We start from the raw sequence: 72089 nt of genomic DNA, 5'->3' as shown, positions 1-72089 counted from the left end.
ATTTCATTATTTTTTAAGGTAAATCATTTAGTTCTTAATTATATAATCATTACTCCCTCCGTCCCGGTGATTTATATACAAATGGTTTGGACACGGAGACCAAGAAAAAGTGTAAAAAGTGGGTAAAGTTAGAGGAAAAATGGGTAAAGTGGTGGGACCCATTAATATTTAATGATAGTTTTGAGATAGTGGAGGAAAGTAGTGGGTGTAATAGTGTTTATATTATTATAGAATGAAGATAGTGGAAGAAAGTAGTAGGTGTAATAGTGTTTTATATTATTAAAAGTTACTATTTTTGGAATGTATACAAATGATGGGACGGTCCAAAAAGGAAACTGTATAGAATTGACCGGGACGGAGGGAGTATGATTTAATATCCAAACAATATTTCATATATGGTTACTTATGAAAACTTAATCGTTTATAATGTTATTTGTTACACACACACACATAATATTGTTTGCTTGAATATCAAAAAAAGTATTATTTGCTTGTATCAAGGATATTGGACTTTACTGTATTATTTAAACAATTGAAAAATCGAAAAACCCCCGACCCGATGCGAAATCCGTTGGATTTGGATTTATTTATAAGAGCCGAAAATATTTGGGTTTGGATTTGAATGTAGCTAAACTCAATCCAAACCCAACCCGTTGCCATCCCTATTTATTGGTCAAACTGGTGAACCTGTTCTGACACCCATATACCTGGTGTGTGATTTTATGATTTTGATATTTTATGTTTATGATGATTTTTATTCGATCTTTAAAATTATCCTGTCATGAGGTTACTGATCATGCTAACGGTAAGTAACAAAAAATAGCTCATGTTTATAGACTGGACATTGATATGAGTCATATGACATATATGCTCACTACTCAGTCAGAAATCAATATAATTATTTATTTATATGGATGTTAATCTGGTGACTGTGGATTCATCTTATACAGGCTTTAAATGCTCAGTCCAGAGCGTTGCTCATGCAGAAGTTGGACCGCAGTGGTACTGCCACCAGGTTTGTTAATGTTGAAATTTTTTTTTTGCTCATTCAGTTCTTTTGGTGTCTCATATGACTAATCAATTTATAACTATATTTTTTAGTTTTGCTCCTGCGGTTAATGGTGCTGCTCCAGTTCAGCAATCCATCAGCATGCCCATCAATGGGGCTCCTCTTGCAACTCTTCCAACACAAATGTTCGCTCCTTTGGTAGCAGAACCTATTGGAGTTCCTAGTGAGTGTTTACTCTTGAAGAATATGTTTGATCCCGCAACTGAGGTTTGTTTGATCCCATTCCCTTTAGACGTGGTTGCACATCTTTATTTGTGTGTGTGTATATTCTGAAATATGCTCTTACTGGAATTGTTAATTATGTCTCAGGAGGATCCAGAGTTTGATTTGGACATAAAAGAGGATGTGCATGAAGAATGTTCCAATTATGGTCGTGTAAAACATATTCACGTGGACAAGTAAGTGTCTTATAATACATTTTATTTCAATTGTGGTTTTGGTTTCATTTTGTTTTTGCGACTCTTTTGCAACGTTCGTTTGTAATAGTATTAAACATATGAAAATTGAAATTTAGGCTATTTGACATGCGAAATTGTAAATAAAGATTCAGATATTCACTTGAGCGTTATACTATAAACTTGCAGATCTTCTGACCTCTGTAAAACTAATACTTTGGAAACCGTTGGATGTTTACATGACTATAATCAAAATTAATGCAAGGTTGCATCAGGCAAAAGAATGGGCTTCTGACTTCCATTCTATATTTCCCTGGTGCAATGAGTTGAGTGGAGTTGAACTGACTTTTATGCGTAGTCATCTATAGTTTAAGATTGTATAACGTTATTTAGATGGTGGTTTTTGTGATCATTTTTATGTACTTGTGATTTGATGGTTCAGATTGTATTAGGTCATTGGTTCTCATAATACTGAGGATATATCATATTAAAAGAAGTATATTTTGGAGGGAATAAGATGTATGTACCATGTACCATCTGTGGGTAACTATTCATTCCTCTATTGCAGACTTGCTCCTTTATATATTCCTAAAAATTAGGAATGAATGCTTATTCCCACTTCCTACCTTTTTTCACAAACCTTAAATAGAGTGTTCGTATTATCTTATTTAGTTACACTCTTCTCCGTTGCCTCATTCTCCATCATCATTTATTCTGAAGAGTTTCTATAGCCTCTTATCTTGAGTTTTGGCCACACTAGTTACTTCTGTGTTTCATGTGCACTTGCTAAGACGACATGTGTTTTATGCAGAAAAGGTAGAATGGTTTAATCCTAATCAATAATATCTATGCTTTATGTTACTAAAACTAATAATGTTTATAAAGGTAGCTTCCTTCATATATATTAAGGTGAAAACATGTCCTTGCAATTACAATGAAGTTGCATGTAGTATAATACGTATACTTTATGAAAGAATGCAAATTTCCTATTGCTTGTAAATTATTCTCGCTCTAGTCCCTTATTATTGTCCTTTGTCCTCACATACTATATAACTCAGTGATGATTTTGAGACTTTTTGAATCTACTCACAGTATTACCTTCTCTGGAGAAGTTAAGCTCAATTATAATCTTACGTTTTCTTTTGAAAAATTTTATTGGTATGTGTCAAGCTTTGGCATTATCCTAAATTGTTGGAATAGATCTTTTAGCCTCGGATCCCTGGTTAGTGTGTAGCGTTTAATATTGTAAAAAGAAAGGATGGAGTAAATAACTTTTGACCGGCATAGTCTTAAACATGGAACTATCGGGGGTTCGAATCCCTCTCTCTTCCATTAGTTATGGATCAATGTGTATGCCACAGGTTCAACCTCTCTGGATCTTAGGAATCGGGGTGAGGAAGTTTACTTGCTATTGTAATTGAGGAGCTAAGAAGCTCAAGTTACTTCCGTTGCTAATTAGCTGTTGCTGCAACTTTTTTATTCTGCAAGTAGGCATGCTTGACCTCTATATGATTGATGAGTTTCACCTGCTTGGTAGCAAGATTTATCTCTTTGTAGATTGTCATATCATACTATTGCGCACCAATTGACTATATACTTCTTGGTCTACAGGAACAGTGCTGGTTATGTTTATTTGAGATTTGACTCTGTCGAAGGAGCAGCACGCGCCCAACAGGCGATGCACAAGAGATGGTTTGCTCGAAGATCAATTTCTGCCATCTTTCTGGTAATATTTAATATATGGATGCTCATATTTTCTTTTCGAAAGAAAACCTTATGATATTAGTAAATATTGCTTTCTTTGTTTATGGTTTGATTGTTATCAAATTTGCTAATCATGCTCCAAATTTGAGTTCTGGTTGATAGTGCTACATAATGGCTGATCACAGATTACATGTATCATTAGGAGATGTCTGCTCCCCCTTTGGGACTGGATTTATTTATTAAGTAAGGCTTCCTTTGTTTGCCAAAAATTAAGTTCGGTTTAAAAGATATTTTCTGGGAATATGATTCAGGAATCTTCCCGAAAATCATTTTCTGAGAATATGTTTTCCGTCAGTAGACTATTATGAAAATTTGTGAGAAAATTTTCAGTTTGAAAAATGTTTTTTCTCGTTCGGAAAGAGGAATCATTTTCCAAAAATTCATCGCCATATTCAGAGGTAATTTCCTCTGGAATATTTTATTCTCCTGAGACCCAAACAAAGTAACAAACGCAGTAGCTATGAGAATTTCTGATTTTCCTGCATTTGTTCTGGAAGCTAAACAAACACGGGAAAATCAGGAATTAGGCAAACAAATGGAGCCTAGAGCTGATTAGTATATGGGCCCTGGAATTTTGTTTTTTCTGGTGGAAGTCCCTCTCCTTTCTCTTGTGTGCATGTTAGATATTCTAGAAGTACATGGATGGATTTAAATAACTCGTATATGAATTTATATATCACCCTATTATGCATATCATAAATCATAGGGAGTTGGAATCTTTCTAGTGATTCTGGACTACACCTTCAGTCTTATTGTTTACGGTTTTCAGTTTTCTTCTGGTGTTATTTTTTTGCTCATATATCTTAATTATGTTTGACATGATTACAATTCGTTCATGCAGCAACCTTACGAGTATGATGCCAAATTTAAAGGCGCGGTTTGAAGCAATTGCATTAAATTGGCCACAGGGGTCAGAATAGGGCGTTCCTGTAATGTTATATTTCTTTTAAATCATACCAGTTTAGATTACTTGAAAGTGTTTACCTAGGCAGATCTTCTGCTGCTATGGATATTTTAAGATGTTGAATGTAATTTAAATCGGATATTATATGCTGTTATCCAGATGTGTGAATGTTGAATTCGTATTAGTCTTTTGTGACTGTTGAAATTGTTAACATTTTTGTTTAGGAAAGTGAATTAAATGTCAACATTCTCTGAACTTAGATTCATGATTGTAAGGCCAACAGGCACCAATGTCTAACTTAAGTCCAAATTTTCCTGACAGTTGAGAATATATTTGGAACTGTTTTGAAGTTTGTTTATCGTGGAAACCAGGAGGTTTAAATTTACTGGAGAGTAACAGGGTGATGCTTGATTGCAGGATATTCGGGCACCAGAGGTCTATTGTTTAAACGTTTGGTATCTGGGAATGTCTAGAATGTCTAATAATATTCATGAGTTTTTTTCCGCTGAAAAAGAATTATATTTTTGTGCGAGCATGTACACTTCTGAATAATGAAGATTCCCTTTCAAGATTCAATATTGAAGATTCTTTATACCAAACTCCCTCTTGCACCAGAAACTCAGCTACTGGAGAGCTTTATCCTTCATGGCAGTTCTTAGTCTTCTGGGGGGCTGGGCGGTGTTCTACTTTTTTGTAAGGGACTACTATAAACCGTGTTCTGGTTAGTTGAGCTGAGTTGAACTCCGTTGTTTTTGGTTAATTGTGCCCTCGTTTAAGTTGCATTTATGGTTGTTTTCAATTTAGTCTGAATTTTCAATAGTTTTCTAAAGTTTTATTTGTGGTCGTATATATGATTGCTAATAGTTGTAGATATGATTACAAATACAATTTTCATATTTTCTTAAAAAAGATTTTTAGAAAATGTTATTTTTATAATTTTTATTTGAAATTCCCCCCCCCCCCCCCCCCCCCCCATATTTTTTAAAATTTATCACATTTTATAAAACATTTCTAAATTTTGATACTTATGAAAATAATTCCTAAATAATACCTTTTGGGGTAGAATTGTGCAAAGATATCAGGACGGTAATTACTATTACTATTTTGAATAAATTATGATTATATACAGAGGTACTGGTAGTACAAAAGGAATAGATTATGATTATATACAGAGATACTGGTAGTACAAAAGGAATAGATCTGATCATTTATAGAGATCTGATCATTTATAGAGGTACTAGTGGTACGAAGAGATTTGACCATTTACGTTCGAATATGTATAGATAACATTATGTTTAAATTTGGTCTGGATCTAAATAAAACTATAAAAATCTATTCAAATTCGACTCTAGTTTAAATATTCAATATTTGTATATGATCGGCTCGGTACTCATTTTCGTACATTCGAATTCGTAGAAGATAATTAGAAAATTGCACTCGAATAATTATTTACTAACTAAAATGAAATCATTTTTAAAGTGTTATATTAATATAAATATTGTTTCTATTCTTTTCGATTATAAACGATGGAAATTCCAATTCTCGGGTTTTATCTGTAAAGTCAGAAGGCTTCTATTCCTCGAGGCAGGAACATGAGTAATCAAATGAAATAAAGCACTTTGATAAAAGCCCGTTTTCTGAGATTTCGGAGATATCAAAAAGGGTGCAGATCTTTGATCAGAGATTTCTCTATGAAAAATACAAATCAGAGTTTGAATAATAAAAGCAATTTGTTTAGTTTTACATCCGTCCCAGAATATCATTTCTAATATATCAGTGGGGTAGGCTCTCTGAACCGAATGTGAAAGCCGTTTTCCATCGTATGATGTATATTATACACAATAATATACATAATTTACGAATTCGATTCGAGTATTTTCAATAAACATATATATATATATATTTGAGTACTTTTAAATTAGTTGGACTATATTAAATAAATATGATCGAGTATTTGAGTGGTAGTTACCAACTCGATATTCGTTCAAATTATAAAACTGAATTTCAATTCGCTCATTTTCTATACAAGTACCAATTACATTTCGTTTTTAATTAGTCGAATCCGAATTCGAATCCGAATTCAAACCGAATTATTCGGATTCGTTTGAGCCTTTTATTTACATAATGGTTCATTTTATTTATGATGAAAAATATATTTCATTTGTAAGCAAGAAAGCAATACTATATTAACTATCCATCACCTAAGAAGGTCTTTCCTAGATAATTTCCTCATTTCTAAAAGATGACATTAATAAGATAAGCTGTGCGATTTAAAATGATTTTTTTTATTTTTGAATTGATTTACGAATTCATATGTATTTAACTTGGATTTAAAAAAAATATATTAGAACATCTAATTCGATAAGCAATAAAACATCAATTATTTAATATAGTTGAATAAATGTAAATCTGATTTTTGATAAATTGAATAAGATAGAGAAAATAATTGATTTAAATATCTAATTCGATAACTGATAATTCAGATGTGGTGGATATAGACTTATCTTTAAATCATTAAATAATTCAATACTTGTTGTAATTTGATTAAAAAATTTAAACTTAAACAAGATACGCAATTGTTGTACTCTGAATCCGACTTATTTGTAACCATTTTTAAAGTTGGATTATTCCCTCCAGCTCATTCATCAGTTCTATTTCAACAGTTCCGAATCTATGTTCATATTTGATTGATATGATACATTAAATGTTTACTAAATCAATTTAGAATAAATAACGTATATTTTCGTAATAATAATAAGTTTATTAAATATAATTTATAAAATATGAAAATGTAATTACTAACAAAGTAAACAAGGATAAATCGATATAGATTGGACAAAATGTAATGTCGGAACTAAATCCGAATATATAATTTGTTCGTCTAAGAGCAAGTGCAACAACATCCTAGTATATGTCTTATATTTATAGGAGCATCTCCGATCATCGAAAACCCTTAGCTAAAAAGTGAGTTGACATACTAAAATTCAAAAAATTTAGCCAACAGCTCGAAAAACTCAACTCCAATAATACCTAGTTGTTGTCTATAATTTTAGCCAACCTTCGGTTGATGACTACATTTGTCGAAACTCTACAGGTCTATAAAAAATTTGTAGGAAGATTGCACATCAATTCTTACCATACTAAATTGATATATTCTATTTTAACAATCTAAAATATTAATAACATACTATTTTTAAATTATATCCAACCAATATAGCTAGGGATGTGTGTGGTGCGGTTTGGTGCGGTTTGCACCTAAAACCGCAACCGGAACCACATAAGTGCGGTTTCTAAAATTGAAAACCGAAACCAAACCAAACACCATTGGTGCGGTTCGATTTATAATAGGAGCGGTTTCGGTTTTAGTGGTGCGGTTCGGTTTTCAAACCGTGAAAAGTCCAAAAAACTAAAAATCATGACATCAACACGGAGAAAACGAAATAGAAAGTAAATGAAGGTGCAAGCCTGCAAGGTGGTTCCTCAAACTTGCAATGAAAGGAAGCATAAAAACAGTTACAGCCAGATAAAAGGTTGATCACTAGTCTAGTCCTGAGATTTGTGCAAAGCCGCAAACTGATTCAGGCATATATCTTCTCTATCTACATTAGAAAATGAGCCTACCTCTGCTCTAAACCATCAACAAGAATCAAACAATAACACATCACGAGTACTAGCAGCCAACATTCCAACTGGTGCCAAAGTTCATGCCTAGTTTATATATTTTATGATACATATGATTTATATATTTAGTTTAAATATATAAAATAAATAATTAAATAAATATAAATATTATTGCGGTTCGGTTCGGTTTGTATTCGGTTTTAAAATTGCCGAAACCAAAACCAAAACCAAAGTATCGGTGCGGTTTTTATTCGGTTCGGTTTTTGTTCGGTGCGGTTTTATTTGGTGCGGTTTCATGCGGTTTTTGCGGTTATTGGTTCGGTTTCGGTTTTCGGTTCGGTTTCTGCTCATCCCTAAATATAGCTAATACCATTGAAGCAAAATGTCTTACAGGTTCAACAAATTTTACATAATGTCTTAAAGGTCCCATTTAGCCAACGATTATAGTCAACGGCGTTGAAGGCGTTGAAGATACTCTAATAAAACATAGTGTGCTAGTACTATAAGAGATGAGTTTTGTATATCGACTCCAACGGCGTTGGAGATACTCTAATAAAACAGAGGAATTGGACACTCGATCATTGTCTCCTCTTGAATAATTGCTGCACGATCAAACAATAATTCGCTACCCCCTACCCTGACTGTTCTTCTCTATAAATCATTTGCAGAACAGCCGGAAGAAGCAAGTCTAGAAGATAATAGAAGATAATAGTCCTACCCTGACTGTTCTTCTCTATAAATCATTTGCAGAACAGTCGGAAGAAGCAAGTCTAGAAGATAATAGAAGATAATAGGTGAGAAACAAGTTAGAAGTTTCCCGAACCATCACGGCGAGCAACTGCAGGACAATTTGTAGATATAATTGTGAGAGACTTGTAATTAGGGGGAAATCGTTGTCCGGAATTAGCGCTACTACCTTGGCTAATAGTTATAAAAGTTCTGTACAGTGTAAATGTATAATACAGTAACATATGAAAGACTCATAACCGTTAGATTACAAGTGAATGGAGGGCTAGGATGCAGGACTCCAATACTCCCAACAATTATGGTCTCCACGGAACTCAGGCCTAATATAACATTATATTTTGAATTATAATTGGAGGGAAAGTAAAAAATGACAGAGAAGAGATGTGTAAAAAGTGTGGAAAAGAATTTTTTATTGGTAGAAGTGAAATAGGACATGCCTAGTGATGTCTTGAAAATGAGACATTTGATTAATATCCTAATGTGTCAAGGCTATCACTTGAACATTATTGAAATACTATTTATATGAAATGCCTTAAATTCTAGTATAAGACTTCAGGAGCTCCAGGAGTCTTTGACCAGCATGCGATAGTCTATGGAGCCCGGAGCCATTTGATTAAGATTAAAAAAATTATTAATTATTTAAAGTAGAAAAACAAATTATAAATAAGAAATAGAGTCGGCTTTATAAATGATTAAATATGTCGAGATACTGTAATCTTTTTTTGTTACGGATTACAAAATTTCTAATAATAAAAAAGGTACTTTTTTTCTTTAGCCAAACAGACTTGTATTTTAAAAATGATATATTCAAAAGGAATTGTTAAACAGTATTTTGTTTTGACGAAAATCTGAGATTTTATAACGAATTCAAAATCAAAAAAATATTTTTTTTGATCGAATTAGTAACTGAACTCCTAACGAAACCACGACCTAAAAGATGATATGATTCCCTATTCCTCTTTTACCTTCTAATAGTTTGGGGTATCGGGTCACTTCGGGTCGGGGATCGCTATAACCGGCCCCGATCCTCGAATTCTAACCAAATCTCCATCCCCGGCCCGATCCCCATTGAGAATTATTTTTCTATCCCCATCCCCGCCCCGATCGGGATTCGGGGATACCCGCGGTGATTCGGGGATTTTTAGTTTAAACCAAAATTTCTTTTTGAATACTTAAATTCATAATTATGATTAGTTTTTAATATGTCTTATTAATACCTCATTATTTTAATTTATCTTCAATGATTTAATTATGATCTTTTTAATTTTAAGACTTATTTTAATAGAATTAAATATTAAAATTATTTCAATAAGTTTAATTATATTAAATATATAATTATAATATATATAATAAATAAACCAGTGATGACTAAAGTTGCACCTAAAGAGGTATATAAACATATTAAAAAAAATAATTATAATATATATATATAATATAATATAATATAATAATCGGGTCGGGGATCGGGCCGACAATCGGGGGAAATCGGGTAGGGGATCGGGGATCGGGCCGGGGGAATGTGAAAAACCGTACCCGCCCCGATTCCCCGATATTTTTCAAGTCTCCGTTCCCCGACCCGTACCCGAAAAAATCCCCGACTCCGCTCTCCATTCGATGCGGGGATCGGGTCGGGATCGGGGGGGTCGGGATTAATGCCCACCCCTAAATAGTTCCATTAGACCAGCAACAGTGTTCTCGAGTATGACTTGTTCAAGTTCAACATATTATATTATTAAGATAATTGAAGATTAAGATCAATTTTTGTTTCAGCACGTCTAACATATTTGAATATGAATTATTGATATAATTGAAGATTAAAAGCGACTTTGTTTTGTCTAACATATTTGAATAAGAATTATTGATATAATTGAAAATTAAGATCAAGTTTGTTTAAGGGCGTCAACTATTAAATAGCTCATTCATATCTGCCCCAAAATTTAATCAAGAATTTATCAAGTTTCGAAATTCAGTAATGATTTAATATATCTATTGTGATGTCAATAAAAATTACTCCCTCCGTTTCATAATACATGTCCATTTTTAAACAAATTACGCATATTAGAAAAATTAACTTTTGTAGAAAATTTTCATTTAATATTGTGTTTATTGCATTGACCAAGTATAATATGTGGCATATATTTGATCTAGAAAATATAATTTTGTAAGGTGTGGTATAAAACTAATGTTGGAATTCTATCCATCTATATCCATCTATATAATAGTGTCTAACTAAATGACCCCTTCTTTGCTTACAAGTCTGTAGGAACAATCGGATCTTGGCCCTGCGTTTTATGATACTAATTGAAAGTTCGAACAGAATATTAACCTTAATCGCTACGGCGCAAGCGATTCAAATCCACGTCCTCTACTGTATTCCTTGATTCTCCTTGGACGAAGTGTGGCCTTCGATCTTCCAAGGTGTTCCTCTCCTTAAAGCTCCGAAAACCCAAAACCCTAGCTGTCTCCTTGAGAAAAACGTCTGCCTCTCTCAAACTCTAGGATGAATTCGTTTTTGGTGTGTCTTTCAGCTTTAGGAGAACGAGAATATATATAGGCTATAGTAGGGATCATGGACCATTAGGTCAGGCCTTCTAATGACATTCCGGGTCAGGCCCAATGTCATTAAATATTAATTCAATCCACTAAAGAATTAATATTTGCACTACCTTTCCTAATTCCGTAAATTAATTATTTAATTCGGCTCCCATATTAATTGCTTATAAATTCCCCATGTTTAAGATATCGCATGTCCATTAATTAAATTAATTTCTGACAATTAATTTAATCAATATCTTTTATCCTTGATCATCCACTCAACCTTATAATTATGCAAGAACAAATCTGCCTGCAGGACTAAAGCATAATTATCTTTATGAGCTTTCAAGAGGACATCATCACCCGAATATATTTTACGGACACGGTTTCCTTCTATAGTCAATATCCCACTCTGTATATAATGTCATTGCCCAATACATAAATTCGTAATTTAAAATAAATTACTTAACTTATGAGTCAAGGCATGTGCATTAAATACAAGTGTCAATCACTATATCCGGATTAAGAACTTAAGCATTAATAACATCATAGAATCTTAGTTCTTTATTGTCAGAATTAAAGAAACAATTATTCTACTATTTTGATCCCGTTCAATATACACAAAGTATACAAGTATTATTCAATAGTCAAGATAAACTATTTCCAAATAATACTTCAGCCGTTCCAGTGGTTTGTCTAACACGACCTCGACTGTGAACCTTTATTATATTATATAAGGAACTCGACAATCTAATCTTCTGCTATCCCATTTGATACTAGATTGTCTACAATATATAATATACAGACAATGTGAAAACATGCATTCAAGATTCTCAAATAATTGTTATATACTTCAAACGAATATTTCAGTATAACCCTAACAAAGTCATGACGTTTATTCACGTCGGAAGACATGATACATGGTACTTTTGTTTCTCATTACATTGTATTTTTCTGACTTTCATTCGTTTTGGTAATGTTTGAATGGTGTTTGGTGGTGGGTTACAAAGGACTTAAGGACGGAAGACTACTACCAACTCGACGAACAAACACCTGTTATGCCACCGAAACAGGTAATAATCTCGACCCAGTACCTTGATGTTGTCAATATGATTGTTATTATCTAATTTAGATGTTGGATTTGTTGTTCACCTCGACACGTTATTTAAAATTTTAACTATTCCTCTTTTTAATTATTTTGTTTACATTTTAATTACAAGTTAAACTTCGGTTGATATATAAAGTGTTTGATCAAATGTCTGAAAGAAGACCTTTATCTTTTTTTTCTCATGTTTACTACGGTTTCTAATTTCTATTATGTTCATCCATGTAATCTCTACATTTATTTTCGTAATACAAAGTTCACTCTTATATCTATGTTGAAATATTATTTTCCATGATATCTTTGTAATTTAGAGACCTGCAATATAGACATGGACAAAATCAGAAACTATAAAAAATTGTAATCACGGATAAAAGATTAGCTTTTTAAAACTCAGTTATTAGAATAATGTGATCAAAACATCACGTTAACTGTGTTTCTTTAGGTCTAATGTAAATATCACTTTCTGAGATTGGTATTAAGTTTAAAAAACTATGAAATAAACTAGAGTGATTGACACTTTGCACCCCTTATGTTTCGGCGCTTTTTCGATTTGGTCTCAAACAATTTTTTTGGGCAGTATGCACCCCAAAGTTTGAAAAGTGTTTCGCTTTGCACCCCTTTGACCAATCTCCGTTAATTGACCGTTAAAGTTAACAGATTTCAAGTTTTCACTTTGCACCCCACAATTTTAATTTTTTTCACGAGTGTTTTGAAATATTTTTTTCCAAAAAAAAATATTTTCCTCAAGACTGAAAAATATTTTCCTCAAGATGAGAAATTAGGTTGCCTTTGATCCTGTATATGCGGCTTTGGAGATGAAACAATGGTGGTTCCTGTGGTAAATTAGACGACGTAGCTTTGACAAGCATGTAAAAGTTGTCAATGACACCATTAGGGTGTCCAGGGTTCCGCGGATGGAGGAGTGAATGGCAATAGTCAGGGGAGTATACTAATGCCATACTGATATTCCCAGAGAGGTTGGATCTAGTCATATCTGCCCATGCGACGAGAAATTTGTTGATTGAGTAAGCATCAGCTACGCGATGATCAAAGCTGCAGCCTATCACTAATCCCCCACACTTCATCTCTGTCACCTGGTATTCATTGATTTAATTAGTAGCTGATAAAATGAATAATAAATTAGATCAGAAAAGAATAGAACGACACTAGTACGACACTAGTACTTGACTCAACCCATTCTTTACCATGCTTATCATCATCTCCTTGACGTAATGGAGGGTACTAGATTAACTACTGTGGGTGGAAAGAAATTATTCACAGACCTTTTACCTTTATATACTTTAGTATTGTTCTTCACCAGGAGATTGTAGAATTTGAGGCCCTTTATTACGTGACAGGTCAAGGGATGTTCCATTTCTCAGAAGCCTAATTGGGGGGAAAAAGTTTTGAATACTAATTTATATTTAGATTGCACTTTCATACTAATTTACATGGAAACTCAAGTAGCTTGACAATCCAAAAACATGTTATCGGTTTCAAGTGACCAATGACATTCTGGTATCTCAGGATGTGCTCATTATCCATCAGCCTTCACGTTCACTGACTGGGATACGTCTTCTTCCTCCTCAAAGTGTGTTAGGTCCTGGAACGATTGTAGAAGGGGGGGTTGAATACAATCGTCACTAAAAATAATCGCGGCGGAATAAATCTGATTGGAATGTAACTTTTTAATCAGATTAAGATTAATTAATATAACAATGTTTTAAGTCGTTATATAATTAATATGGTTCGTTTTAATGTCCACTAGTTCGTAGAATAAATTTGACAGAAAGTATTCTAACTCGGTGGAACAAAACAACCGAATGATCAAAGCACAGTAAACTGTGGTTTTAACGAATAACAAGTTTAGCACAACTTGAAAGCTTACAAGCACTTTGAACACTTTGAAATGAAGGAGAATGAGCCATATTTATAGGCAAATCTCAAGAACTAGGCAAGACAAAGGTGCAAAGACAATCTAGTGGTTGCTATGACAATTTGGCACTTTGTCTTGCTGAAAAACATAAGGTAAGACAATCATAAGCATTGTCTATAGCTTAGTAAGACAATCAGAAGTGGTAAGACAATCTTTGGGAAGCGGTAAGACAATCTGGGACATTGTCTGACACTCCAAACGGTAAGAGAATCATCCTGATTGTCTTTGGAGCCACACGGTAAGACAATCAGAATGATTGTCTTGCCAACCATGCGGTAAGACAATAGCAGGGCACGGTAAGACAATCTGAGGGATTGTCTTACCGTGTGTTGGAGGAGGGAAATGGCACGGTAAGACAATCTGTTTGATTGTCTTACCTTGTTATTTCTCAAGACAATCAAGGAAATTGTCTTTCCTTTTGATTCCAACAATACAAATGCTTATTTCTCTTTAATTAATTAACCAATTAACATCCACTTAATTATATTAAATGCATAAATTCATAAATTAAATTAATTCGAGATAGAATTAATTTAATAAATAAATTACACATCATATATAATTATTTTGAGAAGTGGATTAAATAATTAGATAATCAATTATCCCTTTTCTTCTTCTTCAGAGTCTTCAGTCTTCTGTAAACAATTAAGATCTTCGACTTGAACGAATGGCCACTTTCTTTTGACGTAGAATATTTAATCAGATGAGCTGATACACAAATGTACTGTCTGGTTCATCTGTAACTAGCTCAATTAAATATTCCTTGTCATTTAAACATTTAAGCTGTGACTTGTTCGTCGATTCTTCGTCTTCTTAGTTCTTCTTCATTTGTAGACACAATAATGGAATCTTCTGAATAAATAAAGTATTGAAACTTTATACCTTCTGATCTTCTGGACGTGCCACAAAAGATTATTTGTGCACTGAGGCTTGATCATATTAATGAACTTCTTCCAGTGGTTTGCAGCAGCATCCTGAAATTCTTCTGACATAAAATCTTCAATAAATCATTTGACGTTCTTCGTACGGATTCCGGATAACAGTACTTGCTATTTACTTGCTTTCTTATCAGAGTTGAGTTGATTCCTCTTAATTACAAATAGGCTTAACATATGCCTTTCAATCTCCCCCTATTTGTTTGTTAACATAACATGCAAATTATCGAGAGGATAACTCAACTAACTGATAAGACAAAGGATTAAACATGGAAAGATAAATAGCAAAAGTTTCTGGTATTCATTAGACATTCACCAGATTCAAACATATAAGTAGATTACAAAAGGGGTGTTCATTTAGAACATATATTACAATACCCTATATTAATCTACAGATCAACTTCTCCTTCTTCAGTATCAGAACTGTGAAGAATAGGAGTTGAAGGTTCTTCCCTGGATGGCTTTTCTGCAGTAGTGGCTTCACCACGTTTCTTCCTTTTGTTAGCCAGAGCCAGTTGGTGCATAACTTCCAAATCCACAGGGTCCTCCTGAAAGTCAGCAGGCTGAGTCTTTGTGACTTGCTTCATCTTCCTTGTATATTTGGAAATACCATTCCGAAGACAGTAGTCAGCTATAACTTTATCAACATCAGCCTTCTCTTTCGAAGCGAATCCCTTGGTTCTTAGGAGAGTAGATGCAAGGATCAGTTGGTTCACCGGGTACTTTGGGAAGGACTCATCATTCAGATACAAGGTATTTATGACGTCGTCATTGATGAACTTCAAACAATAAGGATTCTTGACAATCTGAGGGCTATTGAAATCAGCATGTTCCATCAGCTTGTCTCGAAGGAGTTCATTCAAATTAGAGCTTCGCTTGACTTTGTTACGAAGCACCCAGAGCTCAGTTACTGTAAATGACTTTAAGAATTCAACTGAGAGTCTGAATGTCCCGTTTCTCCTTGTGTATACGATGAGTTCCCATTGATCTAGCAGATTCCTGACTGCAACAGTAATGTACCACAACTCCAGAGAAAGGGCATGCATGAATAAATCCTCATCAGGGTTTATCTCCCTTAGATCATAGATAAGAGACATGAACTTCCTGTCATCGAAGGGTTCCCTCTGAGGTCCATTGAAAATTCTGCGAGCAATGTCCCAACTCTTACCAACTTTATGCTTCACATCAAGATTCTTCTGCACACAGGCAGCATCATAGATCTTTTGCTTTTCCTTCTTGATTTCCTCTTCTGTAATGAGCTTGTCCTCTAGAAGCTTTTGAAAGTCCCTGAGCTTTCTCTTCCTAGCTTCATTTTCCAACTTGAACTTTTTCACCAACTCTTCATGTTCAAGATCTACAGCCTCCTCTTCAGTCTGGAACACATAATCTTCATCAAATGCACCATCTTCGTGATTCTGGCAGTAAGTGGCATCAAACACATCATCATCATCCATTTCCTTAGGAAAGGCATCATAATTGTCTTCCTGTTGATGCATGGGTTGCTTGCCTTTTGACTTTTCAGATTCTCTGCCAGGTGCAGAATCAGAAGTGTTGGTGTTTGTGTTCCCTTTGTTACTTTGATTGGAGCTGTTTCCTTTGTCTTCTCCTCCCTTGTCTCTATTCTCCCCCTTAGTTGAGGGATCCTCTCCGGAGGTTGGAGCTTCAGACTTGGAGTTCCTGAGAAGTTGATCCAGTTTGCTGTCGATCTCATCAAATTTAGACATGTAGAGCTCATGGTTGGATCTCATTTCGACAGTCAAACTCTGGATATCAGCTCTAAGCTCATCCCTGTAAGAACTGGATGGCTCCTCCTCTACTTTCTTTTCTAAGGTGACCAGTTGTGCACCTTTCAATTTCTCATTCTCCGCAATCATCCGGGCAAGTTCAGCTTGTAACTTAGCAATTTGTTCCTCGAACAGAGCTGGGTTAGTGTGTGCACTCACCTCACGTACACTCAAAGCTGTTTCACTAGCCTCACGTGCATGTGTATCGCTCGGTGTTTGCCTTTCATCACTCGATTCACTCATAGCTCCAGATGTACCTGTATACACTACCAATGTTCCCTGAAATGGGTTCAAAGGTAGTGGAGGAACAAATTGTCCTCCGGAAGCCAGTGACGGCAAATCTACTTGCACATTGCCAAGCAGTTCCTGATCATGAAAGAAAGGGTGATCAGCAAAGTTTTCATGCATAGTAATTTGATTTTGAAAAACTGTGCTCTCAGAAAGTGTAGTAACCTGTGTATTGGCTTGATTTTGCACTAGCGTGAGTGCTAGAGCAGTGCTAGACTCTGTACAGGATACCGTGGCTGGACGGTCAACTTCAATGGCTTCATTCTGTTGAGAGAATGAATCCAGAGACTGTATTGCCATTTCAGTGTCCAAGCCCTTTTGGGAAGGCGAGGATGAGGCTGCAGTTGTCTCCGAGGCTTCGACTCTTTGTTTCTTTTGAGAAGACAGAGTTGCGGGTTGATCCATTAAACTACTCAAACTCCTCTTTCTGGCAACCTTCTTAACAGGTTTTGAAGTAGTGATGTTTGTTGTGTTTGGAGAAGAGAGAGTTTGTTGAACAGAAACATCAGCAGGGTTATGAACCTGTGTGTTGTCAGGTTCATTGCTGGCAGGCTGACAAAACAAGTCAAAGTTACAACCATAATCAGATATATCAATATTAAAGTTAGATGAGAAGTCAGTAAGTACCTGAGCTACCTGTAAGTTATCTCTGAATTCCTGAAGATCAGGATTGATATCTGAATCTGATGGCAGTGGTTGTGAGGTTGATTGTGTTTGTGGAGAGTATTGTGGTTGAGCAGTAGGTTGTGTGGGTGCAGATGAAGATGGTTGAGCTTCGAAGAAGTCAAAAGGTAGAGGCTCATCTTCAAATGATGGAAACTGTCTTTGGGGGATAGGTGATTGAACTGGTGATTGGTCAGGGGATTGATCTGGTGATTGTTGTTGTTGTTGTGGATCTTGAGGTTGAGGTGGTTGTTGATCTTGTTGCTGTTGTTGTTGATGTTGTTGTTGTTGAGCCACTTGAACTTGATAAGGAACAACTTGAGCATTGAACCTTTCCAACATAAATGGAGTAACAATAAGTGGTACTGCGTTGTACTTACTTCCTTTAGCCAGCTTGTTGATCAATTTGAGACTGGTCTGTTTGACATTGAGTCTCTCAGCATTGAAGTAGAAGTTCTTGTCGGCTTCAGTCATCTTATCATTTAACAGCAACATCAGAAATCATGGATAAAAGCATTCAACTTTATCATTAGATTCCACGTTTCGACATCCAAGTGGTCCCATCTTCCTCAAAATCTCCTTCAGAATAATTGTACCAAAATCAATCTGACGATTAAAAGCAATACATACTCCAAATACCTGCAGTATGTTGGATATGTTGTGAAAATTCCTCCTGTCAGTGGGAGAGAACACCTTAGCAAGCGTGTCGAAGAAGATCTCCCATTCTGGCTTCAGTTTTCCCTTCGTCATCTTTGACAAGTGAATTTCCCCTTGATATTGGATGGTCTCAAAGAACTGCATCAACTCAGGTTCTTCAGGAGCATTAACAAAGTTAGCACGGGGGAAACCCAACACACGATTCACATCATCAGCAGAGATTGTGATCGTCCTTCTTCCATTCACGTCACCTACCCTTATATCTCCCGTAACCCTATGATTGTCCAGAAGGGTAGTATTTAGAGCCGTGGAGTAGAAGTCATACAAAGGTTGAATCTGTAATTCGGCTGATGCAGTGATTGCAGTACTCGCAAGGCATTGCTCGTTCAGAAATTTGACCCAGGGTCTGAACTGGGCAGCAACTGCTTCAGGGTCTTGAAATCCGTTGTAGTTCGTCTCCATAATTTTGAATTTTCCAACCATTTTGTTAATTAAAAGGTGAATTAAGCGAGAAGTTTTTCAAATAAAATGATAATTCTCAAATATCTCGCAAATTTCACGTAATAATTAATTTAACGATTAATTAATTAATTATTAATTCGAAATGTTAAATAATTCCGAATTAAAATTTAATTAATTTATAACGGTTGTAAATTTCAAACTCAATCCAAGGCAAAGGTTCCAAATCAGTGTAAGAGTCCACAAAATCCCCAAAAGTCTCCAAAAATTCGAAATAATTCGAAATATCCAAAATCACCAAAGAGGGTTTCGAAAACTCTTTCACACAAATCACACTCCAAATCAAATGTACTATCGTAACAAGCCACAAAGTCGATCAAACCACTGAAATCCAAGCGAAATCCAGCGAAACCGAGTCCGAAAAAGAGGGTTTTAAGACGAAAATTTGGCAGCGTTTCGGTAAGAATCGAAGCGATTTTACCATGTTAGGTCCAATCAGACGTAGAAGGGGGGGGGGTTGAATACGTCGTACCAATTTCTTCGATTTAATTTAATTGCGGATAATCTTTGTTTCAGTCCATGTTAAATCAATCGTAAATAAATAACTCCAGCAAGTCGGGGAATATTCTTATATTAGAAATAATCCTCGGGTGCTACAAATTCCAACACAAGTGTCAGCTGCAGAGACTACAATCACTCTATTACAAACTCTCGATAAATATGATCTTCTAATTTAACTCTCGAGAACGTGTATAGTGTGTGCACTTACAAAGTGTGTAGTTGTTTTCAAATGAAAACACTAAGCTCTATTTATAGGCTTTCCAACAACTAACCATGGTTAACGAGTTCGTCCTGGACGACTTGAGTTCGTCCTGGACGGATTCGATTAATCAAAATAATTCAAACTCCATATAGGAAAGGAAGTGGCGCCAGTTGTATATACATATATATACATACATCACAAACTTGCGCCTGATAAAGTATATATGTATATATAAGTATGTGGTCAAAGGTTGCGCTTTGAGGGGAGTCAAACATGACGCCTCAACTGTTGCTACTAGTGCTTTTGTACTTGGAGAATTCTTCAAGGAAGTTGTGCTAGTGAAGAGAATGGGAGGCGCAACCTTTGACTTAGTCAAAGGTTGCGCTCCAATGCTGTGGAACTTCACTGTATGGAGTACTTAGGCAATTCTTCAACATATATACACTGTGATGAAGGGAAGCGCAGGTTTTGACTTTAGTCAAACCTTGCGCCTCATTCCTTCAACAGTGCAGAGGGCAATGTGAGCGCAGGTTTTGACTTATGGTCAAACCTTGCGCCACATAGTGCATGTATACTGTCTACGACTTAGACAGAAATTACAAGCCTTCCATTTACACTCATATATGTATATATATATATATATAGTTAATTGTTTTTATTTAATTACTTGAATTTAATTGTATTCAAGTAATTCACAATGAAGAATATATATATATATATATATATATATATATATATATATATGGGTCAGGTTCCACATAGAACCGCTTAAACTTAGAACCTTAGAACCACATTAATAGTCATTAAATGAAAATAACCTAAATGTGTTTTAAATTAGTACATATTTAAATATACATGTATTCAATTAATGCACATTCCTGATTTTAATGAAACTAACCATATTTAATCATTCCAACAAAAAAAAATATTTGATCTTTAATTTATATATCTCATGTGATAAAATGATATATACATACAAATTAATTTATATACTGCTGCAGAATCGTGATATATGAATAAATCGAATATATCTATTATAATTTTTTTAACTCTATTATTTACATATACTGCAACAGAACTCCTACATACGATGAGCTAGAGATTTATCTATTATGATTTTTTTAACTCTATTATTTACATATACTGTAACAGAACTCCTACATACGATGAGTTAGAGTGTGTATGTTTTGATTTTATTTATTATTATTTTATGTACTGCAGCAAAATATCGTGTTTTGTAATATTATATGAGCTCGATATGTACTGTAGCACAATCTCATGTTTTGTAATGTTAAATGTATATATATTAATTAATTGTTATTGTAAGTAAGTAAATAATCAATGATTGTTATGATTTGTAGTAATGATCTATATATAAGGTAAGGTATCTTAAATAGCATCTAGTTTTAATTTATATTTATATAGCTAGGTAAATCATGACCATTAAATTCATATTCATCCAATGGATGTGTGTGGTCCTAAGTTCTAATTATAATATTGGTTCTAATTTGAACCTCACCCTATATATATATATATATGTCAATTAAATCCATTGTCTTCTTCTGAACTGTTTAATTGACTTGATCAATTAATCCTTTGATTAAATCCACTGAATTCTTTCGTACGTCCTGACGCCCTGTGCACTGGTCTGGTTCACGAACGACTCGAACTGAAATGATTCTTTGAATCCTTTGCTTGATAATATACTTGATCAGTCATTCCGGGTTAGATGTTGCTTCGATAAATTTGATTATAAATAATCAAATTAAATATACTGGAATCTTCTGGTCTTTGATACTTGATCTTCAGGCAATCTTGATAGCAGAAACATATAGAACTTTATTCTTCACTGAGGCTTGAACATGTTAATGAACTTCTTCCAGTGGACGGATGCTCGTCTCAGATATCTTGATTGACTTTGTCTATTCGTATCGAATCTCCAACCTGTAGATTCCTGTATTATACTTACGTATTGTTTCCTGTCTTTTGTTGTGTTGAGTTATCGTAATTACAGTTACGTTACATTATGCTTTACAATCTCCCCCTATTTGATTGTTAGAGTTCGACAAGCAAATCCTTTAAGAGGATAACTCAACTGACACAATGAAAAAGCATACTAATTTAAACAGGAAATAATACTAAGTACAGTCTGGATTATATCTCACATTTTCCAGAAATCAAAAGTAAATACAAGCAGCCATTGTTCCTCTAGCCTGAACTAATCTTTCCTTGGTTTCTTGGCTCTTGCATTAATCAGCTTCTGCTCAGCTTTCCTCTCTGCAGCTTCCTCTACTCTCTTCTGAGTAAGCTTGTTTTCAATCTCTTCAATCCTTGCTGTAATGGTACTCAGTGCCACTTGCTCCAGTGTATTCTCAGGTGGAGGTTGCTCTAGATTTTTCTTCATCTTCTCTAAAGTTTGCAGGTGAACCATCTTTTTCAACTTCTTAAAAGTGACATTCATCTCCATTCCTTCAATTTTCATAATGATCCTTGATGGATGAGCACGAACTCTAGAAGTGTTGTGGACAGTCTCTACAGCTTTTCTTATTTCCAGAAGATCAATCAAATCTTTGAGCACACTCTTGTCTTCTTTTACCACTGACCACTTAACAGCTGCAACTGCACGAGTGATTCTTTTGGAATTGAGTTTTCCAATCTCTGTGAGTGGTATAGCAGTGACTTCAGAGTCTTTCTTCTTTTTGAATAGTACAGATGTAGGATTGTAAGTGACAACAGGTGCATTTGGATTTTCAGGAATTTCAGGGTTGAGTGGAGGCAGTGGATATGGTGGTTGACGATTGATGGCTGATAAGTCTAAGTCTCTCAGAGCAGCAAAGTTCAGACGATAAGCATATAACAATTCAGCAGTTAGTCTTCCCTTGCTAGTCCTTGAGCACTTCTCCCTGACTTGAGCTTCCAGATATTTCAGTATACGAGGATTGTATGTTCATAATGCTTCATCAGTGAGTCCAATACTCTGAATCATACCATCCTTGAAATACTTGATAACTGAAGGCTTGTCATGAATTTCAACTCCAATATCAGATATCCAACCTTCCACCATATCTCTGAATATTTCATTATGCTTTCTGCCGGTTGAGATGATCTTGTTTCTTACCACAAACAGCTCAGTTAAAGAAAGATCTCTGAGAAACTGACTTGACACATGCTTGAGTCCATGGCCTTCTCTCTGTAGCTCAAATGATATGTTCACCATCCATCCTCTCCTGGGAAGAACAGCAACAGACACAGTAGAAATGATATCATTTAACACCTCGTGATAATCATGTAGATCTTTGTAGTTGTTCCTGAAGGAGTCAAAGATATCTTTTACTTCGTCATCATCATTATCTTGAGTGACCTCTGGAAAATCAAACACAGATCTAGCAGCATCCCATTCAGCTCCTTCTTTATGTAAGTTGGCAAGTCTCCTTTCCCTTCGAATCCGTCTTTGGTTTTCTAACTTCTCCCTTGCTCTCCTTTGCTCAGCATAATCCCTAGCAACATTAGCAATGTCTTGTGGATTTGCAATTTCAAACTCTTCAGCAGGAAAGATGTCATTGTGATATGCAAGTTCATCAGCAAAGACTTCAGCGTCTGGGATTTCTCCTTCTTCAAGATCTTCATTCTCAGCACCAACCATCCTAATCACCCTGTCATCCACAAACTCAGGGATGTATTCATCATGACTGTAACTGAATTGATGCCTAAGAGCAGAATCAATCAGTTCTTCAGACACCCCTGATATCACCCTCTTTCCCTTTGCTTTTTCTGCTGCTCTCTCCCCCTCAGTTGAGTAATCCTCTCTGGAAGGTTGAGATGCCAGCAACTTAGCCTCCAGGGCAGCCAACCTTTGTTCCATTGATGATTTGATTTCTACCAACTCCTCCCGTAGAACAAGATTCTCAGCTTCTAAGTGTTGAACTTTGAATTTCAGAGCTTCAAATTCTGTCACAGATACAGTTGGAATGGCAGATTCAATTGTAGGTTGGGATGTGGGGTTCTCACTAGCACGTTCTGTAGGTGTTTCCCTCGTTTCACTCAAATCTAGAACACTCAGTGGGTCAGAGGGTTTCTGTATAGCAAGTTCTGTTGGTGTTTCCCTCTCACTCAAAGACATTCCAGCATCCTTAGATGTACCTGCAGAAGAAATCTTCTTAGCCTCTTCTAGAGAGGTCACAGAAGGTGCAATGAAGGTTCGTGAGCCTTCGTCCTCAGTTTCCTCGTCAGATGAATCTGAGTCATAAGAAACAAGTTGCCGACTACTCGAAAGTAGTGAGTCCTTAGTTGGATCCTGAGTTGGAATCTCAGGGTGGGTAGACACAGGGCTCGAAGGATGTGATCCTTGAATAGGCGAAGCACCCTGGTTTCCCACAACTGCCTTTGACGGCGAATGACTTTGTGACAAGCCCTCAGTAACTGGCACACTTCCTGATATGAAGGGCTCAGAAACAGATTGCCGTTCACCTTCGAGAGGTGAAGAGTCCTTTGAAGGATCTGGGAATGTTCCTCCCAGGGGGGTAGACAAGGATGTAGAATGTGGCATTTCATCCAAGTTTCCCCCAGAAGCCTGTGAAGGCAATTGACCCTGAATAGGATCAGTAACAACAGTGTCTATCCCTGACATGGACGACAAGGTGTTAGCAACCGTCAATTCTTCGAAAGTGTGTGCAACCTCACTGTGCATTGAAATATTATGTGGCTGAGGTGGTGAAGAAATAGACATATCTGCAGGTGTCTCAGGTTCTATTCTCCTTTCTTGACTAGGAGACAGAGCTGCAGTTTCAGAAACGATCTCCTTATGTGGTGCACTTAAGGCACTTTCTCCCTCTTTCTCAGAAATAATAAGTGGTTGGCTGAGGGGTAGAGTAGTTTCTGCTTCAGGTGTTTGGGAAGTGGTGCCTTGGTTATGAATTTGGGGGATTTCAAATTCACTGGCACGTGGAGGAAGTGGAGTGAGTGGATTAAGATCCAGTAAATTCTGGACCCAATCATCAGGTGCACTAAATGACAAATTGTCAGAGTCAGAAGGTATACCTGATGGATGCAGGGGATTGTATGTGTTGGTGAAGAGTTCATCAATGTCCACCATCACATCATCAGTTGGTGCAGCTACAGTGGATTGTACAGGACTATTTGCTTCATCCTCAGAATCAGTATAGTTGTCCTGTAGTGAATCCTCTCCATCAGATTGATCATTAGTTTCAGAGGAGACATCTGCAGCATCTTCCACAATCACTTCTTCCTCTACAGGAATATTTTGAGCCTCAGGAACATTTTCTTGGATGAGTGGCTCAGGAATTGGTTCATCATGTTCTTCAGGGACTTCTTCAGCAACAACAGGGGCAGCAACAGGTTGAATTGGTGGTGGAGGCACATTTTGATTCAGAAAAGCTTGCATGGCCTCAGTGATCACCACTGGTTCATTGTTGGTGTATCCTTGATGATTCTCCAGCATTGATATCACCCTTGTAGTCATGAAGGAACAGATGACATTGTCTATATTTGGATAGACAGCACGTTCAGCAGGTGTCAACATCTGATTCAGCACAATCTGGAAGAAACGAGGATATAGAAGTACATGTCTGTTCTTCCTCAGAGAGTCCTGAAAAGCTCCCATAATCAGATGTCCCAAATTGATTCTTGAGTTTTGAGCAATGGCAATCCCAATCTCCTGATTGAAGTTGGTAATCCCATGGAATCCTCCAGTTTTAGGGGCAAACACATGGGAGATGGAATTAAAGAAGAAATTCCATTCCCTAGGCAGGTGCTTGACATACATCTTCGCTGGAAGATCACCATTTGGCTCCCTCTGACAGTGGATAGCATAGAAAAAATTAACTCGTTCAGCTCTGTCAGGAACAGCTTCAAAATTTTCTGTAGGTAGCTGGAGTGCAGTGTTCAGGGTATTCTCAGTGATAGAAAGTGTACGTCCCTGAATTGTGCAAGTAAGTCCAAGTACTTGTCCTGCATTTACAACAGAAAGAGAAGACAAAAACTCTCGTAGAAGAGATTTGTTAAGATTAACTGATTCTGTCATTGCAAATCTAGCAAAAGAAAATTCTGACATATATCGAACCCAGCGTCGATAATTCGCTTGCGTAATTAAATTATTATTCTCAACAATTGTGAAATTTGTTTTCGGAATCTCAAAATTTGCAGCCATTTTTAATTAAAATTAAAAATGATTATAAATTTCGTTTCACGAATAAACACGAACAAATATTCACTCTATGTTACGAGAATAATTAATTAATAACGCTCCGTAAAACCCTAAATTCAAGAATTTCAGATTTCGATGAAATTAAAGTATGTTGTACTTCTTGAAATTCTAAGAATAATGGTATCGGTTTCGCAAATTTTCGATGCTAAACTCACGTTGAAACCTAGTCGAGAAGTTCAAAAGTTTCGAAAACCCTCTCCGAAAAATAACAATGGATCGTCACAAGATTTAAATGAAACTGAAGCTCTTGTCAATGGGGTCACGAAACAGGTCTTAGAAATCCAAACGGACAAGATTTCGACTGGGTTTTGTGAATTAGAAAAACTCGTTTCTTCGAAAAAGAATGGCAGTGGAGAGCAGTTCTTAAGTCGTGTGTATATATGCGTGTAAGTGAGGAAGATGAGAAAGAAAAAGAACAAGTGTAGCATATATATGTGTACAGGAGAGGGGAGGCGCAGCAAGTGAAAAGACATAAGTGCCCCTCATTCTAGACACAGACAACTTAAGTTGGCGCAACATGTGGATTTACCAAATTGCCCTCTATACATAGCACAGTGTATAGAGGCGCAATTTTGACTTAGACAAAAACAATGTCACAAGCCACGGGATGCTCAGAGAGAGTACCCTAGCGCAACATTTGACTTAGTCAAATGTTGCGCCAGACACAGTGGCGCCGAGTAGATTAGAGGAGTTGGACTTGCATCTGTGTATACATATATATATATGTTGGCTAGGGGCGCAACAATTGACTTGGTCAAATGTTGCGCCTATATGGTGTCAACACCAGTATATATATATACTTGGGCAAATACCAAACAACCCCTCTAAATCATATCAATTTATTAAACGTATTTGATTAAAAATCAAATATTTTAATAAATTGATATCACAACTAAATTAAATACTAGGTAACTAAATTAAAATTTAGTTAGCAAATATTTAATAAATTATGCTGCAATTACTTTAATTAAGATTTAATTAATGGATAACTTAAAATAATTTGAATTGCTTCAAATCCATTAATCAAATAAAATTAAAATATGAATTAAATAAACACTAATATTCATTAATTGAATATGAGCACTTAAATAATTAAAGAAAATTAATTCTAACTATCTACCATTTAGCAATTAGTCACATAACCACATAAGATCATGCAAATCATATAAATCCTGACAAATAATTAAAACTAATTATTAGATTAATATGTAAAATACTGGATGCACTTTGTAAATTCACAAGACCTGAAAATATGTACATTTTAAAACTTGTGAACTTACGAACAAATTGCAGTTATTTCTTGTCTAATTAAATAGACATATTTAACATCCCAAGTTCACCAACCAGTCTAGAGAAAGTGGATTCGTCTAGTGGTTTAGTGAAGATGTCTGCAATTTGTTGATCAGTAGGTACGAAGTGTAACTCTACTGTTCCATTCATGACATGCTCGCGAAGGAAATGATACCTGATATCAATATGCTTTGTCCTGGAGTGTTGAACAGGATTGTTGGCAATGGCAATGGCACTCGTGTTATCACACAGAATCGGAATTTTATCCAACATGAGTCCATAATCTTGTAGTTGATTCCTCATCCACAAGATTTGAGCACAGCAACTTCCAGCAGCTATGTATTCAGCTTCCGCTGTAGACGTAGACACGGAGTGTTGCTTCTTGCTATACCATGACACCAACCTTCGTCCAAGAAACTGACAGCTTCCTGAAGTACTTTTCCTATCAATCTTACATCCTGCAAAGTCAGAATCTGTATAGCCAACCAGATTAAAACCTGTATCTTTAGGGTACCAAATCCCTAGATTGGGGGTTCCCTTAAGATACCTAAAAATACGCTTAACAGCTATAAGATGTGACTCTTTAGGATCAGCCTGGAATCTAGCACATAAACAAGTTGCGAACATGATATCTGGTCTACTAGCAGTTAAGTATAAGAGAGAGCCAATCATACCTCGATACTTCGTGATGTCAACTGACTTACCAGATTTGTCCTGATCAAGTTTGACAGCAGTTGGCATAGGGGTTTTGGCAGTAGATGCTTCTTCCATTCCATATTTCTTCAGAAGATCCTGTAAGTCTAAATGTAAAGACAACCCTATCTGTTACATAGGGATGATAACTCAACAATAGAATAGGACAAGCAAATAACACTACGTCTGCACCGGAATCGGAAGATACAAAGACAAAGGTTGAAGAAGCCATCTACAGTCTTGAAGGAATAAGTTCACTGGAAGAAGTTCATTAATATGTTCATGCCTCAGTGAAGAATAAAGATTGAAGTATTCAAGATTGTGGAAGTAATGAAGATGTTGTCCAAGTACTCGAAAGATTTCAGTGCAACCCCTGAAGCAAGATATTTCAGGATATCTTGGTTGGTTATTTATAATCAACAAATTGAAGCAATACTCAAGTCTGGTGTGACTGATTAAGTACGTTGTCAAGAAAAGAAGACGGAGAATCAATTCTGTATTAGTCGTTCGTGAACCAGACCAGTGCACAGGACGTCAGTACGTGTGAATTGGATTCGAAGGATTCAATCAAGAATAACTTAATCAAGTCAAGGCAAAGCGACCTCCAAATTAACTAGTAAACACTTATATGTATATATGTGTAACATATATGTATATATATAAGTGTGCTAGATTGTTCCAAGTTGGAACAAGGAAGAAATGGAGCAAGCTAGAGAGGAACAAGGAAGGAATGGAACAAGGAAGGAATTAATAATTTTAATTTCTCCTTGCGCCAAGATTGGAACAAGGAAGGAATTAATTATTAATTCTTCCTTGCGCCAAGATTGGAACAAGGAAGGAATTAATATTAACTCTTCCTTGCGCCAAGAGTGGAACAAGGAAAGAATTATTTATTATAATTCTTCCTTGCTCCAAATTCTTCAGCCAGCCATTTCTCCTTGCGCCAAAATGGAACAAGGAAGGATTTAGTACTTAAATCTTTCCTTGCGCCAAAATGGAACAAGGAAGGATTTAGTACTTAAATCTTTCCTTGCGCCAAAATGGAACAAGGAAGGATTTATATTAAAAATCTCTCCTTGCGCCAAGTTCAGTGCTCCTTGCGCCAATTTCCATATTAACAATTCTTTTGAATTGTTTCAACCGGAACGAGGAAGGAATTCATGTTTAATTTCTTCCTTGCGCCGGTTGATTCATTTAAACAATTCTTTTGAATTGTTTTGGCGCAAGTTAAAGGAGGAACGAGGAAGGATGGAATGAGGTAGCTATATTCTGATTGGTGGAGAGCTTCCTTGCGCCAAGCGCAAGCACAAGCTGAGTTTGTTCCCCAAAGTCTATAAATAGAGGCTTTGTGGTTCATTTTGAACACACAACTACAACTACCCACATTACACACTTTGTAAAGGGCACACACTACACACACACGAGAGCTTAGATAGAAGATCTGTTTTGATAGGCGTTTGTGTGTAGAGTGTATTGTAGTCTCTGCAGCCAACCTTCGGGTTTGGATTTATAGCACCTTCGAGGTATTTATCAATATACAGATATACCTTGGAAAATATTGTGTGTTGGTTTAATATTTTCATATCCTCAGAAACCGACCTAATAAATATCCGGAACACGAAACCCATTACAGGACTGCAATTTGTTTATCCGCAAGATTCGAAAGAATTTTTAAATTGTAGTGAGTATCGTATTCAACCCCCCCTTCTACGATACTTTGGACCTAACAATTGGTATCAGAGCGAGGTTCATTGATATACAAATCAGGATCCTTATCGTACGGAAAATCAAGAACCTAGCTTTTGATATTTGATTAGGGGAAATGTTCTTCCGGTTTGTGTTGCTGAATTTGTCCGTAGGCCTAAGCAAGGATTATCTGTCGGATATTGAACTTTGGACCGGGACTTATAAATTTATACTTTAAATTTTAAAAAAAGTTTATTTTATAAATTTGACTTAATTTATTTTAAACTTATTAATTGAGTTTATTATGAATTAATTAAATTTATCTTATAAACTTAATTAAATTTACTTTATAAACTTTACTAAATTCATTTAATAAATTTGCTTAAATTTATTTTAGACTTGTAAAGTTTACTCTTAGACTTTATCAAGTTTATCATAAATTTTTATAAATTTATTATTTAAATTTGTATAGTTTATGATTTAAATTTAAGTTAAAATCTAGAATATAAATGTTAGAGGATTTTATTGATTATGGATATAAGTTCAAGTTCAAGGGTTCAATTTGATTTGTTCAGAAAGTAGTGATTTAATTGGAGACGAGACACTTGAATATTTTCAAAAATTAAATTTATCTAATAAATTTTAATATATTTACCAAATGAATTTGAAATAAATTTATTCTAAACTTATTCAGTTTATTATGAATTTATTTGAATTTATTTTTTAAATATAATCAAATTTATTTTATAGATTTGACTAAGTTTATTTTATACTTTATTTTCTTTTATCTTTTAAAACTTATTTTTAAATTTATTTTCTTTATAATTTAAACTTAGTTTAAATAATCAAGTGTCCCGTAACCTTTTTGATTATTCTACTCCAAGACAAATCAGATTGATATTTAGTTGAGACAGATCAGGCTGACAGATTACAAGACAAACACCAGGCTTTCAAATACCAGATTCTCAGAACCGGTAATGGAAGTACATTGATGACCCAATCCAATTGATTTCTCAAAGGATTATTAGAAGCAGTTTTCTATGTTCGACAAAGCTGATTGTGATTCGACGAAAATTCTATTGAAGACTGATTGGACACTACTGACAGTGAATTTTGAAGAAGGTACTTCAGGCCTTGATTTGAGTAATTACTCCTACTTGATTATCAGATCACCAGATCAGGATGGGAATTTGCTACATCTACAATGAAGCATCTTTTCAGGGCTTGGAATGTCAACTTTGAATGGCACCACTGGTAGTAGGAAAAGAGAAGTTTTTACGGACGAATCTTCAAGGGATTTCAATCTAACTTAGTGATTCAGGGATATACAATTACACAGTGAATTGTATAAATGCTAAATTTATCTGGAATCAACTGAGATCAAAGACAGAGAACTGTGGAGGTTTAAGGATATAATTATCGAGTTACTACCGCACCAAATCAGTTTCGTGCATTTATGTCAGAACCTTAGGATTGAACAGAAGAGTTTGTAACTGCTGAATTTGAGGAAGCTCAAGTCGACGAAAGTTAACACTTTTGAAGAATGTGAGGACATAACTTCAAGGATTAGCATAACACTGTCTGAGAGGTTTAGTCATGTCAGATTCAGATGGAATCCATTGGTTTCAAGTGGAGACTCTTCATTCAGTTCGACAGGTTGTTTGAAAACTGAGTTGGTCAGTACACACAATATTGTTTGGTATCTTTAGCAAATGAAGGGTTGCTATATATATTGAAGCCTCGACAAACAAGGATGATAGGGCTTGTCTGAAATTCAAGTGCATGTTTTGAAAGAAACATCACAACAAGTTCTTATGCTATTTTAGGAAAGGTGTGAGCTGGATCAGTTGCTGATGAGAAGGATAATATGGTTATCTGGCTATCCTAGCATTCTCTGAAGATGACTCAACTCGCACATCTCAGGTACGAATTCTTTCTAACTATGCAATACATATTTCTTTATATTCAAAGCATGTTATAAATCTCTGAGTAGAATTGTTCTAGTTACTAGGCTTGATGATAATCTTGTGCATGTGTCTTTAGCAGATTCTTAACATGTGTATGAATATTTAGGATTTGATTATTTGCAATGGTGAGATTAGAAGCTTTCCTTTGGAACACGACTCTTAGTTTTATGGGTTATGATCCTAGCATATATAACTTTGTTAAAACACTTAGTTTCAGATTCCCTAGTACAACTAGATTTTCTTATTTATCTGAATTGTTTGTTAAGGAATTTATTTGTTCTATGATGGAATGTCTACCTTGTGTCAGTAGAAATTTTAGAACTTCATGTTAGATCTAAAACTGACTTAGGTAATAGAGATAGTATAATGCCATATAACAACAGATTGGGATTAGTATGAATTGATAATGTGATTATTAATTTCTTGTGTCCGATCCATATGCTTTTCGAAGATTATTGAATATATGTAATTCTACTTGCTACCTGTTGCACTTGTGTTAATTGGTTTAAGTAGAGAGTACCGAATCTTCTGAATTGCATAATTGCCTGTCTTGCTCTTGTCTTATCTTTGATTGTTTTCCATGTGTATTCAACATCATGTCTGCTTATTTTCATGTCATGAATGCATGTCTTTGTACTTGCATTGATTTTAGAAAAGCATGTTTGAGAATCACATTAGGGCAATGTCTAGATAAGAATTAGCATGTTAAGGTTGCTTCTGTTGTTACCACTATTAAAAGAAAAATCTCTAATCCATCCGGACCCAGTTATGATTGGGGACCATAGAACTTTTTCCATTTGTGATTGCAGGTTACATATGTTCTATATGATTTTTGGTGCACTCTGTTTGCTGAGTAGCTGAAATCATATGATTCACAAAAAGTACCCTGTTAGCAAATGTGATCGTGTGAGCAGTTCCGTCAATAATCTTTGAAAGATGACAACAAAGATTCTCTTGCGGGACATGCCTGTTTTCCTGGAATGTCATCATGGAAGAATATCTTTCTTGCAAGGAGTCAAAACACACATTCCTAGTATCAGACGATTCTCTGACAAAGGACATTATGTCAGTTCATGGAATAGTGTTTTATCTTAAATCAGGAAGGATGTGAATTTTACTCGTAGCTAATATAGAACTTCAACTGAAGATGGAGTGAGCTGTTTTGATAGTGAAGCTTCATCAGATCAGTATTAGCTATGGCACTTGAAGCTCTCAAACTTGTATGTCAAAGCAAGGAGCTCTTTCTATTTGCAAGAAGAGCATTGGTGAGAGGACTACCTCATCTGGAATTCATTATGGATGAAGATTATGAGGTGTGTCAATAGGGAAGTCGAAGGAGCATCGCACAGAAGCAAAGATATGATCAACATTACTGAGCTACTTCAGATGATACGTTGGATTTCTACGGATCAGTTAATGTCATGTCTACAACAAAGCCAGATATCTTTTTGCGATGATCGTTGACTACTCTAGATTCTTTCGTGTTGTTCGTATGTGTTCGAAGGACGAGACGTCACAAATGAAGGTTGATCAAGATGAACCCTGATCTTTGATAAATCCAGAAAGACACCATTATTGCCAGTGGCCAATCAGAAGCAAACACTAACTCTTGGTATGTGTTTGGAGGAAAATGCCTCTTTACAAGTCTTGCATTTGAAGATCAAAGAATATTTTCCTCGGCTACTCTATGGAGTCTACAGTCTACAGGGTGATTGTGATTAATCAACAAAAGGTGATTGTAAGTCTGGACAGGACATTGAACGACAATTTGCTCCAAGCTGTTAAAGGTGATATTATTGGTTTAAAAATGATTCAGATCCAAGCAGAATCTCTTTGTAAGGATAAGGATTATTAAAGAAATCTCAGCAACAGCTTAGGGGGAGCATTTGGTGGATCCACTAGTCAAACTCAACACTACATTGAAAATGAACAGGACATATCAAGAACGTATCTGCTTAGACAAAGGGTTTGAGTCTATATCATTCCCGGGTTCTAGTTCTTAAATGTTCCTAATGGTGAAGTGAAGACTAGGAGAGCTATTATGAAAGGATGTTGTTTCTTCAGGTTTCAATCTGCAGTGAAACTTGGGAAAGATTCAGAAACTCTTAAAGGGATCCAGATTGAGTGATTGCACAGCAAGATGAACTCAATCAGTTTGGAAGCAGATTGTGCGGATTCTGATACCCTGACCTAATGACAATTCAGTACTTAGTACTTGTCGGGTATTCAGATTCCAACTGGATGTTTTTGGCTCTGTTACGAGGGACAAGCCAATTTGGTTGCTTAGAGTTATTTCAAAGGAGAAGGTTATGAAGATGATGGAAACAGAATCTTCAAGTTCAGGTCTCTACATTTTAGGGGACTTAACGACCTTCAAAATTGAACAAAAGCGCCATTGACGAGACTCGGGTTCAGGATATTACAGTGAGCTATAAGATGAAGCTTCATGCAACATTTCAAGGACTTTGCAGTTGCAGATCCAACGGAATTTGTGTTCTCTTTCTTCACCCGCTCTCTATGAGTTGTTATCCAACACCTGATGATCGTCACGGACATGGTATGACTTCTGACTAGCACATTATTTTAATATCTGTTTGCTAGAGTCATATTTGGTATCCAAATTATTACCTCTCATGATACAAGGCACACACAATACAACTATCTGTGCTGTGATACCATGATTATATCATATGTGGACTAACGTCACTTGTGCAAGATAATTGCTAAGTGAATGCAGATTAGTGATATGATGAGTTTGTTGGAAAGTTGCAATTCTTTGTGGTCTACTAGTTAGCCTAAAGAATGATGGCAACAAAAGGAAGTCAAAGATCTTTTGAATATGCGCATTTTGGAAGATTCTAGACCTGCCAAGACTTAAGCCAACAACCACTGAACTTGATCAGTACAAGAAAGGTACATCAACTGAAATGTCAAGTCTTAGAGGTATTTAACTCATCACTTTACTTAACTGCAAAATGATCACATGTTATATTTTCTTTATGTCAATGTTCATGGTTCCGAGTGGATTTTGGAGAACCTATCCATTTAGTTGTTAACAGGTTTATAGTTATTTTTGGGGATTGCCTAATCTATTGGAATGGTACCCTAAAGATACTGTGCTTATCCTGTACAACTATATAGATATTGTTTTACAGATTGTCAGAAAGACAGGGGATTTATTCTCTTATGAAGCTGTCATTCGTGGAAGGAGGTTGATTTCTTGTTAAAATAAGAAGATGTAAAGAACAAGGAAATAACTCCATTTCCAGCAACTCTGTGATACACTCTCTACTCCCTGGAACCTAAGGATCTTGCTATTGGCACCTAAGGACCTACTGCTCGATCTAGTACTCGTTGACATAAGGTATTACTTCTTTCATGAGCATGTCTATCTTATTTCTTGAATGAATTCATGAGTATTAAATTATCTATACATAGGGTTTGTGAATTTATTTAAAATCCAGTACCTTGTGCTTTTTGCTATTCTATGTGATTGTCATGTTTATTGTTTTGCATGCTTAGATGGTGATTATATGTTTTAGCATGAGTGTTTGTTATTTCAATTATTTAAATTGTGTTGCATGACAATTAAGTGACTTATTTGTTCATGATTTAAATGATTAGAGATGACATGAAGCATGACTTAATTATGTTATTTTTCTTGATCTATACCTTTTCAACAATTGGTATCTAGTAAAGAACTTTGCCATAATCTAGTCGTGATATATCTGTATTTATGAACATACTTAGGATTATTTTCTAGGTTGAATTCATTTTTATAGGTATAAAATCTGAAGCATGACTTATTTGGTTCTAGACTTGTGACTTGTATCAGTAATTGGTATGTGGTTAGAATCTAGTTAGAATTTAGTCATGATATACAAGTATTTGTGGAGTTACTTAGATTCTCTCTAGGCTGAATCCATTTATATTAGTGTATATACTTGAAGCATAACTTTTTGTGTTGGATATTTGATGATTTAATAATTGATATTTTATTTCATGTCTAACTGCATATAGTTGTGATACTTTTAATGTTAGTGATATTTTTGCATGCTTATATGTAGATCACTAATATTAAGTGTTAATATTTTCTGCGAGGAGTTGTGTGAGTTTACTTGTACTCAATGATTATTTGTATAAGATTCGTGAACTTTTGTTCAACTTTCGCTCCGGCTTGCGAATATCTTTGTATGATTGTTATGATTTTAGTTGTTATATGTTGATCTGATAATTATATGATATTGCGTAAGTAATTATTATTTTATCGTAGTTAAATTGTGATCCATGACAATTATATGCTTATTTGTTTCATGATTGACTTTGATAGAATAATAGATGCATGATTAATTCATTTTTGAAATATTTAATTGGTATCTATTTTTGATGCTTTATTGATGTTTTATTTGTGAATTGATTGTGATGTATTGGCACTGGTGAAACATTGTTGCATATTTCTTAAAACCACTGGTGCTAATATATTTTAGGTGTTTAATATTCTGAGTACAAGGGAGACAACATAATCTTTATTCTGTCTCATATTTATGTTCTGGAGTGGTGAGTTTCTTCAAAAAAAAAAAAAACTTCTTATCAATTGATTTCAACAATTGGTATTCACTACTCTATTTCATAAATATTCCTTAGAATATTTTGCATCTACACATGTAGCGTCATAGGACGAGACATTGATTATCTTGTAGTTGTGTACTTGGTGATCTTTGTCACTTGCAGCGTCTGTTTTGACGATGTGCTAGTATGAGGCCTTTTCACTAATTAGTGTGGCTAGTGCTTTATACACTGTAGCGCATAAATTTTCTTGTTTCCTTTTTAAATTGTGGTGAGAAACAGGAGTCTGTGTCTTTTTCAAAGACTAGTTCATCTAAACCTTTTATGCATAGATTCAGACTCTCGTACTCAAACCAGTTTTTAATGGAAAACTTTGATTCTTTCATCGGTTGTGATTGTCATTCTTTATGCAAATCATTTTTACAATCACAACTGATTCATTTTTCCTCAAAAGATTAAATGCAATTGCTTTCATTCAAAATAATAGATTTTCTAAAATGCATTTATATCTCTTTCTGTTCTTCGGAACTTTATCAGCCTCTTGGCTTTCCTAGATAGTCAAAAGGTTGAAAACCAACAATCTTTATCCCAGACTATAAAACCAAATTCAAAACACATCCCAACTTTCCCCCTGGAGTGATAAGGAATAACTTATTAGACTGAAAGTCGATGAGGGAGAAACTGTACTCGTTGCAGCAAATAAGGATGTGAGGGATAGTGTACCCACAGCTCTACCTTTCAAGAAGAAAAGGTGTTTTCAAACTTGAGGTAACTGTTGCTCATCTGTATTCTCTCAAAAGAATATAGAGCTGAAAAGGCAATAAAACAGTCTCTGGAATCATTCTCTCAACAGGATGAGTCCATTGAAATTCGCTCGTCAGCCAGAGCATCTTGTATTGAGTCAAGCACATCATCAGTAATCACTCTGATGAAGAGCCTAAACAGAAAATCTTATGGACACAATACAAGAGAGTGCACAGTAAGGTTAAAGGTTTTGTTCCAGAAGCAACTTATTCATTTACCATTTTATGGTAAATAAGATGGTTGATGCCTTTACAGGTGTAAGGAGGAAACGAGGATCTCAATTGCCAAATCTTCAGGATTCTCGTCTCCCTCCCCAGATAAGAACAGATCTGGATCCAATCGGAATGGATTTCCTATTTATAGGAGATCGGCAACTCTCTGACTATGAGTCAATTTATTGATGAGTCAGTTGAGGATCGAGGATTTACGAAACCTCATTGCACCGCCAGTGACCTCTCTTGAAGGGGCTATGGTGATTTTCTCATGCAGGTACAGAAGACCATACTTTGAGTGCTGAGAGAAACACTGTGAGCCAAACACTGAGATTTAAACACTTGGTGAGATTCTAAGAAGAACCAGTGAGATATCAGAATGAGAAGTATGTGAGCATGAGTGAGTGCAAACACATAGGATTTTGAGAAGAGTGAAACACTTGTGAGGTACATATAATAATAATTGGTATTGAAAGCTCACAAGTTGTTGAAAGAATTGACGGAAGCAACTATGGTTCATTCCATTTCACGGTGTGAACTTATGGTTGATGATTCACTTGAATCAAGTGTCTTCACAGACATTGAGGAGGACTTAGGCCTTTGCCATAATTAAGCCTTTGTCTAACCTCCCAGAGCAAACAACTCTGGATCCTTAATTGGATAAGCCACTTAGTGGTTGGCAACTTGTGGACCATGATTCAGATTTATCTGATGAGTCTATAGGGACTGGGAATTACGAACTCCCATTGCACCACCGGTGACCCCCTTTAAGGGTGGCTAAGGTGATTTTCTTGCAGGTACTCAGCATTTTGGAAGCTTAGTATTTGTGTGGAGGGATACACTTACAGAACTCGTGAGTGACACCCTTACCCAAAAACCGAGAGAAAATTGAGTGTCGAGTGATACACCTGCAGAACATTTAGTGAGATAACCACTGATTACCAAATTTATACCTAAAGGCAAAGTGGATACTTTCACTGAAATGTTCGACTGACTGCCGTTGGAGCCATGTTGAAGATGTTATCGAAACCTTACCAGGGATCTAACAATTGGTATTGCGACCTAACAATATCGGGAAGCTTTATCATTTGGTAACACCAAAGGGACACGATTGTCAGATTTTACTCATTACTTTTCCGTTTGGAACCTATTCTTTCAGCATAGGGACCAACCCAATCAAAGTAAACCCTTCTTCTGAACTCTTTCTTCGACCCCAGCTTTAGCGTTGTGTAGTTCTCTATGGGGAGATTATCTTTTGGTACAGGAAGTATTGTACACATTCCTTGACCATATTTGATACCACATATCCTCGGAGGATTCCACAACTAAGGGGGAGAATATATTTAGGGGGAGAATATATGAAAGGGGGAATAAAAAGTAAGTTAGCTTTCTTCTGCTGTCTACAACTAAGGGGGAGTAAACTACTCTTTAGCTGTGTAATACGGAGGAGGAGGATTCATCTTTCATCTAAGGGGAGATAGCTACTTATCACCAAGGGGAACTTGATCAAGGTAATGGGAGGAGAAGTAATAACAACTCATGTACACCTCACCACTGTATTGCATTCTTATTCAGGAGGTACGTGGTATGATTCCTAGGAAGTAGTGGTATTGGTTCAGCACTATCTTTGTCAGAGGGAGAAGCATAAGCAAAGACTTGTTTCTTTACTTTTGAGGAATCATGGTGATACATTTATTCTTCAGAAAGTGGTACACAGGAACTTATTCATCACCACTGAAGAATTTAAAGAAGCTGCTGATTGTTCTTTGCATAATGGAATGTTTTGAATTCTCTTCAAGACAGACTATGAGGATTATCTGGCAGGTAAGAAAGGACCAGAGAAATAAAGGTGATATGCACATCTGTTATTTCTGTTCATGAAATCTGGAAATGTATTATATGATCCAGAAACATTGTAGTATTATTTACTAGTCCAGGACTTTACTTTTTCTAGTGTTAGTTGAGTTATCCTCCAGAGGATTTGCTTGTTATGATTAACAAACAAATAGGGGGAGATTGTAAGTCTAAATGTAAAGACAACCCTATCTGTTACATAGGGATGATAACTCAACAATAGAACAGGACAAGCAAATAACACTACGTCTGCACCGGAATCGGAAGATACAAAGACAAAGGTTGAAGAAGCCATCTACAGTCTTGAAGGAATAAGTTCACTGGAAGAAGTTCATTAATATGTTCATGCCTCAGTGAAGAATAAAGATTGAAGTATTCAAGATTGTGGAAGTAATGAAGATGTTGTCCAAGTACTCGAAAGATTTCAGTGCAACCCCTGAAGCAAGATATTTCAGGATATCTTGGTTGGTTATTTATAATCAACAAATTGAAGCAATACTCAAGTCTGGTGTGACTGATTAAGTACGTTGTCAAGAAAAGAAGACGGAGAATCAATTCTGTATTAGTCGTTCATGAACCAGACCAGTGCACAGGACGTCAGTACGTGTGAATTGGATTCGAAGGATTCAATCAAGAATAACTTAATCAAGTCAAGGCAAAGCGACCTCCAAATTAACTAGTAAACACTTATATGTATATATGTGTAACATATATGTATATATATAAGTGTGCTAGATTGTTCCAAGTTGGAACAAGGAAGAAATGGAGCAAGCTAGAGAGGAACAAGGAAGGAATGGAACAAGGAAGGAATTAATAATTTTAATTTCTCCTTGCGCCAAGATTGGAACAAGGAAGGAATTAATTATTAATTCTTCCTTGCGCCAAGATTGGAACAAGGAAGGAATTAATATTAACTCTTCCTTGCGCCAAGAGTGGAACAAGGAAAGAATTATTTATTATAATTCTTCCTTGCTCCAAATTCTTCAGCCAGCCATTTCTCCTTGCGCCAAAATGGAACAAGGAAGGATTTAGTACTTAAATCTTTCCTTGCGCCAAAATGGAACAAGGAAGGATTTAGTACTTAAATCTTTCCTTGCGCCAAAATGGAACAAGGAAGGATTTATATTAAAAATCTCTCCTTGCGCCAAGTTCAGTGCTCCTTGCGCCAATTTCCATATTAACAATTCTTTTGAATTGTTTCAACCGGAACGAGGAAGGAATTCATGTTTAATTTCTTCCTTGCGCCGGTTGATTCATTTAAACAATTCTTTTGAATTGTTTTGGCGCAAGTTAAAGGAGGAACGAGGAAGGATGGAATGAGGTAGCTATATTCTGATTGGTGGAGAGCTTCCTTGCGCCAAGCGCAAGCACAAGCTGAGTTTGTTCCCCAAAGTCTATAAATAGAGGCTTTGTGGTTCATTTTGAACACACAACTACAACTACCCACATTACACACTTTGTAAAGGGCACACACTACACACACACGAGAGCTTAGATAGAAGATCTGTTTTGATAGGCGTTTGTGTGTAGAGTGTATTGTAGTCTCTGCAGCCAACCTTCGGGTTTGGATTTATAGCACCTTCGAGGTATTTATCAATATACAGATATACCTTGGAAAATATTGTGTGTTGGTTTAATATTTTCATATCCTCAGAAACCGACCTAATAAATATCCGGAACACGAAACCCATTACAGGACTGCAATTTGTTTATCCGCAAGATTCGAAAGAATTTTTAAATTGTAGTGAGTATCGTATTCAACCCCCCCTTCTACGATACTTTGGACCTAACAGATCCTTGATGTATTTAGATTGGCAGATAAAAATACCGTCAGGCTTCTGAATGACTTGAAGTCCTAGGAAGAAGGACAATTCTCCCATCATGCTCATCTCATACTTGCTCTGCATTAACTTAGCAAATCTCTCACACAAAAGATCATTAGTAGAACCAAATATAATGTCATCGACATATACTTGTACAAGAATTATATCATCCTTATGCTTTTTATGGAAAAGAGTTTTATCGATGATACCTCTGGTGAAACCATTTTCAAGTAAGAACTTGGAAAGAGTGTCATACCAGGTTCGAGGGGCTTGCTTCAGGCCATAGAGTGCTTTGAAGAGAAAGTATACGAAGTCTTCAAATTCTTTGTCTTCAAACCCAGGGGGTTGTTCAACATAGACTTCCTCTTCCAGATCACCATTCAGGAATGCACTTTTCACATCCATCTGATATACTTTGAAGTTGGAGTGTGCTGCAAATGCTAAGAACATCCTGATTGCTTCAAGCCTAGCAACTGGAGCATAGGTTTCATCATAATCAATTCCTTCTTCTTGTGAATAACCCTTTGCAACCAGTCTTGCCTTATTCCTCGTAACAATACCATCTTCATCCAGTTTGTTTCTAAAAACCCATCTAGTGCCAACTATAGATTTTCCTTTAGGTCTTGGCACCAGCTTCCAAACTTTCTGCCTTTCGAATTGATTGAGTTCTTCCTGCATTGCAGATACCCAATCTGGATCACTTAGAGCCTCTTCAACTTTCTTTGGTTCTGTCTGAGACAAGAATCCAGCAAAGTTGCATTCATTCTGAGTTGCTCTTCTAGTCTGCACTCCTGTGTCTGGATCACCAATGATTTGTTCAATAGGATGGTCTCTACTCCATACTCTTTGTCTTGGCAGATTCAATCTTGATGATTCACCAAAATCATAGTTGTGTTGAGTGTGATGACTAGTAGATCCACTTTGACTTACTCCCCCTGAGCTGATGTAGATTCTATTTGATGATCCTCCACTTTGACCACTGTGACCATGATGATCATTTGTATTGTTGCCAATACTTCCTCCAGATGGTTCAGGATCAACATTCTCTTCATTTGCATTAGGATCTCTTATATCAGCTTCAGGTTCATCTTCTCCTAAGTAGATGTCTTCTAAATTCTCAAACTCCAGAGAATCAGATTCATTTTCCTTTTGGAGACTTGGGAGTTTGGTATCATCAAATCTTACATTGATGCTTTCAATCAGTTTGTCGTCATTGATCAGATAAACCCTGTAGGCCTTAGATTCCAAAGAATAACCCAGAAATATGCCTTCTTCAGCTTTGGCATCAAACTTTCCCAAATGCTCTTCTTTTAACACAAAGCATTTTGCACCAAACACATGAAAGTAACTCAGTGATGGTTTTCTGTTGGCCATTACTTCATAAGGAGTCTTATCCAAGTCTTTGTTAATCAGGGTACGATTTTGAGTGTAGCAAGCAGTGCTTACAGCTTCAGCCCAGAAATAGATTGGAAGTCTTGATTGACTAATCATAGTCCTTGCTGCTTCAATCAAGGTTCTGTTCTTCCTTTCTACGACACCGTTTTGTTGTGGAGTCCTTGGAGCTGAATACTGACGAGAGATGCCCTTATCAGTACAGAAGTTATTAAGAACAGCATTACGAAATTCTGTTCCATTATCTGATCTGATTGCCCTTACTGGCAGATCTGCTTCCTTTTCAATCTTCTTGATATGATCAATGATGACGAGTGCTGCTTCATCCTTTGAATGTAAGAATAATACCCATGTGTATTTTGAGTAGTCATCGACGATCACAAGAGCATATCTTTTCCTTGATATAGAAGGAATGTTGACTGGTCCAAACAGATCCATATGAATCAGTTGAAGGGGTGAACCAATGTCAGTCATGCCTTTGCTCCTGTGTGATGCTTTCTTTGACTTCCCCTTTTCACATGCATCACAGAGTCCTTCTTGACAGAATTCTTTCTGTGGCAGTCCTCTCACAAGTTCTCTTTTGACTAAAGAGTTCATAGTCTTAAAGTTCAAATGTGAGAGCTTCCGATGCCATAACCAACTATCATCAGCATAGGCCTTGGTGTAGAAACACTTGACCTCCCCCTTACTTGCTGAGTCTATGTCGGCTATAAACAAACTTGATTTTCTTACACCACGAAGTGTAAGATCCTTGTTCTTCCGGTTCTGGATTAAGCAAACTTCCTTCTGAAAGATTACGTCGTATCCTTTGTCACAGAACTGACTGATACTCAGTAAGTTGTGCTTGAGTCCTTCCACCAGAGAGATATCTTCAATGATGACATTTCCAACTTTCAGCTTACCATATCCCGTTGTAAAACCTTTGCTGTCATCTCCAAAGATTACAATTGGGCCGGTTCTCATCACCACATCTGTGAGCAGGGACTTTTCTCCAGTCATGTGTCTTGAACAACCACTATCAAGAACCCACACAACTTTACTTTTCCTTCCTGTGCCCTGCATTCACAAATGGATTAAACTTTCTTTGGTACCCAGACGTTCTTGGGTCCAGGTGATTTAGTAGAAACAGGATTATCAACAGAAACTGGTTTAACATGTGCTTGTTCAGGGGTGACTGGACTCTTCTCCTTTTTAGTCTTAGCAGAAGTGCTTTTAGACTTGGAGTTGGGAGTTTCCTTCTTCTTAGAAGGACTAGCAGTCTTTGCCACAGGGGCAACAGAAGGTGCAGGCATATTCATATTCATGGTAGATGGTGCAGAAAAAGATGCATTCAACATGGTAAAGCATGCAGACATCATATTCATAGCACATAGCATGCAACCTACTCTACCACATGGCAAATGAACAGCATTCATGTTAACAGTATTAGGCATGCTAGAAACAGAATTATCTACTTTAATCACTTTACATGCATGAGTAAGATGATTAGTAGAATTGCAATTATTACAAACCTTTCTAGCATTAGAATTTCTAGAATTGGTGTTCTTAGGATCTAACTTGCCATTCCTGTTGTTCTTCTTTTTGTTGGAACTAGTACTTCCTAATCCAGTTTTATCTGAATCATCTCTGACATGGGAATTAGAAGGTACATCTTGTGATTCCTGTTTTACTTGAGGCTTAACAACTTCCTCATTTTTCAACTCTTCCTTGATGACAAGGTCTTCTTCTATCAGAGGTTCTGTCTGTGCCATTCTAAAGATAGGGGTCTTGGTGTTCTTTAGAATTTTAGGTATATTTGTTCCTTCAGGAGCATTCTCAGTTCCTGCTGAAACAAATATGCCTTCATTCTCTTTTCTCTTCTTTCTTTTAGCTCTTTCCAAAGAACTATAGTCAAGGCCAATAGCAACCTTCTTATCAACCCTTTGACTATCCAAGATCTCTTTCTGTAGAAAAGCAGAATTCTGATAGGCCCTAAGCTTAGTTTCTAGGTCAGCAATCTGAGACCTTAGGGATTCCTCAATTTCTGCACTACACTTCTCCTTATTCTCTAGATATTCAATTATATCTTTAAGGTTAGTGTTTATGAGTTTCTCTAAAGCTAATTCATCTACTCTTTCTTCAAGTTTAGCTATCTTTAGAGAAAGACTACTGTTATCTGATTCTGAAGCTAATAAACTAGTGTGCAAGTTATACATCTCTTGACCTAGTTCATTTATAGTCTTTTTATAATCAGCAGTAGTCATGTCATCAACAGAAATTTCAGGAGATACCTGAGATGGAGATTCCTCGACAGTGTCAGCCATTAATGCAAAAGCATAATTGCTCTGGACAGGTTCATCATCAGAATCTGTGTCATCCCAGCTTTTTCCCTCAGCAATGTAAGCCCTTCCTTTGTGCTTGGCCACCATTGCTTCCAACTTAGCTTTTAGCTTCTCATTTTCTTTCTTCAGATCCTCATAAGAATTCTTCTTATCATATGAGTTGCTTCTGACAGGAGCTGCTTTGGGTTTCCTGCACTCTGTAGCAAAGTGCCCTAAGTCATTGCAGTTGTAGCATCTGACCTTGCTCTTGTCATACATGTTTGGTTTGAAACTGCCAGTACTCTTTGACCCTGAGCCTGAGTATCCTCCTTTACCCTGAAACTTGTTCCCTGAAGCTTTCTTGTACCGGGGGTTCTTTCTGAACTTGATATGCTTAAACCTTGCAGCCATATAAGCCATTGACTTATCTTCTAGCTGCTCCAGCTCTTCTTGAGTGTAGAACTCATCCTCCGGTTCTTCAGAAACTTCATCAACTTCAGCTTCTACAATCTCAGTAATGGTAGAAGGATAGTCAGCTTTGATGGATGAACAATCACTCTGAGCAACAGTGTGATCATTGATACCATATTCAACTAATTGTTGATAACCAAAGTATGGTTGATCAGCAATCAGTGCAGTGGTCTTTTGTAAGGCCATACTCTTGGATTCTGTTGATCCACCACCATATATAATCTTTCTCTGTTCAAGTTCCATCTCAAACGTCTTCAGTTTTCCAAACAGCTTTTCCAAAGTCATAGTCCTGAAGTCGCTTCTTTCCCGGATGGTCTCTGTCTTAACAACTAGATGGGGTGGCATCACAAATGAGAACTTTCTGTTTATCTCTTTCTGTGGATAAGTCTTTCCATGCAGGGTGAGTTCATTCAACAACAACATGAATCTCTCATAGATTTGAGAAATGTTCTCTCCAGGTATTGCCTGAAATGCTTCATATCTGGCAATTAGCATATCGTATCTGTTTTCCCTGACTTCTTCAGATCCCTCCATCAATGCCTCAATAGTGTCCCACATCTGCTTTGAAGTTTTCAGACTTAGTATCAGATGTGTCATTGTCTTGGTCATTGATTCAACAATTATGAGTTGCAGATTATGATCTTGTGCAACATATTCCTTATCAGTGTCAGTGTATTCACTTTTCTCTTTGGGAACCGACTTCTGTGGAATACGAACACCATTTTCAACAGATTCAGGAATAATCTTCATAGGCACAAATGGACCATTTTCCAGAATCCCAATGAACATGGGATTTGCAACTCTGATGTACAGCAACATCTTCATCTTCCAGTTGTTGTAGTCATCCTTGTCAAATGGAGGTACTTTGATTCCTAACTTGTGTGTCGACATTGTTATTAGATAAAATTACGATTGTACGGACAGCTAGCTTTTCAGATTGGTTACGGATCTCAGATCTGTATATCGATCAGCCAAGCTCTGATACCAATTGTTAGGTCCAATCAGACGTAGAAGGGGGGGTTGAATACGTCGTACCAATTTCTTCGATTTAATTTAATTGCGGATAATCTTTGTTTCAGTCCATGTTAAATCAATCGTAAATAAATAACTCCAGCAAGTCGGGGAATATTCTTATATTAGAAATAATCCTCGGGTGCTACAAATTCCAACACAAGTGTCGGCTGCAGAGACTACAATCACTCTATTACAAACTCTCGATAAATATGATCTTCTAATTTAACTCTCGAGAACGTGTATAGTGTGTGCACTTACAAAGTGTGTAGTTGTTTTCAAATGAAAACACTAAGCTCTATTTATAGGCTTTCCAACAACTAACCATGGTTAACGAGTTCGTCCTGGACGACTTGAGTTCGTCCTGGACGGATTCGATTAATCAAAATAATTCAAACTCCATATAGGAAAGGAAGTGGCGCCAGTTGTATATACATATATATACATACATCACAAACTTGCGCCTGATAAAGTATATATGTATATATAAGTATGTGGTCAAAGGTTGCGCTTTGAGGGGAGTCAAACATGGCGCCTCAACTGTTGCTACTAGTGCTTTTGTACTTGGAGAATTCTTCAAGGAAGTTGTGCTAGTGAAGAGAATGGGAGGCGCAACCTTTGACTTAGTCAAAGGTTGCGCTCCAATGCTGTGGAACTTCACTGTATGGAGTACTTAGGCAATTCTTCAACATATATACACTGTGATGAAGGGAAGCGCAGGTTTTGACTTTAGTCAAACCTTGCGCCTCATTCCTTCAACAGTGCAGAGGGCAATGTGAGCGTAGGTTTTGACTTATGGTCAAACCTTGCGCCACATAGTGCATGTATACTGTCTACGACTTAGGGGTCATTTGTTTACTTCTTAATGAAGCTTAACGAAGCTGAAAGAAAGTAATATTAATTACTCAGCTCGGTAAGCCTGTTTGACAATCTTTTTGAGCTTAGATGAATGTTTCATCAGGAGCTCAATCGGTCAGCTAGAATTTGCTATCCGAGCCATTCAGGCACCACAACAATCAACGAGCATCTGTTTTTCTAGCTTCTATTATTTTATCTCCTTCAGTGGCCCACATGCATTGTTATATATATTTTTTAATAATATATTGTTATTATTTTATCACGTCAATAACTAGATTTAGTATAGGATATTTTTAATTTTATTATAAAATATATAACTGAAATAAAATTATAATATAAGTTTAATCAATAAAGACAAAATTTAAATATTTCATAGATGTTGTTATGTTTTGCATTATAATTATTTTAATAAAATATATTATTAATTTTATTATATAAAAAATTATTTATCTACAAAAATGAAACAATAAAAAATACGCTTTTATTCATATTTTCTAAAAACACACGTATCAAATGATATTATTCATTCATCATTCAGATAACTTATTTATTCAGATGTTTCAGATATATTAATCATTAAGATAATTTATATTCAGATTTGCCAAATGACCCCTTAGACAGAAATTACAAGCCTTCCATTTACACTCATATATATGTATATATATATATATAGTTAATTGTTTTTATTTAATTACTTGAATTTAATTGTATTCAAGTAATTCACAATTAAGAATATATATATATATATATATATATATATATATATATATATATATATATATATATATATATATATATATGTCAATTACATCCATTGTCTTCTTCTGAACTGTTTAATTGACTTGATCAATTAATCCTTTGATTAAATCCACTGAATTCTTTCGTACGTCCTGACGCCCTGTGCACTGGTCTGGTTCACGAACGACTCGAACTGAAATGATTCTTTGAATCCTTTGCTTGATAATATACTTGATCATTCATTCCGGGTTAGATGTTGCTTCGATAAATTTGATTATAAATAATCAAATTAAATATACTGGAATCTTCTGGTCTTTGATACTTGATCTTCAGGCAATCTTGATAGCAGAAACATATAGAACTTTATTCTTCACTGAGGCTTGAACATGTTAATGAACTTCTTCCAGTGGACGGATGCTCGTCTCAGATATCTTGATTGACTTTGTCTATTCGTATCGAATCTCCAACCTGTAGATTTCTGTATTATACTTACGTATTGTTTCCTGTCTTTTGTTGTGTTGAGTTATCGTAATTACAGTTACGTTACATTATGCTTTACATACCAAACCAGCAAGTTTATAATCTTAAAACTTGAAAAACTAAGTCGAAAACAGCAAGTTTTGAACGAAAAACTTGAAAAACGAAGCTTGGGTGTGTGTGTGTTAATGGCAGTAGGAAGAAAAGTGAGAAGATGAAGTGAAAAAGAGATAAGACAATAGAAGGGATTGTCTTATAGGGTTTTAAATCTCGGTAAGACAATCTAAGTGATTGTCTTGCCGAGAAGTTTAAACAGTGGCTGAAGGACACGGTAAGACAATCGAGCGGATTGTCTTGCCGTGTAGAAAGAGGCGTACAAGAGAAGCTAACACGGTAAGACAATTTTCGAAATTGTCTTGCCGTGTATACATACAGAAAACAAGAAAAAGCGGTAAGACAATGATAGAAATTGTCTTGCCGCATGGAAAATAAAGAAAATAAAGGAAAAATCTGGAAAAGAGCTCGGTAAGACAATTAATCAGATTGTCTTGCCGAGTTTTTCAACAGAAAAACACATAAAATAGTATAAAATTATGATTTTTGATTTATTTTAAAAGATAAAATGTTTTACACATTAAATCAAAAATCTAATATAAGAACAATATTATATAATACACAAATATTTTGTAAAATTCAACTTTAATTAAATATAAATACTTATGAACTTAACTTTAATCCATGAAAATGAATTAACTTAAATTCAAATATTTATGCTTAATTAATTTTGAAAAATACAAAATAAATACAAATAATTATCTAAATGCTTAGAAAATAATACAGGGGAGTAAGCAGGCATTTAGAAAATTACAGATAAATATATAGACATGCATAATTACACAGATAATTATCAAATAATATACAGACAATCATATAAAATTTAATAAAATACCTATAAATACACAAAAAATTCACAAAATTATATAAAAGCATATAAAGTATATAAAAAATATATACAAAGAGAATCATGTCATATTTAACATCCCTAGCTCACAAACCAACTTAGAGAAAGTGGATTCATCAAGTGGTTTAGTGAAGATGTCAGCGATTTGATCAGCCGTGGGCACAAAATGTAACACCACTGTACCATTCATGACATGTTCTCGAATAAAATGATACCTGATATCTATGTGCTTGGTTCTGGAATGTTGAACCGGATTGTTGGAAATGGCTATGGCACTTGTGTTGTCACAAAATATTGGAATTTTGTCGACAGAAATACCATAATCATTCAGTTGGTTTCTGATCCACAGTATCTGAGCACAGCAGCTTCCAGCAGCTATATACTCAGCTTCAGCAGTAGAAGTAGACACTGAATGCTGCTTCTTGCTGTACCAGGAAACCAACCGACGTCCTAGAAATTGACAGCTTCCAGACGTACTTTTCCTATCAATCCTGCATCCTGCATAATCAGAATTTGTATAGCCGGTTAAGTCAAAACCAGTATTCTTAGGGTACCAAATACCTAATCTCAATAACTAGGCAAGACAAAGGTGCAAAGACAAAACCAGTATTCTTAGGGTACCAAATCTCAATAACTAGGCAAGACAAAGGTGCAAAGACAATCTAGTGGTTGCTATGACAATTTGGCACTTTGTCTTGCTGAAAAACATAAGGTAAGACAATCATAAGCATTGTCTATAGCTTAGTAAGACAATCAGAAGTGGTAAGACAATCTTTGGGAAGCGGTAAGACAATCTGGGACATTGTCTGACACTCCAAACGGTAAGACAATCATCCTGATTGTCTTTGGAGCCACACGGTAAGACAATCAGAATGATTGTCTTGCCAACCATGCGGTAAGACAATAGCAGGGCACGGTAAGACAATCTGAGGGATTGTCTTACCGTGTGTTGGAGGAGGGAAATGGCACGGTAAGACAATCTGTTTGATTGTCTTACCTTGTTATTTCTCAAGACAATCAAGGAAATTGTCTTTCCTTTTGATTCCAACAAGACAAATGCTTATTTCTCTTTAATTAATTAACCAATTAACATCCACTTAATTATATTAAATGCATAAATTCATAAATTAAATTAATTCGAGATAGAATTAATTTAATAAATAAATTACACATCATATATAATTATTTTGAGAAGTGGATTAAATAATTAGATAATCAATTATCCCTTTTCTTCTTCTTCAGAGTCTTCAGTCTTCTGTAAACAATTAAGATCTTCGACTTGAACGAATGGCCACTTTCTTTTGACGTAGAATATTTAATCAGATGAGCTGATACACAAATGTACTGTCTGGTTCATCTGTAACTAGCTCAATTAAATATTCCTTGTCATTTAAACATTTAAGCTGTGACTTGTCCGTCGATTCTTCGTCTTCTTAGTTCTTCTTCATTTGTAGACACAATAATGGAATCTTCTGAATAAATAAAGTATTGAAACTTTATACCTTCTGATCTTCTGGACGTGCCACAAAAGATTATTTGTGCACTGAGGCTTGATCATATTAATGAACTTCTTCCAGTGGTTTGCAGCAGCATCCTGAAATTCTTCTGACATAAAATCTTCAATAAATCATTTGACGTTCTTCGTACGGATTCCGGATAACAGTACTTGCTATTTACTTGCTTTCTTATCAGAGTTGAGTTGATTCCTCTTAATTACAAATAGGCTTAACATATGCCTTTCAAAGTGGGTGAAGAAAGATGGTCCTGTTGTTAAGCTATCATAATTCAACTCAACTGGTTTTGCTATTTTCTGCCTTCAGTTTTCACATGAAACAACACAGTAGTTAGCAACATAGTAAGTAGCTGTTAAATGAGAGTGTTGAGACTAGTGTGCAAATTTTCATACCATTCCTGGTCAGTTAACATTTCTTCTGTGAAGCCAAACTCCCGTAGTTGTTTTTTTGGTGATGCATTAATAAACTGTACCTGTTGTATATAAAATATTTCCTGAAGACTAAAAAAAATATTTCAAAACACTCATGAAAAAAAATTAAAATTGTGGGGTGCAAAGTGAAAACCTGAAATCTGTTAGGTTTAACGGTCAATTAACGGAGATTGGTCAAAGGGGTGCAAAGCGAAGCGCTTTTCAAACTTTGGAGTGCATACTGCCAAAAAAAATTGTTTGAGACCAAATCGAAAAAGCGCCTAAACATAAGGGGTACAAAGTGTCAATCACTCAATAAACTATTGAGAAGCCTTTCATTGTTATCATACCATATTGCCGAGTGGGAAAGTGGAATGGTACAATTTTTTAATTTTAATAGGTCATATTTTAGTTTGTCATACATAACAAACTTTATTTATGTTGAAGGTCAGGTTGATGTTTGTAATGTTCCTGCAACAAGAATATACCTCAACTACAACAACCATGTTGTCTTCCAGCTGAGGAAAATGTCAGTGTGTTTTATTTTTCTATTCCACTCATCCTTACATGCTTATTTCTTTAATTTTGTTTTTGAAAACAACAGTTTAGAAAATTCAGAGTTTGCAGGAAAAAACAAAGAAAAATTGAGCCTTTGAAAATTCACGTCTGAAATCACTGAGTTTTTTTAGAGAGTTGTAATATGATTTTGTTTATAGCCTGTCTAATAAGTTTTATTTATTTATTGCAGCTGAACTTCGTCCGGAAATTGTTTGATGATTTGTTCGAAAGAACAAGATCGATGAATATATTGGTATTCAGGTAATTTTTGTATGTGACTATGTGGGTTTTGATTATTAGATTGATTATGTTGTATATGTTTATACTTTTATGTTTTGGATATGTTTTCTATGTGACTGTGGATTTCGATTAGCAAGTTGATTATATCGCATATGCTTACACCTTTACATTTTGGGTATCTTTAGTTTTTAATTATTGGTTCATGGAGTTAGGCTTCTTTTTTATGGTTGTTCATGACGTAGGATTGCTATATATTTTTGAATGAGAGTTTTAGCTTGCTTGGCCAAGCAGGTTGTAGTCATGTTTAGACTATATTATAAAATGTATATCTTAGTGCTTACATTTTAAAGGATGACTCTGTAACATATTTTTGGTTTAGAGAATAGTAAAATTGGGTTTTGATAAATCTTGTGCTAGTTTTGGTTCAGATCAAAAGATATTTGGTCGCTGAGCTAGAATTTAAATTGAGTGTTGGTAAATCTGGTGCAGCTTTCCTATTACAAGACTATTTCTTTATATGTGCTTTGCTTGATAGTGAAGTAAAAGGCTGCTAAATTAAAAACAAAATTTCTTAGAATTTTGAATTGTTCAAGAGATTCCACAGATGTAATGATCTAAAGACATGTTAGAGGTAACTTATAATAGTTGGTATTGGTAAAGTGTTTGATTTCTTGATGGCATACTCCAAGAAATACTTTTTCAACTTTTGACAAGTATAGTTTTGTATAGGTTCTTGACTTGGGAATGGAACATTTGATGGAAGGTTGCCGAAAGCTAAGGAAGCCAGAGATAAAAGATTGCCCATTTGGAAATGCAGCTTTACTTTATAACTTAAAAAAGTATGAATCAATGCGGTGTCTCTGGATGTCAGCATGCAATGTGATAATGAATAGTTGCTGGATTCTTGCAAAATTCATGCCAAGGTTGAATGTTGAGGTGATGAAGGATGAAGGAAGTGTTCACGATGATGCTGATGAATTATATGTTTATCGATCAGTTGCAGGGCCTAGAAGGGAAGCACCTCCCTTTGTTCTTACTCTCTGAACCTAACACAAGATCATGGTGAGTTTCTCTCTTCCACGGACATAGTCACTCATATAAAATTAGCATAGCATTTGAAAAGGGTCTTGTGAGATACATGGCTCTGCATAGCCTCTGCATCATTTTAGTTAACTGTAAACATGCTCTTCTATTGTTGTGCGAACTTGCTAATGGTCAATGGATTACATTGGGTTGGTTTGAACTTGCTAATGGATTTGCATATAACAGTATTTACTCTAATTATATTGTGGTGCATTTTGCATTGGTCAAGGACTCACTAAAGGTAAATTGAGATTGTTCAATCATGTTTAATTATGTTTAGTGGAGGGATTGATACATAAGCTGGCGAGGAAAAAAAACACTGGAATATGGTGGAATCACATTTTAAAACCAGTTTTAGTATATATAGAATGCAAATGAAATAAAGATCAGTCCTGTAACACAAGAAAACGTAGTTGCTTAGAATGAATTGCATAAACATTTTTTAATATATTGAATAATCATTTTATTTGAGATTATGTGTTAAATTTAAACTATAATATAGTTTAATTTTAATTCATTAATATTTAGATTCGATAAGTGACATTAAAGAGTAATCTTAAAATAAAAGTTAAGAAGCTACTCATTAATATTTAGATTTGAGAAGTGACATTATATGTATTAACTACTTCATTGTCTTTGCAGGTTTATAATGGTTCTTCGTCAATTATACCCTTTTAGGTATTTTTGATTCTTTTTATCACTTTAATTTTAGAGATTATTGTTGTTGTCGCTTCAATATTCGATGATTTGCTGAGGAGATAAAACTGCTAAATAAAGTTAATCAATATTGTTGTGAATCTATGTATATACACAGAAAGGTAAATTTGAGTATGAGTTAAGTGTTTGACCTCATTATTGTTGACATATGTTGAAAACTGTGGATAGACATATCTTGAACTACAGTATTGGTTTAAACTGGTGGAGGGTGCTGATACCAAATACCAGGGGTCAGCGCATGTTGGCAGCTGAAAGTAAAAAAAAGAAAACATTGTGAGACGTCTAGGTAGTTTCTGGTGGATCATTATGTAATGGATAAAGATGAGTATAGGGCCAAGCATCTAGAATTTTCAATCCAGCAAATGATGGCTAAGAGAAGTGGGTGATTACTATTGAAATGGAGTGAATTCAGTTGTAGCTTATTGTTTATTGGGCATTTACATTTTGTAGTTCCTTGTGTTAGTATATGATATGCAGTAGTGGTGATGGATATTTGTTGTCGGTGGTGTTGTCAAATTGTTTTGGATGAGAATTTGTGGTGTTTATACTACAGGCTAAAGTGATGTCAGCTGAATACTCACCTGAAATGGAGCTCACAAGTTTAACGACTCATTGTCCATTGGATGGTCGGTATTGGAGCAAAGTCAAGGACATGTCTCCTTTTCTGAGTGAATATGGCTTAATACAATGAGGTATTGTTTTTACAACTTCCCTATGTCGTTTAACTTTTAAGAATATTATGTGAACCCGACATAGCGTCTTGCTGATTAATGCCTATTGAAACATTAGCGTGAAAGTAAGATGTCATAATGACTTGCTCAACATTGTCATTTTTAAATTATTATGAAGAATCGCTTTGTTCTGTTTATACATTTCATGAAGCTGATTAGATCAATAACAAAATATTGAGGCAAAAACAGGGAATATGATTTTAATTAGATCTAAACTTCATTCTAATTGTTGTTGGTGCTGGACGAGAGACAGCATTTGCAGCTGCACTATTAGGATATTATGCATTGATGAAAAAGCATGGCAGTGAATGCTTGCTGAAGCTGTATTACATGCCCATGTATCATTTAAATTGTATTTTAAAAAAATTCTGGTGTTTTAGTTTGGACTCTGGTCTGACTATCCTTATTTTATGCTCTTTTGAAACAAGGTTATACGAAAGAAAATGGAGCATGTTCTTTCAACAAAGGCAGATGTTGCAGCTGTCTTCAAGAACCCAAAATTATCAGTTTAGCTGATGCTGCAGTGAAGCTGCCCATTGAGATTCTTCCCGGGAAGGTGTCAAAAGTAGGTTTGCACGCATTGCCGTGAAATTGACTCAAAGTTGTGAAATTTGCTTTTGCTCAAACAAGTAATATACTTTTGGTTCCATTCTTTTGTTTACTTTGAATTTGAATTTGGATTGTATTCCTATCTTTGTTTTTAAATTATGATTATCCAAAAATAGATGTCCATCTTGACTTTTGGTTAGTTATTATTAGATAGAGGCCGGAAATAAAAAAATATTACTAATTATCATCCATTATTGTGATACATTATAGCAATTCTTATATTAGACTAACTTTATTTTTGCACTATTTGAAATATTCACTTTATGGTTATAATGTATATTATATTCAATATTAAATGCATAATCATAAATAATATCTGATAATAACGATATATTTTTTTAAAAAATAAATCTCTTAAACGTGTTCTTTTCAAGAAATTATAGTGAGGAAAACATTGTCTTAAATTATCTACGATCGATGTTTTTAAATCATTTAAAAACATAGAAAAGTATAATCAACAACAAGTTTATTTTTTTTAATAAAATTATATTCTAATTTTGTTTTTTGAAATGCATGTAATTTTAAGATTATAATCACTTTTTTTTGAAATGCGTGTAATTTTTTTAATAAAATTATAGTCTAATTTTTATAATTAAATATAAAAAAATAATAAAAAATGTAACGAGTTATTAGTAATTAATAAAAAATTACAATTAAATTAGCAAAATTATTTATCTTTCCTGGCATGTTTACCGATTAGTGTGAAGTGTTAGTAATTCCCCTCATTTCTTTACTTTTTGGCACGTTTTTTAAAACTCATTGAAGTATAGTTTCATAATATATTTTAGAAAATATCTTTGAATAAATGTTTAATGTTTAAACTTTTATTCATAAAAATTATTGTTTTAAAAGGAGGGAGTAGCTTTTACTAGGTGATAGGTTATAATTTTGCTTGAATTTTGTTATAATGTAGTTCAGGGGTGTGAACTTGGTACTTTGCTTTCTCTTTCTGGATAAGCATAGTTTTATAAATTATTTTTATTTTTACCATCTAAATAATATATAATGTTTAAACTTTTAGGCATAAAAGAAAATTTCAAAAATAAATTACGAAACAATGCTTAATTAGAGACTTAAAATACGTGTCGTTCAATAAAAAATACATGTAAAAAAATGAGTGAGATGGATGAAATATATATTATTGAGCCACATTCACAAAATTTCATGTTAATGTGACTCTTTATATTAATTATCATCTTATATTCAAGAATTTACTACAAAATGTATGTAAATTGTTATTGAATATAAAATTTTAAAATATAAATTATTGAATCAAGACGTTGCTTAGCTATATAATTATTTTGATTATAAAATATTGAAATATAAAATATTCAACTAAAGTGCGAGGCGTCGGCGCGGCGACGCCGAGGAGTATTTGATAAAATATGACTTTTCGTATACTTAAAATGTTACATAATTTTCGAACGTAAATGAAATTTATTTACGAATTAATTTTTATAAATATTCAATTTATACAGTGGTTTTGTGTTGAATTTGATTTTTGTTTTACACTGAATTTTTATTTTTATAACTACAAAATCACAAGTTATATTTAATATATTTTTATAACTCAATTGCTATTTTCTTTCATATAAAAGCTTTTAAGTAAAACTAATAGATATAATAACGTCATATTATGTCAAAATAATTTTCAAAATATAATCAATATTTTAAATTTAATTGACAAGAAAAGACTAAATTCTATATTATTTTAAAATATTGTTGTATATACAAATACTTTTCCTATATTGTTACAATTTCTATGCATTTTTAACACAAAAGAAGACACAAATACAAAACTACTTATTTCTCATCGGAATTTTTTTATTTTTGTATAGTATGGAACTATGCGTAGAAACCGGGAATGTGAACAACCAAGTGGGACGGAGAATGTAGTTAGGGGGGTGAACTTCGTACTTTGCTTTCTCTTTCTGAGTAAGCATAGTTTTATAAATTATTTTAATTTTTTTTCCATCTAAATAAAAATATAATGTTTAAACTTCTTTTTTTTGACAAAATTGTTTAAACTTTTAGTCATAAAGAAAAATTTCAAAAATAAGTTATTAAACTATGCTTAATTAGAGCCTTAAAATACAATAAAAAATACATGTAAAGAAATGAGGGAGGCGGATGAAATATATATTATTGAGCCACATTCACAAATTTTCATGTAAATGTGACTCTTTATATTAATCGTCATCTTATTTTCAAGAATTTACTACAAAATGTGTGTAAATTGTTATTGAATATAAAATTTTAAAATATAAATTATTGAATCAAAATGCGAGACGTTGCTTAACTATATAATTATTTTGATTATAAAATATTAAATATTCGTGCGAGGCGTCGCCGCTCGGCGACGCCGAGAAGTACTTCATAAAATATGACTTTTCATATACTTAAAAATATTACATAATTTAAACACATACCCAATCCCAAATAACCAATCATTAATGATTCAATCAAAAATCCCAAAAAATCTCCGTCCAGAATTTTGTCGAGTTTTGTCTTTAGCCTCTGATCTCCTTCCTCGTCAGAATTCTGATCCGATGATGATTTATGGGTTTCTTCAAAATCGGTAACATCATTCCTTTATTTTATATGTAATCAAATTCTTTTCGTCTCTTTAGAAGGTACGTCTTTTTTTGATGTTTGTTGTGTGTTTTTCTTGCGTTTTGTTGCTTATTATGATAATGGATGTACTTTAGTGCATGTTTTATTTATCTTCTCTTCTGATGTAGAGGTAGTATCGGGTTTTTTAGGCGATCGGATTCATTTGTAACTTCGTTGAAATTTGTTCGGATTATGTTGTGAAGTTTGTTTGAGTTTAGTGGTCATATTTTTCTAACTTGTTTTATCTTGGCCAGATTTGTTGTGGTCGGCCACAAATTTAGTCGAAAATCGAGGTTGTTTTAAGTTTCTATATGTGTTCTTTGTGTTCTTGGTAGTTATTGATTGGTGGGATGTGTTTAATGTGTGTTTGATCTTTTTAATTATAAGTTTCAGTTGTTAAAATTGTTTGTAGTTGCATGTAGAATAGATTATTGATTTGTTATGATTTGAAGATCAATTGTTTAAACTATGACATAATTTTATATATCATATATGTATATATGTTAGTGTATAATAATTTTGGATAGGAAGGAATTAAATTCTTCGGTTATATATGAGAAGGAATTAAATATTATTAAATGCGATTTTATATTTATATATATACATATTAGGGATTAATTGATTGTATTCATGATTTTAAATATATGTGTGTTTGGTAAGTGTTTTATGTGCATTTATTCGGCTTAAATGACATATAAATTTGTTGTTTTATTAATTATTAATTAGAATTTATTGGGTGCCATAACTGATGGCTTTTAAAAGTCTTGATTATGTTCAAGGAGTTTGTACCATTTTTTTGGGTGGTCATAATTGGTGGCATATATTTTTGGACCATTATTGGTTGACACGATTATTGTCCAAGATAAATATTGTGCGGATAATTTTGTCCTTGGATTAATAATTAGATTTTATTAATTCTTATACTCTGTGATGCTAATGATAACTTTTGTTGACTAATCGGATAATTAAATAATAAACTTATGTTAATTGTTATTTAAATTTTTTAATAAATAATTTTCATATAGAGAAGGAATAATTCTTTTCATTCTTTTCCTAACAATAAATTAAATTTTTGTTTATGTATTTTATTATGAGTTCTTTGGTATTGTGTGTCTAACCAAAGTTCTTACTTTGGTTAGACATAATAACTTTTCATAATTGTTTCATAATTTTATAAGTTATAATATTTTTATTTTTGAATAGTTGTTATATTTTTTGCCGGGAATTATGTCATAATTGGGTTTAGTTTACCCACACATTTTCTTTTACTTAATTTATCATACTTATGTTTTTTTGCTTGCTTTAATTTTCAGGAGATTGGAAAGAGACTTTATGGGTTTTCTTATCAGAATTTAAAGTCTTATTATCTAAACGTCCGGAGATATCTTTGCGTATCTTTCGGTTAGATGATAAACTTTATTGAATGAAAGTAATCCCTGATGCGACTTATTGTATGAAAGGCATATGTTAAGCCTATTTGTAATTAAGAGGAATCAACTCAACTCTGATAAGAAAGCAAGTAAATAGCAAGTACTGTTATCCGGAATCCGTACGAAGAACGTCAAATGATTTATTGAAGATTTTATGTCAGAAGAATTTCAGGATGCTGCTGCAAACCACTGGAAGAAGTTCATTAATATGATCAAGCCTTAGTGCACAAATAATCTTTTGTGGCACGTCCAGAAGATCAGAAGGTATAAAGTTTCAATACTTTATTTATTCAGAAGATTCCATTATTGTGTCTACAAATGAAGAAGAACTAAGAAGACGAAGAATCGACGAACAAGTCAAAGCTTAAATGTTTAAATGACAAGGAATATTTAATTGAGCTAGTTACAGATGAACCAGACAGTACATTTGTGTATCAGCTCATCTGATTAAATATTCTACGTCAAAAGAAAGTGGCCATTCGTTCAAGTCGAAGATCTTAATTGTTTACAGAAGACTGAAGACTCTGAAGAAGAAGAAAAGGGATAATTGATTATCTAATTATTTAATCCACTTCTCAAAATAATTATATATGATGTGTAATTTATTTATTAAATTAATTCTATCTCGAATTAATTTAATTTATGAATTTATGCATTTAATATAATTAAGTGGATGTTAATTGGTTAATTAATTAAAGAGAAATAAGCATTTGTCTTGTTGGAATCAAAAGGAAAGACAATTTCCTTGATTGTCTTGAGAAATAACAAGGTAAGACAATCAAACAGATTGTCTTACCGTGCCATTTCCCTCCTCCAACACACGGTAAGACAATCCCTCAGATTGTCTTACCGTGCCCTGCTATTGTCTTACCGCATGGTTGGCAAGACAATCATTCTGATTGTCTTACCGTGTGGCTCCAAAGACAATCAGGATGATTGTCTTACCGTTTGGAGTGTCAGACAATGTCCCAGATTGTCTTACCGCTTCCCAAAGATTGTCTTACCACTTCTGATTGTCTTACTAAGCTATAGACAATGCTTATGATTGTCTTACCTTATGTTTTTCAGCAAGACAAAGTGCCAAATTGTCATAGCAACCACTAGATTGTCTTTGCACCTTTGTCTTGCCTAGTTCTTGAGATTTGCCTATAAATATGGCTCATTCTCCTTCATTTCTAAGTGTTCAAAGTGCTTGTAAGCTTTCAAGTTGTGCTAAACTTGCTATTCGTTAAAACCACAGTTTACTGTGCTTTGATCATTCGGTTGTTTTGTTCCACCGAGTTAGAATACTTTCTGTCAAATTTATTCTACGAACTAGTGGACATTAAAACGAACCATATTAATTATATAACGACTTAAAACATTGTTATATTAATTAATCTTAATCTGATTAAAAAGTTACATTCCAATCAGATTTATTCCGCCGCGATTATTTTTAGTGACGATTGTATTCAACCCCCCCTTCTACAATCGTTCCAGGACCTAACAATTGGTATCAGAGCCAGGTTGATACCATTTTACCGTATCAGATCCTATACACACTCTGTAACGTCCAAATATTTTTATTCGAATTAATTTTATTCCAAAAATTAATTTTGATTAAAAATATTTTTCTTTCAAAAATCCAAATCTCTTCCAAACACTATTCACATTAAATCCAAATATTTTTTTTTTCGAATTAATTTTTTTTTTAAAAAAAAATTAATTTTGATTTAAAATATTTTTCTTTCAAAAATCCAAATCTCTTCCAAACACTATTCACTTCAAATTTAAATATTTTTTAATTCGAATTAATTTTTTTTTAAAAAAAAATTAATTTTAATTTAAAATATTTTTCTTTCAAAAATCCATTTCTCATCCAAACACTATTCTTTTTAAATCTCTAAACATGAGTACACAAAAGATTAGTAGCATTAAAATCCCACCGTTCAGCAAAGAACACTTTGGCCTATGGAAAAGGCACATGTTACTATTCCTTCGCACTGCGAACAGAAAATACATCGGGATTCTGAACAAGGGTGTTTCTACTCCGATGAACGTCATATTAGCACACGAAGAAGATGGTGTGTTAATACCTCATCAGACTATTCCGAAAGAACTTTCTGAGTACACAGATGAAGAGAGTGAACAGATGAACCTGGATGATGCTCTTCAACTGATCTTAGTTGAATCCCTAGATCCTGTTATGTACAATGCTGTTGTTAATTGTACGAACGCGAAGCAAATCTGGGACACACTAGAGATTATAAACGAAGGCTCAGAAGAAGTTAGGGAAAATAAGAAAGAGATACTGATGGCTCAGTATGAACAATTTGGTTCCAATCCCGGAGAAGGGATTTCAGAAGTGTTTATCAGACTCAATAATCTGATTAATAATCTGAATCTGAACGGGAAATACTACGACAACAAAGAGGTGAACCTGAAGTTTTTGCTGACGCTCCCTGAGCATCTGGAGCATAGGATAACCGCCATCAGAGAAAGCAGAGATTTGACAGAGATCTCACTAGAACAGCTGTATGGGGTTCTGAAAACCTATGAATTGGAACAGGCTCAAACTAAACAGAGATACGGATGGGGAAAGACACTCAACACGTCTACGTCTGTTATCAATTCTAATGCCCTCGTAGTAGAATCACCTCTTGTGAAAGAAAGGAAGGTTGTTGTACCTTCAAGAAGCTCCCAGGAGTATGTTGTGCCGGAAATGGGACATACTTCAGTAAGTACGGGAGATGATGAATTTTACTCGATGGAAGAGTTAGATCAGCTGGAGGATGAATCTCTTGCTATGTTTGCCAGGAAGTTTGGCAACATGAGATTCAGGAAGAATCCCTCATACAGATTTAAATCTTCTGGTAATAAATTCCAGAAAGGGGGATCTTCGTCCACTTCAAAAGGGGCTTATAAGACTGGGATGGTTGATCGAAGCAAGTTTAAATGTTTCAACTGTGATGAGCCTGGTCACTTTGCATCGGAGTGCAAGAAGCCCAATCAGCTGGCAAAGAAGAAAGAATCTTATGACGAGCTAAAGCAGAAGTATGAGGCTCTGCTAAAGAAGCATCAAGGCCAAAGCAGCCAAGGGAAGTCCTATGTGGCAAAAGGGAAAAGCTGGGATGACACAGACAGTGATGAAGAGGAAGAGCGGGGGAATGTTGCTCTAATGGCTTTCATGGAACCTTCTAAACCTCCACATCGCACTGGCGGATTTTCGGTAGATCCTACTTGCCCTAAACTATTTATGCAATTAGGACTTGAACGTGATGACGCTCGTAATAAGATCAAAGCTCTGACTCTTGAACACAAAGCTTTAAAGCAAGAAGTTCATGAGTTAAAGTTAAAAGAAAAACTTGTTCTCACCCCTAAAATTGAACAATTAACTGGTGACTTGTTGACTCAGTCTAACAAAGTCAAAGTGTTAGAGTATAGGGAGAACAAACTGAATGAACAACTAGCTGAAGAGAAGGTTAGGTGCCTTGCTTATAAGGAGTCGACTAATATTGTTAAGAACCTAGTGGACCAACAAGTGATTAAAAGGAAAGTTGGTATAGGTTTCGATTACAACAAGTCGGTAGGTAAGGCTAGTAATATAACTCCTTTTGTTAAGAGTGCTGAAGACAGGGGTATCCCACATGTTTTAAAGGATGCTCCCAAACCTTTATTCAAAACCCCTGTCGCAGAACCATTACTTGATATGCCCATGATTATTCAATATGAAATGAATTTAGAGGATATTGAGAATGAGAGGGAGATTTTGGCATCTGTAGAGCCAATGCAAGTTGAGGGCACATTCAGTTCACCCAAAGCTGGCATAGGTGCCAATGGCTTAAAGAATAATTTTAACAAGCCTAATAAGTTTGTTAAATGCAGGAATGATAACAATACATGCTCTTCTACTAATAACATTAGAACTTCTGAAAATGTTACTGTAGAAACTGTTAAACCCCCTGTTGTTCTGAATAACATGCCTACTGTTCCTTTAGTTGATATGTGCCATAAACCTTGTGGTGTTGATAATTGCATGTTGTGTGCGTTTAATGTAATGTCTGCTTTTTTCAAAAGTATGCATGCTAACAAAGAAAACACAACACCTAGAAAGCATATGAATAGTAAGTTTGCAAAAACCAAGACTACTGGTCCTTCTCCTATCAAGAAGGATACTTATGTTCCTAAGCCTAAACCTAAAGTGTTCAAGGCTGTTTGTAGGAAAGTAAGTACAGTCAAGGTGGATGCTAATGTTATTCGAACAGGATCTATTGTCAAAGCTGACAAAGGTCAATTCTTTAAGTATGTCGGGCCCAACCAAGTTTGGGTTCCGAAGAAAGTTTAATTCGTTTGATATGTGCAGGGAGCCAAACAAGGTTGAAAAGGTTGTATGGATCCTCGATAGTGGATCTTCTAGACATATGACCGGTGATAGAGCCCTGCTATCAAATGTGATTGAGAGTGCTGGCCCGATTGTCACCTTTGGAGATAACAGCAAAGGTCGTACTACGGGATATGGCAATTTACTTGCTGAAAATGTTATCATTGAAAAATTTCTTTGGTTGAAGGACTCAAGCACAATCTTCTATGACAAGGGATTCCAAGTAAACTTTGTCAAGGAGAAGTATTTGATATCTCACACTAAAGATGACCGTCTTGCTCTCTGTGGAGTAAGAAAAGCTAACTTATACGTAGCTGATCTCAATTCAGGAACCACTGATGAAGATAATTGTTTCTATTCAAAGGCTTCACCTGAAGATAGTTGGCTATAACATAAGAAGCTGTCTCACCCTAATTTTAAAATTGTGAACTCTCTAGTCAAGAGAGATCTAGTGAGAGGTTTGCCTTCCCTGGAATTCTCAACTGATGATCTCTGTGAATCTTGTCAGAAAGGAAAAGCGAAGAGAGCATCTCACAAAGGCAAGACCATCAATACCATTACAGATCCACTTCATTTACTGCATATGGATTTGTTTGGCCCCGTAAATGTTGCATCCATTGATGGAGGAAGATATGCCTTGGTTATTGTGGATGACTTCTCGAAATTTACTTGGGTTTACTTCCTGGCTTCTAAGGATGAAACCCCGATGACAGTGATTGATCATATAAAGTCAGTTGAATTGGAAAAGGGTGTGCCAGGTAAAGCTGTAAGGTCAGATAATGGCACAGAATTCAAGAATCAAACTCTAATCAACTTTTACTCTGAAAAGGGAATTAGAAGGCAGTATTCAGCACCAAGGACTCCTCAGCAGAATGGAGTCGTCGAAAGAAAGAATCGTACACTGATTGAAGCTGCAAGGACTATGATTGCTGAAGCAAAGCTTCCACTGTACTTTTGGGCTGAAGCTGTGTCTACTGCCTGCTATACCCAGAATAGAACTTTGATCAACAAGGATCATATGAAAACTCCATTTCAGCTGTATAACAACAAGAAACCATATGTCAAACATCTTCATGTCTTTGGAGCCAAGTGTTATGTTCTCAAAGATGGAGAAGAGAACTTGAACAAGTTTGAACCAAAGGCATCTGAAGCAATTTTTGTTGGTTATACTAATAATGCTTATAGAGTCTTTATAATTGATACTCTGTCAGTGAAAGTTAGTGTCAATGTTACATTTGATGACACTAAACTTCCAAGTATACAATCTGCTGATCCATCTGAATCTCTGAAGTTTGACAACTATCCAGATTCTGATTCAGATGATGATGTGCCACCTGAGGTTGCAACAGGTGATGACGACAATGATGATAATGATCCAGGCAATGGTGGAGGAAATGGCAATAATGCTGGAAATTCCACTGATGCTAGTGGTGGATCATCAAGTCAACCTGGCAACAACTCAGGGGGAGCTGGTGGATCAACTAGTCATACACTTCAGCTTACTGACAATACAGCTGAATCATCTAGGACACAACTTCCAAGGGAAAGGATTTGGAGCAGAGATCATCCCTTTGATCTTATAATTGGTGATCCTGATGTTGGTGTAAGGACTAGAAGTGCTACGACAAATGAATGTCTATTCTCTGGTTTTCTATCACAATTAGAACCAAAGAAAATAGATGAAGCACTTGCTGATCCTGATTGGGTTCTTGCCATGCAAGAAGAACTCAATCAATTTGAGAGACAAGAAGTCTGGGCCCTGGTTCCAAGACCAAAAGGAAAGTCTACAATTGGAGCTAGATGGGTCTTCCGTAACAAGTTAGATGGTGATGGCATTGTTGTAAGAAACAAAGCCAGACTGGTCGCAAAAGGTTATTCTCAAGAAGAAGGAATTGATTATGATGAAACCTATGCTCCAGTTGCTCGTCTTGAAGCCATCAGAATATTCCTTGCATTTGCTGCACACTCCAACTTCAAAGTTTATCAGATGGATGTGAAAAGTGCATTTCTGAATGGAAAGCTGGAAGAAGAAGTATATCTGGAACAGCCCCCTGGCTTTGAAAATCCAGAATTTGCTGATTTTGTTTACTTCTTATTCAAAGCTGTCTATGGACTCAAGCAGTCACCAAGGACATGGTATGACACTCTCTCTGAGTTTTTAATTAAAAACAATTTCACTAGAGGTGTCATAGACAAAACTCTCTTTTACAAATTGCATGATAATAATATGATATTTGTTCAAATATATGTTGATGATATTATATTTGGTTCTACTAACGATAACTTGTGCAAGAGGTTTGCTAAGTTAATGCAGAGCAATTATGAAATGAGTATGATGGGTGAGCTGTCCTACTTTCTTGGTCTTCAAGTAAGCCAAAAGGAAGATGGCATCTTCATTTGCCAGTCAAAGTATGTCAGTGATCTTCTGCGAAAGTACAATCTAGAAGACTCTTCTCCGGCAAAGACACCCATGGCCACTGCCACAAAGCTTGACCAGGATAAATCTGGTAAGAAAGTTGATATCTCAAGCTATCGAGGTATGATTGGCTCTTTACTCTATCTCACTGCTAGTAGACCAGATATTATGTTTGCAACATGTTTGTGTGCTAGGTTCCAAGCTGATCCTAAAGAATCACATCTTATAGCCGTCAAAAGAATCTTTAGATATCTTAAGGGTACACCTGGTTTAGGTATTTGGTACCCTAAGAATACTGGTTTTGACTTAACCGGCTATACAGATTCTGATTATGCAGGATGCAGGATTGATAGAAAAAGTACGTCTGGAAGCTGTCAATTTCTAGGACGTCGGTTGGTTTCCTGGTACAGCAAGAAGCAGCATTCAGTGTCTACTTCTACTGCTGAAGCTGAGTATATAGCTGCTGGAAGCTGCTGTGCTCAGATACTGTGGATCAGAAACCAACTGAATGATTATGGTATTTCTGTCGACAAAATTCCAATATTTTGTGACAACACAAGTGCCATAGCCATTTCCAACAATCCGGTTCAACATTCCAGAACCAAGCACATAGATATCAGGTATCATTTTATTCGAGAACATGTCATGAATGGTACGGTGGTGTTACATTTTGTGCCCACGGCTGATCAAATCGCTGACATCTTCACTAAACCACTTGATGAATCCACTTTCTTTAAGTTGGTTTGTGAGCTAGGGATGTTAAATATGACATGATTCTCATTGTATATATTTTTGATATGCTTTATATATCTTTATATAATTTTGTGAATTTTCTGTGTAATTATAGGTATTTTATTAGATTTTATATGATTGTCTGTATATTATTTGATAATTATCTGTGTAATTATGCATGTCTATATGTTTACCTGTAATTTTCTAAATGCCTGATTACTCCCCTGTATTATTTTGTATGCATTTAGATAATTATTTGTATTTATTTTGTATTTTTCAAAATTAATTAAGCATAAATATTTGAATTTAAGTTAATTCATTTTTATGAATTAAAGTTAAGTTCATAAGTATTTATATTTAATTAAAGTTGAATTTTACCAAATATATGTGTAATATTTAATATTATTTTTATTATTAGTTTTTTGATTTTAATTGCAAAATAGTTTATCTCCTTAAAGAAATCGAAAATCATAGTTTATATATTTATTTCTATTTTAAGTTTGTTGCATGCTTGTAAAGTATTTCTGATTGGTATCTATGTTGTGAAACTAATATTGTGAATATTTATGTGATTTGTAAATATTCAAGTAATTGACGGTTGCAATAACTTTGTCGTCCATATCAGGGATAGACACTGGAATTGCTGGTTCTTAATTGAACCAAGTGCCTTCATAGGCATCCGAGGGAAACTTGGACACGTTGCCATCTAAAACGTCCTTGTCTACCCTCCCGGAAGGAACATTTCCGGATCCCAAAAGGGATCTTTCACCCTTGAAGGTGAAAGGCAATCTACTCTGGTAGAGGATTCTTCTAAGGATCAAGTGCCTTAACAGGTATCTGAGGGAAACATAGGTTTCATGCTATTGAAAGGCCTATTGTCTACCCTCCCAGAATCCAACTCTGGATCCTTTAAAGGATTTACTACTCTCTGAAAGTAGTTGGCAACTTGTGGACTATGACTTGGATTTATCCGACGAGTCTGACGAGGATTGGGAATTACGAACTCCTATTGCACCACCAATGACCTTCCATGAGGAGGCAAAGGTGATCTTAATTGCAGGTACATCACACTTTGGAAGCGCAGGATTTGTGTGGAGTGAAACACTTACAGAAGTTGTGAGTGACACCTTTACTTATAAACTGTGAGATATTTTGAGTGTCGAGTGATACACCTGCAGAATGTTTTAGTGAGACACCCACTGTTTACCAAATTTAAACCTTATTGTTCAAAATTGGTATTTAAAATGTTTTATCTACATGGATGCTTACTTTGGTCAGATTTTCAAAACATGTTAAATGAAAAATTTGCTGATCATTCTTTCTTTAATGATCAAGAGCTGCTTGGCAATGTGCAAGTAGATTTGCCGTCACTGGCTTCCGGAGGACAATTTGTTCCTCCACTACCTTTGAACCCATCTCAGGGAACATTGGTAGTATATACAGGTACATCTGGAGCTATGAGTGACTCGAGTGATGAAAGGCAAACACCGAGCGATACACATGCACGAGAGGCTAGTGAAACAGCTTTGAGTGTACGTGAGGTGAGTGCACACACTAACACAGCTCTTTTTGAGGAACAGATTGCAAGGTTACAAGCTGAACTTGCAAGAATAATTGCTGAGAATGAAAGGTTGAAAGGTGCACAACTGGTCACCTTAGAGAAGAAAGTAGAGGAGGAGTCATCCAGTTCTTACAGGGATGAGCTTAGAGCTGATATCCAGAGTTTGACTGTCGAAATGAGATCCAACCATGAGCTCTACATGTCTAAATTTGATGAGATCGACAGCAAACTGGATCAACTTCTCAGGAACTCCAAGTCTGATGCTCCAACCTCCGGAGAGGATCCCTCAACTAAGGGGGAGAATAGAGACAAGGGAGGAGAAGACAAAGGAAACAGCTCCAATCAAAGTAACAAAGGGAACACAAACACCAACACTTCTGATTCTGCACCTGGCAGAGAATCTGAAAAGTCAAAAGGCAAGCAACCCATGCATCAACAGGAAGACAATTATGATGCCTTTCCTAAGGAAATGGATGATGATGATGTGTTTGATGCCACTTACTGCCAGAATCACGAAGATGGTGCATTTGATGAAGATTATGTGTTCCAGACTGAAGAAGAGGCTGTAGATCTTGAACATGAAGAGTTGGTGAAAAAGTTCAAGTTGGAAAATGAAGCTAGGAAGAGAAAGCTCAGGGACTTTCAAAAGCTTCTAGAGGACAAGCTCATCACAGAAGAGGAAATCAAGAAGGAAAAGCAAAAGATCTATGATGCTGCCTGTGTGCAGAAGAATCTTGATGTGAAGCATAAAGTTGGTAAGAGTTGGGACATTGCTCGCAGAATTTTCAATGGACCTCAGAGGGAACCCTTCGATGACAGGAAGTTCATGTCTCTTATCTATGATCTAAGGGAGATAAACCCTGATGAGGATTTATTCATGCATGCCCTTTCTCTGGAGTTGTGGTACATTACTGTTGCAGTCAGGAATCTGCTAGATCAATGGGAACTCATCATATACACAAGGAGAAACGGGACATTCAGACTCTCAGTTGAATTCTTAAAGTCATTTACAGTAACTGAGCTCTGGGTGCTTCGTAACAAAGTCAAGCGAAGCTCTAATTTGAATGAACTCCTTCGAGACAAGCTGATGGAACATGCTGATTTCAATAGCCCTCAGATTGTCAAGAATCCTTACTGTCTGAAGTTCATCAATGACGACGTCATAAACACCTTGTATCTGAATGATGAGTCCTTCCCAAAGTACCCGGTGAACCAACTGATCCTTGCATCTACTCTCCTAAGAACCAAGGGATTCGCTTCGAAAGAGAAGGCTGATGCAGATAAAGTTATAGCTGACTACTGTCTTCGGAATGGTATTTCTAAATATACAAGGAAGATGAAGCAAGTCACAAAGACTCAGCCTGCTGACTTTCAGGAGGACCCTGTGGATTTGGAAGTTATGCACCAACTGGCTCTGGCTAACGAAAGGAAGAAACGTGGTGAAGCCACTACTGCAGAACAGCCAACCAGAAATGAACCTTCAACTCCTATTCTTCACAGTTCTGATACTGAAGAAGGAGAAGTTGATACTTAGATTATATAGGGTATTGTAATATATGTTCTAAATGAACACCCCTTTTGTAATCTACTTATATGTTTGAATCTGGTGAATGTCTAATGAATACCAGAAACTTTTGCTATTTATCTTTCAATGTTTAATCCTTTGTCTTATCAGTTAGTTGAGTTATCCTCTCGATAATTTGCATGTTATGTTAACAAACAAATAGGGGGAGATTGAAAGGCATATGTTAAGCCTATTTGTAATTAAGAGGAATCAACTCAACTCTGATAAGAAAGCAAGTAAATAGCAAGTACTGTTATCCGGAATCCGTGCGAAGAACGTCAAATGATTTATTGAAGATTTTATGTCAGAAGAATTTCAGGATGCTGCTGCAAACCACTGGAAGAAGTTCATTAATATGATCAAGCCTCAGTGCACAAATAATCTTTTGTGGCACGTCCAGAAGATCAGAAGGTATAAAGTTTCAATACTTTATTTATTCAGAAGATTCCATTATTGTGTCTACAAATGAAGAAGAACTAAGAAGACGAAGAATCGACGAACAAGTCACAGCTTAAATGTTTAAATGACAAGGAATATTTAATTGAGCTAGTTACAGATGAACCAGACAGTACATTTGTGTATCAGCTCATCTGATTAAATATTCTACGTCAAAAGAAAGTGGCCATTCGTTCAAGTCGAAGATCTTAATTGTTTACAGAAGACTGAAGACTCTGAAGAAGAAGAAAAGGGATAATTGATTATCTAATTATTTAATCCACTTCTCAAAATAATTATATATGATGTGTAATTTATTTATTAAATTAATTCTATCTCGAATTAATTTAATTTATGAATTTATGCATTTAATATAATTAAGTGGATGTTAATTGGTTAATTAATTAAAGAGAAATAAGCATTTGTCTTGTTGGAATCAAAAGGAAAGACAATTTCCTTGATTGTCTTGAGAAATAACAAGGTAAGACAATCAAACAGATTGTCTTACCGTGCCATTTCCCTCCTCCAACACACGGTAAGACAATCCCTCAGATTGTCTTACCGTGCCCTGCTATTGTCTTACCGCATGGTTGGCAAGACAATCATTCTGATTGTCTTACCGTGTGGCTCCAAAGACAATCAGGATGATTGTCTTACCGTTTGGAGTGTCAGACAATGTCCCAGATTGTCTTACCGCTTCCCAAAGATTGTCTTACCACTTCTGATTGTCTTACTAAGCTATAGACAATGCTTATGATTGTCTTACCTTATGTTTTTCAGCAAGACAAAGTGCCAAATTGTCATAGCAACCACTAGATTGTCTTTGCACCTTTGTCTTGCCTAGTTCTTGAGATTTGCCTATAAATATGGCTCATTCTCCTTCATTTCTAAGTGTTCAAAGTGCTTGTAAGCTTTCAAGTTGTGCTAAACTTGCTATTCGTTAAAACCGCAGTTTACTGTGCTTTGATCATTCGGTTGTTTTGTTCCACCGAGTTAGAATACTTTCTGTCAAATTTATTCTACGAACTAGTGGACATTAAAACGAACCATATTAATTATATAACGACTTAAAACATTGTTATATTAATTAATCTTAATCTGATTAAAAAGTTACATTCCAATCAGATTTATTCCGCCGCGATTATTTTTAGTGACGATTGTATTCAACCCCCCTTCTACAATCGTTCCAGGACCTAACATTGTATCTATGATACAACTCATCTACGAGTATGTAGATCCTGACAAAAAAAATATTACATAATTTTCGAACGTAAATAAATTTTTTTTACGAATTAACTTTTATAAGTATTCAAGTTATACAACGGTTTTATGTTGAATTTGATTTTTATTTTACACAGAACTTTTATTTTTATAACTACAAAATCATAAGTTATATTTAATATATTTTTATAACTCAATTGCTATTTTGTTGCATATAAAAGGTTTTAAGTAAAACGAATAGATATAATAACATCATATTAATTATCAAAATATAATCAATATTTTAAATGTTATTCAAAAAAGAAGACTAAATTCTATCTATTATTTTAAACTATTATTGTATATACTTTTTCTATATAGTTACAATTTCTACGCATTTTTGAAAAAAAAAAAAAGGAAGACACAAATACAAAACATTTCATATCGAATGAAGTTTCATCCGACTCACAAAATTAGTCTTTTAAAAAAAATTACATATACACAAAATTAATTATTTTATCTTATTAAAACTATTATCTAAATATGAGATAATAATTTATTTTTATACATAATTTAAAAAATGTAAATGCCCAGCAGCGCGGGTTTAAATACTAATATATATATTGACTACAATTCATTGAAAGTTGAAAGTGAAGTTGAAATAGACAAGCTCAAATCGCATTAATTGTACCCATTTATATAAATAACTCTTTTTTACTTTTTGTCAGGATATAAATAACTCTTTTGTTGTATTGGAAAAAGCAAGAAAAATATATGATCTCAGACATCCAAGGAAGGATAATGCAGCATAATCTCTCAAGCCTGGCGAAGGCGAAAGATCTCAGGCGGCCACTGCGAATGTTTCTGAGAAACAAGCCTTAGATTTATCATCATCGAGACATCGACAATCACAGTAAAAAATATTATTCCATAAGATTTCATACAAACAAGTATAATTATTCATA

The 72089-nt window shown here is 35.1% G+C and overlaps 2 protein-coding genes and 1 non-coding gene across 4 annotated transcripts in view; 2 read left to right on the top strand and 1 right to left on the bottom strand.

The window, feature by feature from the left end:
* Positions 1 to 4387, top strand: part of LOC108204215 (uncharacterized) — an 11147-nt gene extending 6760 nt beyond the window's left edge. For both annotated transcript variants that reach the window (XM_064092778.1, XM_064092783.1), the window contains 5 exons: positions 951 to 1015; positions 1102 to 1276; positions 1379 to 1467; positions 3076 to 3190; positions 4070 to 4387. In XM_064092778.1, the coding sequence (XP_063948848.1) occupies positions 951 to 1015; positions 1102 to 1276; positions 1379 to 1467; positions 3076 to 3190; positions 4070 to 4111 (486 nt within the window). In that variant the 3' untranslated portion in view covers positions 4112 to 4387. The remainder of the gene's footprint in view (positions 1 to 950; positions 1016 to 1101; positions 1277 to 1378; positions 1468 to 3075; positions 3191 to 4069) is intronic.
* A 49773-nt stretch (positions 4388 to 54160) lies between these two features.
* On the top strand, positions 54161 to 63607 carry LOC135147810 (uncharacterized). Its single transcript, XM_064081432.1, has 5 exons — positions 54161 to 54165; positions 61317 to 61813; positions 61976 to 62395; positions 62579 to 63137; positions 63199 to 63607. The coding sequence occupies exons 1-5, from the start codon at positions 54161 to 54163 to the stop codon at positions 63605 to 63607; spliced, it is 1890 nt and encodes a 629-aa protein (XP_063937502.1).
* An 8293-nt stretch (positions 63608 to 71900) lies between these two features.
* On the bottom strand, positions 71901 to 72023 carry LOC135149993 (small nucleolar RNA SNORD14). The gene has a single exon (XR_010288348.1). It is a non-coding gene; the product is annotated as a small nucleolar RNA SNORD14 (small nucleolar RNA).
* Positions 72024 to 72089: the final 66 nt, after the last annotated feature.

Source organism: Daucus carota, chromosome 1 (genome assembly GCF_001625215.2).
Source record: "Daucus carota subsp. sativus chromosome 1, DH1 v3.0, whole genome shotgun sequence".
Lineage (NCBI taxonomy): Eukaryota > Viridiplantae > Streptophyta > Magnoliopsida > Apiales > Apiaceae > Daucus > Daucus carota.
The sequence above is the reverse complement of the archived record's forward strand: the minus strand, read 5'-3'. Positions and strand labels throughout refer to the sequence as shown.

Coding starts and splice junctions, on each gene's coding strand:
- LOC135147810 (XM_064081432.1), top strand. Junction 62,396..62,578: donor AGTGATTAAAAGGAAAGTTG/GTATAGGTTTCG, acceptor AAATGAATTTAG/AGGATATTGAGAATGAGAGG. Junction 63,138..63,198: donor GACAAAGGTCAATTCTTTAA/GTATGTCGGGCC, acceptor TGATATGTGCAG/GGAGCCAAACAAGGTTGAAA.